A 72,089-nucleotide genomic window follows, 5' to 3' on the forward strand; every position below is an offset into this window, starting at 1 on the left:
TGTCATTTGGCCAAAACGGGCCCCCACGGAGATGCGGTATGTCCGTACCGGGCGCGCTGGTGCACCCGTTTACCATCGCGATAAACGGACAAAAATTGGCACATAAACTGATATGTCATAGACCTAAAAACATTTTTTGCGGAATTTATTGAGCGACGGAAAGTGTAGCCCTAGTTCAAATCCGGTCACTTTCCAGCGGATTCGGCGGGACACCGCAGGAAGCCGCATGGATTCCCAGATAGCTAGCGCGCACATATGGCATGTGATATGTGGTGCGAAGGCGGTGTCCTACCACTACGTAGAGGTCTCGCGCAATACTAATATGCGCCTTATGTAGTTTCTTCACAAAAAAAACCCGTTTTGGCACCCCGGAAATGAAAAAACCATCGCCCATGGGTCGGATTGGAAATCCGCTCCCGGGTCCTTGCTTCCCATCCCAGGGACCACGCACGTGCCAAATATGGCCTCGTTCCGACAAACTATGCGGTGTCACGGGCAGTTTCCTACTCATTTGCCCTAAAAGCCATAGAACTCCGGACGTGATAGCCCTGTTTATGAAGGGTTTTTCAAAATAATTGCCGTATCCTAATTCCGACTTTTGGAGTGGTTACTAGGACACATAAAATGACGCCATGCGGCTCCGCGGGATTTTCTGACTTTGTTTAAATTGTCATTTGGCCAAAAGGGGCCCCCACGGAGATGCGGTATGGCCGTACCGGGCGCGCTGGTGCACCCATTTACCATCGCGCTAAACGGACAAAAATTAGCACATAAACTGATATGTCATAGACCTAAAAACATTTTTTGCGGAATTTATTGAGCGAAGGAAAGTGTAGCCCTAGTTCAAATCCGCTCACTTTCCAGCGGATTCGACGGGACACCGCAGGAAGCCGCATGGATTCCCAGATAGCTAGCACGCACATATGACATGTGATATGGGGTGCGAAGGCGGTGTCCTACCACTACGCAGAGGTCTCGCGCAATACTAAAATACGCCCCATGTAGTTCCTTCACAAAAAAAACCTGTTTTGGCACCCCGAAAATGAAAAAACCATCGCCCATGGGTCGGATTGGAAATTCGCTCCCGGGGCCTTGCTTCCCATCCCAGGGACCACGCATGTGCCAAATATGGTCTCGTTCCGACAAACTATGCGGTGTCACGCGCCGTTTCCTACTCATTGCCCTAAAAGCCATAGAAATCCGGACTTGATAGCCCTGTTCGTGAAGGGTTTTCCAAAATAATTGTCGTATCCCAATTCCATCTTTTGAAGTGGTTACTAGGACACATAAAATGATGCCATGCGGCTCCGCGAGATATTCTGACTTCGTTTAAATTGCCATCTGGCTAAAACGGGAACCTGAGAACATATAAGAAAGTGATTGAATTGTTTCTATGTTAACATGTTATTCTACATGATTCAAATATGCATGATTTTGACATAAACGGATAGAAGATGTTTTTCTGAACATTTTGATACCTCATACGCATTTTTCTGACATCCTATGAATTAGTTATGATTTTTACAAAATTAGATAAATTTGAAAAATAGCCTACGCCGAGGGTGGCCGTCGGCGTAGCCCTGTCTACGCCTAGGGCCAAAGATATGCCGAGGGCTGCCCTCGGCGTAGAGGTCGCTACGCCGACGGCCACGTTTCGCCGAGTGTTGAAAGGGCAGGCTGGCCTGGCCGGGCCATACACCGACGGCCCCGACTTTTGGCCGTCGGCGTATAGCCTGGCCCTCGGCATAGCCTCCCATTCCTGTAGTGTTGCGGACGGGGTTGAAAGCAACAACGGTGGCCATGCCATCCAGCGAAGAGGGAGTGGAGGGGGCGACCAAGAAAGTCCTGAGTCATGACGCGACAATAGATGCATGAACAGAATAAGGCAGGAGGCTTGACCGTGTGATAGAGAACCAAAATCAAGACCTGGCCAGTTTTTTGTTCAAGCGCCTCTGCCAGTAGCTAGCACAATTGCACTTCTGCACAATAATATTGATTAGCTCCGCTGTGGCGTACTGCATCGATCTCTCTCGATCCGGTGTCGGCGTTAGCGTACTGATCTAGCGTACTGATCGATCCGGCCTGGCGATGGGCTGGGTAAAGATGAGAAAAAAAACAATCTGATTGGTAAAGCCACGTATACATATTATAGCTCTGATGATCGTAAAGCCAGCACGTATTGATTTCAATAAGGCGTGAACCAGTTTGATTGCATCAGATATTATGTGTAGTCGGTATGCAATACGAACTGTTTCTGATCGACTTCCATGGAACGCCGGAAGCCGAACTGTACGGTGTCTGTTTCCGATGAATGGAAATCTCGCGCTTTGTTGGACGTTCTGCTGTTTATTTTTCCCGGATTGAACGCTGGCCGGCCGGCGGGTTCCAGAAGATCTTGATGCGCCATCGGCACACCTTGCCGGCACGCTCATACATCAGCAATTTCATGGCGCTCATCGATCCCAACGAGCAGAAGACGCGGCGCGGCTGAACCGGACGCCGGCATCTATTTCTCCATCACCTAGCACATAAGCCGCCACCAACTTTTTCTCGATCGTATTTCTGGTTCCAGAGTCGCAAGTGAAGATTGTAAGATCGTGCAGATCAAGGTATATGAGCGTTTATATTATTTTTTTGAGCAGTCTGTCCACTTTATTCATCATGAATCATAAAGTTTACAGGAAATGATAATCCCTCAGGGAGGGTAGCTAGCCAGACATGGCGCCCTACAGACAGCGTAGTCGCCATACGAGCCAGAGTGTGTGCTTCGCCATTCGATCGTCGACCCTCGTGGCGATGAGCCATATGAGTGTTTATATATAGAGCAACCGTACAAGCACGTTGATCTGGACTCTTTTAGGTGGAAGGCCGAGCCCAGTTACGTGTCCCTGCTGTCCCGATTAGGTACGGATGAGAGAAACGGGCTGGGGCGGACTCCGGCCTGGTACATCTTAGATTAGACTATGATCAGCTAGGACTCTTAACGATTAGAAATCACAGCTGGATCCGGTCACGTAGGAAATCCAAGCGCACCGGGTGATGTAGGAAGACGCTAATAAGGACGTCATTTTGGAGACCTGCGGGCAAAGTGGAAAGCTACGCGACGGTCTAAAATTGGCGGACGGAGGACAACAACTGAGGGAGAAATCATTTTGCTTTTTTTATTATTAGGTATAGATTTGTTAACTTTACTATTATAGGAAAATTGCCCGTGCGTTGCAACGGAAGTGAAAATGAATGAAGAAAATACAAAAGAATCATGTTTGTTTTACCTCATCACAAAGTCCTACTCGATGCCCTTCTCGCCCACCTTGAGTACAAACAATGTGATGGCGAAACACCGTTGATTAAGATCTTACCAGTAATCCACCTCAACTCCGCAGTGAAGCCCGGGCGTTCACCGTCAACGCCATCGGATGCGTTGTTGGCAGTGTAAGCCGGCATGCCTTCCGCAGGCCACCGTCACCACAAGGCATACCTCTTCCTCGAGGCCACCTCTTTCTAGCCGAGGAAGTAGATAACCACTGCACCAGCCGCCAACCTACCCTTGGCCTTATATATCAAAAAATAAGTTATGTGTTACAATGGTGAATATTTTTTATTAAATTCTGAAGAACATATATTTACCAAAAAGATAGTGTGACTAACGTGTTCCAATACCTAGAAAATCTATTTAATAGTTTAGACATGCATAGAGAAAGCTTTAAGAGTTCAATGTGAATAAATTAGAATGGTTTACTTATCTGAATCGCAAAAAAATGGTTTACTTTCAGAAACAAATACAAGCTAGCTATTCATAAAAGGAAATAAAGCCATCGCGTTCATACTTATTCAGCAAGTGCACATAAGAAACGCCTGGTGTAAACTCTGGCTATCGATAGTGTGGAGCTGGCTTGGCACACCTTGTTGTGGTGGACGACCAGCACGCCCGGTTGTACGTCGACCTGCGACGGATGAGCAACGACGCGATGCCCCGTGCTCGCGGCGGCGTAACGCGGCAGCTGTAGGAATGGGCCAGTTGCTGAGGCCGCGCGTGGCTGACAGAGAATGACAGCATGCATTGGCTGACAGAGAATGACAGCATGCATTGGCTGCAGGCCTCACAAACCTCAGCACTGCTGTGCAGAGCAGTTAGCCCGTTTTACCATATGCTTTCGACGACCTCTGTGCTACAAAATAACCTGATCTGGTGCCCGGCCGAAACGTACTCCTGCTCCCTTATGTAAAAGACCAAACCAATCTGTGATTCTTCTCCTGATTTCACCCGCAACGAAAACCAATCAGCGTTTGGATTCCACGCGCTATCAAAACCAACAATCAGCGACATGCAAAGTTGAACTCCGATCTAGTTTGGTTTTTACGCGAAGCGACTACTTTGACATAATCGGAGCGTAGTACTGGACTCCGGAGCCCCTGTCGTTCTCTGTTCTTTTCTTTCTCCCCTCCTCTTCTGTCCTCGTGACCCTCATGTTCCTGGCGAGCGTGTCAAGCACCAGGAGGTACGGTGTTCGGAGTCAGGACTCGGGAGCACCGGGAGGATGGTGGTCTAGAGAATCAGGCCGACGAGCTGGCCGTCGACCCTCTCCACCATGAAACATCTGTTGCAGATAAAGAAGCCGACGAGCTTAGATGCGCGGGATCTCTGAGATTTCGGGTGGAGGAGGCCTAGGACCTGGCAGCGCTCGCGTTCCGTTTGACGGTCTTGTGGTACTATTTGTAGCAGCCTTCTGCTTGACGAAAAGAAAAAAGAGTCCGCCGTGTACACAAGAACCATGGTCTTTTGCACAGTCCAGGTCGGAGTTTTTTTATTGAGAGAAAGTCAAGATCGGAGTTCTGCAGGGCTAAAATTCCTCTAGCTTAGGAACACACGAACGAACGACGGACGGACGAAAACCAAGAACCAAGCAAACGGACCGAACCAAGGAAACGTTAGCTCCTTTATTATTAGGTATAGACTTGACAAGCAATTTCTTAACAATGATAGAACAAATAGGAAACCCTAGTTTAATTTCATGTCATATGAAATCCTAATTTAATTTCACCACTAAAACCCTAAGATTCATGAAATATGATCATATGAACTTAATATTTACTCATAGACATGTAGTAAGCAAACCCATGCATGCTCAAGTTCTATTAAAATAGTACAAGGCCAAATACAAATGCAGTCATCATTCCATATCCTCATAAACCTTATGTGATCAAATAGTGTCAAATAAGTAAACCCTAACTGGTTAGTTGATGTTACCACCATTAACCATCATTGAATTATATCACACCACTTTGATCAACTAAGGTAGCAACCATGTGTAGATATTTATTCTATGTGCTCATGCTTAATTAAACCATGCAAGCCCTAGATGCTTATGAACTCAATTTTGTTAAGATTCATCTAATACCACCTAAGGAACTCAATTGCAAATCATGTTAAACCCTAGAAGCACATAGCTCCTATTTTAAATACTTCTTGTTTATTAAAAAAACATGTTCATCAAAAGTTATTCTTTTGAAGTAAATAACAAGTACTCCCTCCGTTCTTTTTTAATTGACTCGAATTTAGTACAAACTTGTACTAAATTCGAGTCAATTAAAAAGGAACGGAGGGAGTAATCATTAATCATGCCCTATAGGACTTAAAATTGACAACTACTCTTTACATACTAAGATTATATTAACTACTATTCCATTGTGTGCTAGTATGATTGTATGATGCATTACACTAATTGTACATGATACCAAGATGACCAAACCCTAATAAGAACCTTATTTTTGGAACCACTCTAAAAGTGCAACACACGCTAAAGAAATCATTACAACTCACCAATCCTAAATCATCGAGGTTAGCTTACGTTTAGAGCAATTGCATCTCATACTTATGCATTATAGCATCATTGCTGTTTCTTTAAAAACATTATATTTTCCAGACAATGATGGTATTTCAGAATTTGGAGTTATATCATCATCTCGAAGCTCTTGCCTGCATAATCTTGCAGTCAAGAAGGCAAGTTCATCACTTGCTCATGCCATTTGATTATTTTTATAAAATTATATGCAAGCTAGGTACTATACTTATCGCTCCTGCATTGAAAAGCAAAAGATTACTTTTAGAATTATGAATATGACTATGTGGTGGGCAATGGAACCATGGTTTGAGATAATGGTGGAAGTTCCATTGCAACTGGGAATGTATTCACATAGGATTAACAACAAATGTCGTTCAGTGATTCTAGCGCCGTATATTACGTGTTAACCATAAGATCTATAATGGCTTTGGGGAAGTCAGTTGTACCTTCTTCCTTTCACATATCAACGGATGCCCATTTGCCGTAGCCGTGTGGGTGATGCTGGTCCCATGGTAAGGTTGAGAGGCCATCAAGCTCTCCCGTCCCAGGTGGATGTCTTGTGCAATAAGGTCTATGAAGGATTGTATCATGGCCGAGGATCAAGCGCTCTAAATTAGTATGCGACCGAGGACCCTCTGAATACAAAAGGGTGGGTATGCGGGGTCGCGGAGAAGGATGGTGATTAGCTTGGATCTTATACTGGGCCTCACACCAAGGAAGTGTGGACGGGTTTGGCCGCCCGGTTGGCAACAAGGATAAGTTCTCTTATGGGTAAAGTAACACACATCTGCAAAGTGTATTGAATTATGACTTGTCACTCCCTGTTTCGGGAAGAAATTGCGAACGCGGCAGGAAAGGAACTCCATGAAGTTCTGGTCAACCTATGAAGACTGACAGACATAGTTTTTCAGAATAAAATAAACCTTTTGAAGAAATGATTACGAAAACTTGCATTTGCCTACGACTTTCTGGTCTATGGCTGTAGCTAGTGCATGATACACCTATTTCTATTATTGAACTTGCTGAGTACGCTCGTACTCATCCGTTCCCTCTTGAACCCCCTGCTTAGATTTAAAATTAGTGAAGGAGAAACTATCGTGGAACTTGAAGATAAAGGAGTCAACTACAACAAGATGGAGAACCTAATCAATGAAGTCAATGGAGCCAACTTCTATATCAGCTAGGGTGGAAACCTAGACTAGTAATAGAAGGGAATCATTTCTCTAATCCTAGCACCTAAGTAACTAGATTTCTATTAGAATTCTTTAGTAAGCCAGGTACTTCTACAGCTAGAGTTAGCCCTAAGTTAGTCTACGAGTCGTTCTTCTAGAGCTTTATTTGCAGTTTTACCTCACTGTAAAGTAGGAGGCTGTGTTGATCTTCTGTAAAGAGCTTATGTGTAATTCTACAGACATGCCTTGTACTCGCATATGTTTCTGTTGTACCACTCTAAGGGATGTAATACTAGTGGAACGATATTTCATTGGTGTTATGTCAACGACTTGCATAGTACACCATGAAGTGGTATGCTGGGTCTCCGCAGCCTGGTCATGTGCAACCTAGGCACGGTACGCCGGGTTCTCGGCCAAGACCCGGGCGCCGGTGGCCGTGACCGCGGGGACAAGGCAAGGCGGGAACGGATGGATCCTGTCGACGAAGCCTTCGAGATGACGGCTGCGAAGCAGCGGTAGGTTTTGCGCCCGCCAATACAGGTAATTATCCTGCGTGTGGCGCACCGTGATGAGGTGCGTGAGCTGGTAGGGACCAGTGCCCGGGCCGTCGGCAACCGGGGATCCAGCAGAGGCGGCGACATCAACCGTGGTAGATACGACGGGCGGCGCGACGACTTCGGGAGCATCCGAGTAGGGGCCGAGCGACGGTGAGGCCGGGGACGCCGATGGGAGCGGGGGTGGGGGGCTGCACCACACTGAGCGGCACTAGCAGCGCCGACACATAGGATGGCGGCGGAGGGAAAAACCCTACGGTGAATTGCGATGAGCCAAGGTACAGAGGGCGCGAGGTGGTGGACGCGGCCATCTGGCTCGTGTTGCTGGCGGCGAGGATCGCCGCGAGCTGAGGCAGGATGAAGGGCGCCACTGCGGGAGGATTCGCGGAGGCGCGCAGGGCAGCGGAAGAGGCCGAGGGAGCACCGGAGGAGCTCATGGTGGCAAAGATCTTGGCGGCGGCGCAGCAACCGAGGGAGGCGGCGGCAGCCAAAAGCAGGGGTGGCGGCTAGGGTTGCTCGTAACCTAGTCTGATACCATGTTAAACAATGTTTGGGTGGAAACTGGCTCAACGCATCTGGTGAGTGACCTATCACTTTATATATGGGGTACCAAGAGATACAATACACAATTAAAGTTGTACAAATACAGTCTAACAGTCTCACGTTGATGCATCGACTTGCGCCCTGCAGCTACGCCGCCCCTCCGGGTTGTGACGTTGGCGCACGTAGTCTACTTCGCCGCTCCCGCCCAATGACATCCCAGGCTACCGCCACGCGCCTCCCTAGGCGCGGGCCGCCACCGCCCGCGCATGGTCTTCTTCACGCTATCGGGATGTTCCTCGCCTACTTCGAGTACCGCCGCCGCACCTCCACGGGTAAATTGCATGGCCACTCCTAGCCGTCGCAGGCCTCGCCGACTACCTCTACGATAGTCTAGGCATCCAGCATGGCCACTCCAGGCCGCCGCTAGTTTTTCACTGCCTTCTACATCTCCGTCCACCACGACCTCATCACCATTGTCATCGTCTCGTCCCCGACTACTTCGTCTACTCGGACAACCGTGGACTGCATCGGCACCTCTCCCACTTCACCGCTCTGCTAATCGCCATCGTTCTGGATGCCTCCTCTGCTGGTCCCCCTTACACTGGAGCACGGTCCATGTTGGTCCCTGCCCTCGCACGCCCTGTATTGGCAACACCGGTTCGTGCCTTCATCCCCGACGTGTCCTCGGGCCTGGCAAGCCCGGATCAGTGCCTCGTCTTCATCGACTTCGTCTTTGCATACTCGAATTTGGAAAAAACGGAGTATACCTTCGTTCGTGACGTGCACCTAGTTCTGGCAAAACTAGGGCAGCACCTTGTCCTCGACGGCTCCGAGTGCATCGACTTCGGCATCGACACCCCTCTTCGATGATTGCCTCGACGCGTCTCCGTCTCTCTCCATGCGCACTATGCGCATGCGGCTTCATATGCGGCTACCTTGACACCAACACCCGGCCACGACATCGACCACGGCATCCCCTCACGCGGCTACCTCGACCAAGGTGGCAGCAACCCACGCTCTCGGCTACCTCGACATCGGCACGCAGTGCTATCACCTCGCATGAGCACCTCGGCTTCCTCTACAGTACAAGCATCCGCGACGCGACATCGTCCACAACGCTCCCGCTACGACTGCGGGGGAGTGTCAGCCCGTTAGTTCCTACCTTCGGTTTCTTTCCAGTCTGTCCGTGCGCGACGCTTTCATTGTTCACGTCACTACCGATACGACTGAAGGGAAGTGTTAGAGATATATTTGGTATAGGTATATTTGGTAGTATATGATTTCTAATCTAAACCTACCTTATCTCTATGCGAGCTCTATGCGAGGCTTCTTGCCTCCCAAAGCTTGTACCACTATGTATACTCGTCCACTCGTCCGAGAGGCTCAATAAAACATCCATCATATTCCGCCAATCTCGACATGAAGAATTAATCAGACATGACCCATCATGTTATAAAAAAAACATACCATAAGCGTGTCTGCTAATTGTTCAGAGTCTCACGGAAGCACACGGTTGTTGACTTTGCTAATGTTTGCATAGTATATGGTACCAGGTACCACTACTATATTTTGTAACAACATTTCAGTCAGAAAAAAGAGCTAGTGTGCAAAACACGCCACACACACAAAGAAAAGTTTGGAGTTAGTCAAACGGTCCAAATACCTTAGAAGAACGGGCGTTCGATCAAATCTGACGCGCGCGCCCGTCGATCAAGTTCAAGCTAGGTCCAAAGTCAACCTGCAGATATGTATATGTACGTAGCCACCTATAGCAGGCTACTCTTATCCATTCTTCACACCCTCGCGTGTAATTAGTCAGAGCTCTGAACTGAACGTCCAGTGCGCTTAGATAATCATGTCTGAATTCTACGTCGACTTTGAAAGTACGTCAGTGGGGATGTAAGTAAAATAACGGAATCTGTGAAGATCCGGTCGAGTTCTCGTTTAATCCATGGTTTGATCGCACGGAACTATAGAAGTGTCCACCTCCATTTCTTTCAAGGGACATGCATGCACGTACCGACACAAGTCGGATTATTAACAAGGGTTATCATGTCTTAGCATCTCCAGTCGCGTCCCCAAACCGTCCTTCAAACGACGTCGGATTGAGCGTTTGAGAGACGTGTTTTGTTCGTGCCGCGTTTGAGGGACGTCGCTCCCCAGTTGCGTCCCCAAACAAAATCTCCAAATAAATATTAGTGCACGAAAATAAAGGTTTCATTCAAATTTGATTATATATTACAAAGTTTAAATGAAAATGGCTACATTTCATCTAAACCCTACCCTACTGACCGTCCGGCGGTGCGTTCGACGGCTCTGCCCCGTCGTCTCCTCCCCTCCGCCGCAGCTCCTGCTGCACGTGCCGCCTCTCTATGCGTAGGGCGGTGTCCAGACGCCACTGCTCCAGCAGCGCGTAGTCGCCTGCCCTCCCCTGTTGCGCCGCCTGGAGGGAGAGCTCGACGGCGCGACGAATCTGCGCCTCTTCGCAGGCACGAGCGGCGTCCTGGAGCTTCTTCTCCGACTCGAAGGACTCGACGAGCGCGCGTTGCTGATCGGTCGTCTCGTCCGGGTGCGGCCCGTCGTCGTCGGACCACTCGAACTCGTCGTCATCGTCGTCATCCATCTCGGTCTCCTCCTCCTCCGCCTCAGCCTCCTCCTCCTCCATTGGCGCCTCCTCCTCATCTGTTGGCGCCGCCATCATCGCCGCCGCCAACGCGTCGGCCTCCGCCGCCAACTCCTCCACATGCCTCCCCCAGGCCGCCTCCGTTGCCGCCAGCGCCACCTCCCGCTGCTGACGCTCCTCCACCGCCAGCTGCTGCGAGCGCTCCATCGACTCCCGTCGCCGGCGCTCGATCGCCACCCGCCGTTCACGGTACTGCGCCTCCCGCTCCTCGCGCTGGCGCCGCCGCTCATCATCCCACCGCCGGCTCATCTCCTCCGTCCGGCGCCGCCGTGTTTCTTCTGCCGTGGAGGCGTCGAACACCGCAATGGTGTCCTCCAGCGCCTCCTCCTGCCACGCAGCTCTCGGCAGCTGCGGGGCCAAGGCGTAGAACGCCGCTACATTCGTCTCGTGCGCCGCCTCACGCTGCTGGCGGGCCTGCTGCTCGAGTGCCTCCCGCCACTCCTTACGATGTGCACGCCAATTCTCCGTCCCTCGCCTCCACCACTCTTCCCGGGCGGCGACGTCGATGCCGAACTGCGAATCCGTTGGTGGAGGTGGTGCTGGAGGAGACGACGGTGGAGGTAAATGGCCATCGTCGGGGCAGTTCATGATTGCGCACTGGTGGTGGAGGAGATGGCGGTGGAGCGACGAGTGATGTGCTTGTGGCGGAGAATGGGGTGCCGACGGCTGTGGTGGCTGCCATTGAGCCGGGAGGGCATTTTATCGACGCCGGCGTCGGGAAGAAAGCGTGGGAAGAGACGAGAAGAGGCGGGAAGAAAGCGCGGGAACACGTGGTGGCGTGCGAACGCCGACGATGCGTGGACGCTGCGCATCACCGACGAGACGTCTCGCCTGCCCCTCCATCGCGATTAAGCCAAAGATACCGTCGTGTGTCACTGTGCGCGAATAACTTCCTTCGCGAGGTAGGCGACGGTTAGGTTAAAATTCAATGTGCCGTTGACGGGTCGGGCCAGCGTCACTTCGCCTCGCTTTTCGTTGTGTCCGGCGTGCCCGGAGCGTCCCCTGTGGGGCGGGGACGGGCTCGGGGCACCGGACACCGTATCGGGGCGCGCCGGACACCGTATCGGGGCGCGCCGGACAAAAAGCGGCTTTGGAGGATGCGGCTGGGAACGTTTTTTTGTCCGGCGCGCCCCAAATCCCTTTGGGGGACGCTTTGGGGGACGCGAGTGGAGATGCTCTTAGGTTTGTTTTCCGCGTGTATCAGTATTCAGTCGGTGTAATGCTTGAGCTTAGTCTCGTAAGAGCATCTCCACCGGCACCCCGATAGTGGCCCCCATAGCATTTTGGGGGGGCGGCAACGAAAATGGGCTCGCACCGGCGTGTCCCAAAAAGCGCCGGCGCAATTTCGAGCCCAATAGAAGCGCCGGCAACCCCATGTCGTCCCCTTCGCGAAGGGCGCGTAATTTTGGGCGTGTGAGCCGCCTGTCAGTGACGCCAGGGCGCTGCGCGGGAGATTTCCCGCCACGACGCCGCGCGGGAGGTTTCCTGCCTCGTCGCCGGTCTATATAACCCCTCCTTTCCTGCCTCTCACTTCAGTAGTGCAAAAATCTAAACCCGCAATGTATGATATGTGGCAGGAGGCGGCGCTACAGGCGGCCGTAGAAGTAGTGGAGGAGGACCCGCGGCTCACAGAGTACGAGGCGTAGGAGGAGGCGATGCTATCGGCGATCGTAGATGCATTTGCCGTGGACGAGCGGTAGCTGTGGGAGGCGGGGCAGCGTCACCGGGAGGTGGTGCACCGGCAGCAGGGTGGGAGGAGCTTGCGCTGCGGCGGGAGGTGCGGGAGGAGCAGCAGCGTCAGGATGAAGTCTACAAGCAGCGACGCTTGGCGAGATGCACCTGCAGCTGCCGAGGCAGGAGGTGGAGCACCATCGGCGGCGGGAGGAGCTGGAGCAGCAGCTGCGTCAGGAGGCGGCGGCCGCGGATAGAGCGGCCTACTTGATGTGCGTGGCGGAGAGAGCATCGGGGGATAGACGTTGGAGGAGCAGCGGATAGAGCAGCCAGCGCAGCAGCGGGCGATCGTCCACCTCCATAGAGCCGGGTCGCCAGTAGGTAGTAGGCTAGAAATGAAATAGGTTTCACATGTCATCCGGGATCGAGGAGTGAATAATATTTTACTCGGATTTTCCCCAAAACTTAATTCATTCCTCGATCCTGAATGACATGAAAATAAAACAAGAAAATGTTTAGTTTATCTAAAAAGTTCCTATCGGTCCGTCTATTTGGAGTCGGCGGTGTGGGAATAGCACCCCAAAATAGAAAATTCAGTGTCGACGCCCTTCATACGACTGTGCCGGTGCCCCTACCAGCGCCTATTTGGGGGCCACCGGTGGCCCTGCTCTAAGAGAAAACACCTCCGGTTCTATGTGCAGCCACCGTAAATGGAATCATTCGTACCACAAAGTAAGCTAAAAAAAATTAAAACTGAAGATTCCGTAATTTAATAACTAAGATTTTTGTGGGATATCTAGGTCAAGAAGAAATTGTCACCAAATAAACCATGCGAAATGTGATTTACCATATATATGGTCAATATTTTGATAGGTTCCAGTTTATATCCACCACGTAGTGCGAATAAATTAGACAATTAGACGATTACCACTATTCAGTAGCTATGGCAATATAGAAATGGCAAAGTTTTCAATGGTAAGATTGTTCTCTTATGCTAGTTATCTACCGGTACACGACGGTTCGTTCGTGCATGGTTGTCTCTATAGCGTGTGGAACACGTTCATGCATGGTTGTCTCTATAGCGTGTGGAACACCGCAACTTTACTAAGATATCTACATGATTGGATGATACTGTGACAAACTTATTTTCTGATGGAAACTTATACTGGATCTTTCTGCTTTTATTTCTATTATTGATCACCTTTCAATTTGAGCGACTGGGTGTATCTTGGTTATGAATTTCTATTATTGGTCACCTTTCAATTTGAGCGACTGGGTGTATCTTGGTTATGAAAAGACTGTAAAACGTTGTTTGGGGCAACTGCTCGACACCTTAAATGTGGGTGTGGTTATCTCATTATATAAAGGAGTACACAAGGTGTACAATACAAAATACAAGTTATGTACAGCTACTCCATTTATGTACAGTCTAACACCCTCCCTCAATCTTAACTATGACCTGAGGTATAAAATCAAGTTAAGATTACGCTTACAACCTACAAACTGAGGATGCGGTAGAGGCTTCATGAAGATGTAAGCAAGTTGATCCTTGGAGGAGATGAACTTGATTTAATGTAGCTTCTAAGCAACACATTTCCTCACAAAGTGGTAGTCAACTTCGATGTGTTTTGTTCGGGCATGGCATACTGGATTAGATGAAAGGTATGCACCACCGATGTTATCACACCAAAGGACCGACGACTGAGCTTGAGAGATTCCCAACTCTCTCAACAGCGTCTGTACCCAGATAATCTCAGCTGTGGTATTAGCAACCGCCTTGTACTTAGCTTCAGTACTACTGCGAGATACTGTAGCTTGCCTGCGAGCATTCCAGGTGATCAAATTGGGACCAAAGAAGATCGCATAACTCCCCGTGGATCGCATGTCATCAGGACTACCAGCCCAATCTGCATCCGAGAACGCTGAGAGATCACATGACGGTGTAGGTTGGAGATGTAATCCATAGGAGGCAGTGAGACAAATATAGCGTAATATGTGCTTCACAACTGACCAATGTCAATTTCTAGGAGCATGAAGATAACATACACGATTAGGAGATGTCATGCCTGGTGATAGTCAACTATTGCAAATCACCAACAATACTGCGGTACTCACTGGCATCATCAGGATGAAGAAGGTCTCTATCAATAGCAGTGGCAGACATAGGAATAGAGGCATGTCTACATTTGAGCATACCATCTCGGCGCAATAAATCCATGGAGTACTTGTGCTGAGTAATAGACAACCCAGCAGAATACCTCGACACCTCCAATCCAAGAAAGTAGTGAAAAGTGCACAGGTCCTTCACAGCAACATCACTATTCAGAGCAGACAATAGACGATCAGCAGCAGCATCTGAGGAGCTAATAGAAATAATGTCATCAACATAGACCAACATGTACATCGTGACCTTAGGGCACTGGAGGAGGAACAAAGATGTGTCAGCAGTGGATGGAACAAAACCATGCGCCTGAAGAACAGAGCCAAGACTTGCATGGCAAGCAGAGCCCGCTTCAAGCCATATAGCGCCTTAACCAGACGACATAGGTGCTGAGGACGAGTAGGATCGACAAAACCTGGAGGATGACACATATAAACCTCCTCTTCCAACACACCATGCAGAAAAGCATTCTGAACATCCAGTTGACGCAACGACCACCCTCATGTACTAGCCAAATAAAGTAGCAGATGAATGGTGGTAGGCTTAACAACTGGACTGAACATATCCTCATAATCAAGTATATACCTCTGTTTGAAGCCCTTAGCCACTAACCATGCCTTGTAGCGTTCAATAGAACCATCATCATGTCTCTTTACTTTGAGACCCACTTGGAATCAATAATGTTGACCCCAGAAACAGGAGGAACTAGCTACCAAGTATCATTTTTCTGGAGTGCCTGAAACTCCTGTTCCATTGCAGTGCGCCAATGAGGAATATCGAGAGCAGCCTGAAAGTGCCGAGATTCCGCAGTGGGATCAGACTCATCATGTGCAACACAAGATGCAATCAATGCAACCGCTGGCACTTTTGGACGGAATATCCCAGCTTGGCTGCACATACGAGGAAATAGAAAATCCGGCACTGGAGCAGGTGGTGATGGCGTGTCCGTCAAGGGCGAAAACGACGTGGGGAGGTGGCCGAGCCTGGCGACGAGGGCTAGGGCGAGGCACCTGGGGCAAGCGAGGACGGCGCAGGTGTGGCGGGCGAGGCTGGGCCGGGCGATGATGGCCCAGTTGATGGAGGCGCGGGAGGCGAGAGCCCCACGCGGCGTAGCACGAGCCAGCACTGGGCCGGGAAGAGGTGGCCCACCCGACGATGAGGCCGGAGCAGGGAATGTCAGGCCGCTGCGATAGGCGTCTACCATGCATGGCACATGCATGCGATCGACGTGCGGTCCTGGAGCCGGCACACCTGACGTTCGCGAGGAAGGTTCCTCGAGAAGCTAAAGACGCGCTCCTCTGCCAGTACCTGCACCATGATTAGGCAACAAAGCATGAGAGTGCTTACTATCTAAAAACTGATCAGGCGAAGATAAATATGAATGCACAGGTGTATCGGATGTGGTGGTAGTGGTCGAAAGTGCAGAAAAAGGGAAAACGTTCTCATCAAACACGACGTCACGAGAGATCTAGACACGGTTAGATGGAAACATGGAGGCATTTGTAACCTTTATGAAGAGCACTATACCTAAGAAAGACACACTTCTTGGACGAAAACTCAAGTTTATGTTTATTATAGGACCGAAGATGATGCCAACTTGCACATCCAAAGACTTCAAGAAAAAAGTATAATCTGGAGTTTCATTGAGCAAGAGTTCTAATGGAGTTTTCATCTGAAGTAGTTGTGTAGGAAACCTATTTATCAAAAAACATGCCGTAAATAATGCATCACTCCAAAACCAAAAAGGAGCGTAGGAATGAGCTAGCAAAGTCAGGCTAGTCTCTACAATATGACGATGCTTACATCCGTCTGCGTCATTCTGTTGATGTTTATGTGGACAAGCTACACGGTGCGAAATCCCAAGCTTAGCAAAGAAAGAATTGAGGTTGCGATTACCCCCTCCCGCCAATCAGATTGAACATGAATAATCTTATGCTTAAGGAGGCGCTCAACATGTGCTTGAAACTGAAGAAAAACATCGAACACATCAGATTTACACTTAAGAAGATAAACCCAAGTTAACCGACTATAAACATCAATAAAACTGACATCTAATTATGGCCGATAGATGTTTGGGAAGGACCCCACACATAAGAAAAAATAAGCTCAAGAGGAGTTTTAACTACATGACTCGACTCAGAAAAAGGAAGCTGATGACTCTGCCTTGCTCGCAGGCATCACAAACTGAATGAACACTATTATTGGACACTACTGGGAGCTCATGGAGGTGGAGAACTTGACGAACTATGGGTGAGGTAGGATGACCAAGACGCGCATGCCAGTGGGTAGATGACACACGCCCACTGTTGAAAGCCTGGAAGACTGGTGGCACATCAAGTGCATATAGTCCATGGCATAGACGACCATTAAGAAGCACGTCCCTCGTGCCCATATCCTTGATATAAAAATGAAAACAATAAAATTCAGCGAAGACATTATTATCACGAATAAATTGAGGAACAGAAAACAAACTACGTGTGGCAGAAGGAACTCGAAGGACATTGAGGAGATGCAAGTTTCTGAATATATGTGCAGAAAGCAAAGCCTAGCCAATATGTGAGATGTGCATACCTGCTCCGTTGGCTGTGCGAACCTGATCATTGCTACAGTACAACTCCTGGGTAGATATCTTTCCCATATCACTCTCGTCAGGTGATTGGTAGCTCCCGTATCCATGTACCATGTAGGGTCAATGGGGTATGATGGGGTGCTCCCTTGCTCATGACTCGCAAGAGCCGCCTGTTTATCATTGCCCTTACCATTGTTATCGATACCTAGAAAGTCTTGCTTGAAGTGGCGATGGCAGCATGAGGCGATGTAGCAATCCATACTGCACAGCTGGCAGGTCTGCTAAGCACCACAACCGGGACAGCAGGCGCACGGGCGGCCCCAATGGTGACGGCGGGAGGTGAGCGCACTACGGGTGGTAGCTATTGCAGCGATGAAGGCACGGTCGGTGGCTTTCCCCCACCCGCGGGTGTCTTTGGGGGTTTTGCCGCCACCACGATATGCACCGTTGATCGTCGAGGGAGCGGAGTACTTCTTCTTGACACGCTGCTCCGTCGCAAGGAGGCGCGAGTACAACTCACGTGGCGGAATAGGAGTCTCACGAGCATTGTCGTTCTTGCAGATATTATCGTAGTCGTCGTCAAGCCTGTTCAGGACATACGAGATGAAATCCTCGGGACAGAGTGGCTAACCGATGGAAGCAAGAGTGTCGGCAAGGCCCGTGACCTTGTTGAAGTACTCGGTGATGGTGCGATCGAGCAGCTAAACCTCGTCAAGATGAGTGCAGATGGCGTGAGCCCGTGCCCGAGATTGCGACGCGAAGCTCGTATGGAGAGCACCCCACGCCTCCCTGATGCGTGCAGTTAACACACGTCCGTTGGGAACCCCAAGAGGAAGGTGTGATGCGTACAGTAGCAAGTTTTTCCTCAGTAAGAAACCATGGTTTATCGAACCAGTATGAGTCAAGAAGCACGTTGAAGGTTGATGGCGGCGAAGTGTAGTGCGGCGCAACACCAGGGATTCCGGCGCCAACATGGAACCTGCAAAACACAATCAAAGTACTTTGCCCCAACGTAACAGTGAGGTTGTCAATCTCACCGGCTTGCTGTAACAAAGGATTAGATGTATAGTGTGGAAGATGATGTTTGTTTGCGAAGAACAGTAAAGAACAATTGCAGTAGATTGTATTTCAGATGTAAAGAATGGACCGGGGTCCACAGTTCACTAGTGGTGTCTCTCCCATAAGATAAATAGCATGTTGGGTGAACGAATTACAGTTGGGCAATTGACAAATAAAGAAGGCATAACAATGCACATACATATATCATGATGAGTACTATGAGATTTAATCAGGGCATTACGACAAAGTACATAGACCGCTATCCAGCATGCATCTATGCCTAAATAGTCCACTTTCAGGTTATCATCCGAACCCCTTCCGGTATTAAGTTGCAAGCAACAGACAATTGCATTAAGTATGGTGCGTAATGTAATCAACACAAATATCCTTAGACAAAGCATCGATGTTTTATCCCTAGTGGCAACAACACATCCACAACCTTAGAACTTTCTGTCACTATCCCAGATTCAATGGAGGCATGAACCCACTATCGAGCATAAATACTCCCTCTTGGAGTTACAAGTATCAACTTGGTCAGAGCCTCTACTAGCAACGGAGAGCATGCAAGAACATAAACAACATATATGATAGATTGCTAATCAACTTGACATAGTATTCAATATTCATCGGATCCCAACAAACACAACATGTAGCATTACAAATAGATGATCTTGATCATGATAGGCAGCTCACAAGATCTAACATGATAGCACAATGAGGAGAAGACAACCATCTAGCTACTGCTATGGACCCATAGTCCAGGGGTGAACTACTCACACATCGATCCGGAGGCGATCATGGCGATGAAGAGCCCTCCGGGAGATGATTCCCCTCTTAGGCAGGGTGCCGGAGGCGATCTCCTGAATCCCCCGAGATGGGATTGGCGGCGGCGGCGTCTCTGGAAGGTTTTCCGTATCGTGGCTCTCGGTACAGAGGGTTTCGCGACGAAGGATTTAAGTAGGCGGAAGGGCGGAGTCGGAGGAGTCACGGGGGCCCCACACGCTAGGGCCGCGCGGGCCCCCCTTAGGCCGCGCCGCCCTAGTGTGGTGGCGCCCCGTGGCCCCACTTCGTTTCTCCCACGGTCTTTTGGAAGCTTCGTGGAAAAATAAGCCCCTGGCGTTGATTTCGTCCAATTCCGAGAATATTTCCTTTGTAGGATTTCTGAAACCAAAAACAGCAGAAAACAGCAACTGGCTCTTCGGCATCTCGTCAATAGGTTAGTGCCAGAAAATGCATAATAATGACATATAATGTGTATAAAACATGTGAGTATCATCATAAAAGTAGCATGGAACATAAGAAATTATAGATACGTTTGAGACGTATCAAGCATCCCCAAGCTTAGTTCCTACTCGCCCTCGAGTAGGTAAACGATAACAAGGATAATTTCTGAAGTGACATGCTATCATAATCTTGATCAATACTATTGTAAAGCACATGAGATGAATGCAGCGATTCGAAGCAATGATGAAGACAATGAGTAAAAAACTGAATCATATAGCAAAGACTTTTCATGAATAGTACTTTCAAGACAAGCATCAATAAGACTTGCATAACAGTTAACTCATAAGCAATAAATTCTTAGTAGAAAGCTTTGAAACAACACAAAGGAAGATATAAGTTTCAGCGGTTGCTTTCAACTTCAATATGTATATCTCATGGATAATTGTCAACCCAAAGTAATATAACAAGTGCAATAGGTAAACATGTAAGAATCAATGCACACAGTTTACACAAGTGTTTGCTTCTAAGATAGAAAGAAGTAGGTAAACTGACTCAACAATAAAGTAGAAGAATGGCCCTTCGCAGAGGGAAGCATGGATTACTATTTTTGTGCTAGAGCTTTTCATTTTGAAAACATAGAAACAATTTTGTCAACGGTAGTAATAAATCATATGTGTTATGTATAAGACATCCTATAAGTTGCAAGCCTCATGCATAGAATACTAATAGTGCTCGCACCTTGTCCTAATTAGCTTGGATTAACACGGATTATCATTGCATAGCATATGTTTCAACCAAGTGTCACAAAGGGGTACCTCTATGCCGCCTGTACAGAGGTCTAAGGAGAAAGTCCGCATTGGATTTCTCGCTTTTGATTATTCTCAACTTAGACATCCATACCGGGACAACATAGACAACAGATAATGGACTTCTCTTTTAATGCTTAAGCATTCAACGACAGATAATATTCTCATAAGAGATTGAGGATTTGTGTCCAAACTGAAACTTCCACCATGATTCATGGCTTTAGTTAGCGGCCCAATGTTCTTCTCTAACAATATGCATACTCAAACCATTTGATCATGAAAATCGCCCTTATTTCAGACAAGACGAACATGCATAGCAACTCACATGATATTCAACAAAGGTGTAAAAGTTGATGGCGTCCCCAGAAACATGGTTACCGCTCAACAAGCAACTTATTAAGAAATAAGATACATAAGTACATATTCTTCACCACAATAGTTTTTAAGATTATTTTCCCATGAGCTATATATTGTAAAGGCAAAGAATAGAAGTTTAAAGGTAGCACTCAAGTAATGTACTTTGGAATGACAGAGAAATACCATGTAGTAGGTAGGTATGGTGGACACAAATGGCATAGTTTTTGGCTCAAGGATTTGGATGCACGAGAAGAATCCCTCTCAATACAAGGCTAGGTTAGCAAGGTTGTTTGAAGCAAACTCAAGTATAAATGGTGCAGCAAGACTCACATATGAACATATTGTAAGTATTATAAGACCTTACATCGTCTCCTTGTTGTTAAAACACCTTAACCAGAAAATATCTAGACTTAGAGAGACCAATCATGCAAACCAAATTTTAACAAGCTCTATGTATTTCTTCATTAATAGGTACAAAGTATATGATGCAAGAGCTTAAACATGATCTATATGAGCACAACAATTGCCAAGTATCAAATTATTCAAGACATTATACCATTTACCACATGCGGTATTTTCCGTTTCCAACCATATATCAATGAACGAAGTAGTTCAACCTTCGCAATGAACATTAAGAATAAAGCTAAGAACACATGTGTTCATATGCAACAGCGGAGCGTGTCTCTCTCCCACACAAAGAATGCTAGGATCCGATTTTATTCAAACAAAACAAAAATAAAAACAAACATACGCTCCAAGTAAAGCGCATAATATGTGATTGAATAAAAATATAGTTTCACTAGAGGTGACCTGATAAGTTATCGATGAAGAAGAGGATGCCTTGGGCATCCCCAAACTTAGATGCTTGAGTTTTCTTGAAATATGCAGGGATGAACCACGGGGGCATCCCCAAGCTTAGACTTTTCACTCTTCTTGATCATATTGTATCATCCTCCTCTCTTGACCCTTGAAAACTTCCTCCACACCAAACTCAAAACAAACTCATTAGAGGGTTAGTGCATAATTGAAAATTCATATATTCAGAGGTGACATAATCATTCTTAACACTTCTGGACATTGCACAAAGCTACTGAAAGTTAATGGAACAAAGAAATCCATCAAACATAGCAAAACATGCAATGCGAAATAAAAGGCAGAATCTGTCAAAACAGAACAGTCCGAAAAGACGAATTTTTCTGGGGCACTTAACTTGCTCAGATGAAAATGCTCAAATTGAATGAAAGTTGCGTACATATCTAAGGATCACGCACGTAAATTGGCAGATTTTTATGAGTTACCTACAGAGAACCCTGCCCAAATTCGTGACAGCAAGAAATCTGTTTCTGCGCAATAATCCAAATCTAGTATTGACTTTACTATAAAAGACTTTACTTGGCACAACAATGCAATAAAATAAAAATAAGGAGAGGTTGCTACAGTAGTAACAACTTCCAAGACTCAAATATAAAACAAAGTGCAGAAGTAAAATAATGGGTTGTCTCCCATAAGCGCTTTTCTTTAACGCCTTTCAGCTAGGCGCAGAAAGTGTGAATCAAGTGTTATCAAGAGATGAAGCATCAACAGAGGGGTTTGGAGTTTTCTCAACTATGCATTGTATCTTATCTATGTAAGTTTTAGAGGCTCATTTTTCATTACTCTTAGGCTTGCTATTCTCATCAAACAAATTTTCAGGAACAAGCCAACCATAGTTATTTTCTAGAGCTTCATGCATTCCTAGGAGCTTGCAAGGTATTGATGTCTTAATCTCCCCTGCATCATTAATATTATTAGTGTACTTTATTCTATCAACGTCCATCTTTTCAAGGGTACTAGCAAAGTTGGTGTAAGAGCCAAGCATCTTATATTTAATAAAGACTTTTCTAGCCTCTCTTGCTACACCACCAAATTCTTTAAGAAGGGTTTCTAAGACAAAATCTTTCTTTTCTCCTTCCTCCATATCAGAGAGTGTAAGAAACATATGCTGAATTATAGGATTGAGATTAACAAATTTAGTTTCCAACATGTGTACTAAAGCGGCAGCAGCAATTTCACAAGTAGGAGCAAGTTCTACCAAGTATCTATCTTCAAAATCTTCAGCTGTACTAACATGAGTGAAAAAATCTTCTATATTATCTCTTCCAATTATAGACCCTTGTCCTACCGGTATGTCTTTTAGAGTGTACTTAGGAGGAAACATGATGAAATAAACAAAAGGTAAATAAAGTAAATGCAAGTAACTAATTTTTTTGTGTTTTTAATATGGAGAACGCAAACAAGACAGTAAATAAAATAAAGCTAGCAACTAATTTTTTTTTGTGTTTTGTTTTAGTGCACCAAACAAAGTAGTAAATAAAATAAAGCAAGACAAAAACAAAGTAAAGAGATTGGAAGTGGAGACTCCCCTTGCAGCGTGTCTTGATCTCCCCGGCAACGGCGCCAGAAAAAGAGCTTGATGCGTGCAGTTAACACACGTCCGTTGGGAACCCCAAGAGGAAGGTGTGATGCGTACAATAGCAAGTTTTCCCTCAGTAAGAAACCTAGGTTTATCGAACCAGTAGGAGTCAAGAAGCACGTTGAAGGTTGATGGCGACGAAGTGTAGTGCGGCGCAACACCAGGGATTCCGGCGCCAATGTGGAACCTGCACAACACAATCAAAGTACTTTGCCCCAACGTAACAATGAGGTTGTCAATCTCACCGGCTTGATGTAACAAAGGATTAGATGTATAGTGTGGAAGATGATGTTTGTTTGCGAAGAATAGTAAAGAACAATTGCAGTAGATTGTATTTCAGATGTAAAGAATGGACCGGGGTCCACAGTTCACTAGTGGTGTCTCTCCCATAAGATAAATAGCATGTTGGGTGAACGAATTACAGTTGGGCAATTGACAAATAAATAAGCCATAACAATGCACATACATATATCATGATGAGTACTATGAGATTTAATCAGGGCATTACGACAAAGTACATAGACCGCTATCCAGCATGCATCTATGCCTAAATAGTCCACTTTCAGGTTATCATCCGAACCCCTTCCGGTATTAAGTTGCAAGCAACAGATAATTGCATTAAGTATGGTGCGTAATGTAATCAACACAAATATCCTTAGACAAAGCATCGATGTTTTATCCCTAGTGGCAACAGCACATCCACAACCTTAGAACTTTCTGTCACTGTCCCAGATTCAATGGAGGCATGAACCCACTATCGAGCATAAATACTCCCTCTTGGAGTTACAAGTATCAACTTGGCCAGAGCCTCTACTAGCAACGGAGAGCATGCAAGAACATAAACAACATATATGATAGATTGATAATCAACTTGACATAATATTCAATATTCATCGGATCCCAACAAACACAACATGTAGCATTACAAATAGATGATCTTGATCATGATAGGCAGCTCACAAGATCTAACATGATAGCACAATGAGGAGAAGACAACCATCTAGCTACTGCTATGGACCCATAGTCCAGGGGTGAACTACTCACACATCGATCCGGAGGCGATCATGGCGATGAAGAGCCCTCCGGGAGATGATTCCCCTCTCCGGCAGGGTGCCGGAGGCGATCTCCTGAATCCCCCGAGATGAGATTGGCGGCGGCGTCTCTGGAAGGTTTTCCGTATCGTGGCTCTCGGTACAGAGGGTTTCGCGACGAAGGCTTTAAGTAGGCGGAAGGGCGGAGTCGGAGGAGTCACGGGGGCCCCACACGCTAGGGCCGCGCGGGCCCCCCTTAGGCCGCGCGGCCCTAGTGTGGCGGCGCCCCGTGGCCCCACTTCGTTTCTCCCTCGGTCTTCTGGAAGCTTCGTGGAAAAATAAGCCCCTGGGTGTTGATTTCGTCGAATTCCGAGAATATTTCCTTTGTAGGATTTCTGAAACCAAAAACAGCAGAAAACAGCAACTGGCTCTTCGGCATCTCGTCAATAGGTTAGTGCTGGAAAATGCATAATAATGACATATAATGTGTATATATCATTATAAAAGTAGCATGGAACATAAGAAATTATAGATACGTTTGAGACGTATCACTCCCGAGACGTGGTGGCGAAGATGACCAGTGGCAACACGCTCTCCATGAGTGAGGACAGGATGGAAGAGAGGATGGCCTGATCCTGGGCCACCCAAGTATGGTACGCCGGATCATACATCGAAGGGCACGGGAAGGTGCCATCAACATAGCCCTCTAGGTAGCGGCTGCGAAGAAGGGGCAGCACCTGCGCGCGCCACGCAAGATAGTTGTCCACCTAGAGCTTCATCGGTATGAGGTGAGCGAAGTAGAAGGGTCCATAGGCACCGTAAGTGTGCTCCGGAGGCAGAGGTGGCGCTGGCGTAGAGTACGGTGGTGCGTAGAAGCCTAGGTCGATGCATGGGGCAGTAGGTGGGGGAGCGGTCGGTCACCCCCAGGGGCGCCGTAGGACATCGATGGGTACCCGCCATAGGCGGGAGCGCGGTAGGTAGATGATACAGAGGCACCGTAGGGTGACGACGCCGTTGGTGCAGAGGCACCATAGGTTGGTGGCGCGAGCGGCCACTCTCCTGGAAGACCATAGGGGATCGGCCACGGGGCAGAGGGCCACCCTCCAGGGGCACCGTAGGCAGGTGGGAGTGGCGCAGGGGGCCACCAACCATAGGCAGCCGCCGCGTGATGATACAGTGCATGAGAGTCGGGCGGGGCAGGGTGGCCGGCCTGAGCGGGGGCCTCACCAGAGGCACCGGTCGAGAGAGCAGGAGGCGACCGCGGAAGCAGCAACCTCCAGATGAGGGGCTGCGAGGAGAGGAACGGCGACGCCGGGGCGACAGCGGGCACCGTAGGAGGCGGTACGTGTAGCAGCGGCGGCGGGCGCCACGAGTGGCGGCGCGCTGACGGTGGCGGCCGAACCTGGGGCAACGGAAGACGTATGACCTAAACCTAATCTGATACCATGTAGAATGTTGTTTAGGGCAACTGCTCGACACCCTAAACGTGGGTGTGGCTATCTCATTATATAGAGGGGTACACAGGATGTACAATACAAAATACAAGTTGTGTACAGCTACTCTGTATATATACAGTCTAACAAAGACCAAATGAATGCTTAAATATTTTAAGTAATAAAACTCCCTCTATAAAAAAACAAATTAAACAGAGAAAAAGAGTACATGAACTCAATCAAAATGAAAAACACCCGAGCGTACATGCGAATTAATGGAAAGGCAATCATAGCGTGCACGCAAGTGCAACATATACATATCTCCTTTTCCTCTGTTTCACTTCATAAAACGTTTGCAATCTGAATTGACTTGCGAAAACATTTTATAAAAAGGAACAGAGGGAGTAGAATGGAGGTCTTCTCTTCTGCGGGGTCCTAGAATGGAATTTATAGACATGCAAATAATTGGAGTTATAATATGTCCCTAAAGTGTTAGTTGAATTTAAATGCACATGAAAGCGTCCTTTCCCGGTAGATCAATTTATCCATCAGCTAACGATTGAGGTGGATATACAAAATATATATTCATTTATTAAGATAAAAGTCTGAATTAGATTTGCCACAGACACATAGTAACAGGTTTTTGAGTACTCCTGAATCAGGCTCAATGCCGATTGCCCGACGAAGTGTCCAAAATACTCAACAAGTTATATGTTGAGTGACGTTGTAGTCTGTATATGGTGCTCAGCATTTTTTTTGAACATGAATGACAGTGTAATCTGCGGATAAGACCTCATCCGACCTCATCCATCTTAGACGGTATTCCATAACCTGTATTTTTTTTTTTTTGTCGTACTTTGGCATCGACGGATTGTTTATGGTGTGTGCAGCTACGTGCACCTTGTTATGTAGAAGTGTAATACTTAAACTTAATAAAACGTCCTTTATTAAAAAAATATGGTGCTCAATCGTACGTTCCATCGGCACCTAAGCAGATATGCCACGTGATACTCGGTTGATCGGCATGGTTGATCTGCAACTACCATGTGGGCCCTCCAGTATTCAAGGACACGCCATTTGTGTGCATGGTGGATCTGCAACTACCATGTACGTGGGCCCCCAATTTCCAACTACATGGTCTTCTAATTTTTCCCGGCTCATTGGAAGCTACAAGTGTTTTTATATGTTTAGATATATCTAGTGTACGGGTATTTTACCCTTATCCATTATTTTGGTAATAATAACACCGTAGCTAGAGTAATCAGACTAATGCATGTCTACAAGATATTCTCAAATATTAGTCTACCAGGCATAATGGTGTATCAATCAAACAAGAAGGTAAAGGGAGACCCCCTACTTCGACAAAAATGGGGAACATCAATTTTTCCTCAGGCCGGCGTATGGCCCGGCGGCACCGGTCGTGACGCCGGCGCCGGCTGGCCCGGTGCCGACCGGCCCTGGCACCGGTGCCAGCCGGGCACTATCCAGAAGGGTTTTCATCCTTGCCCGGTTCCGGCTCGACGTACAGCCCGGTTTCTACCGGGTGATCCGGCGCACGGCCCGGCGGCACCGGCCCCTGCACCGGACGTTCCGGTGCCAGGCCCGGCCGACCGGCCTCCTCGACAAATTGCTGAGCTGGACAAGTTACAATGGCTGGATTTCAAGAGGATATATAAATATCTCTTCACCTAACTCAGAACACTTAGACACTACAGTACAAACTGTTCTTGAGCTCTCTCTCTCATACTCCATTGTTAGAAACACCAAAAGCCTCAGATCTCCCTTCTCCTCCACCCAAACTCGAATCCCTCCGGGGAAAACCTAGAGGAGGACTTGATCTATAGTTCCACCGAGCCAAATCTTGTTCTCCCTTGTATTCTTCGAGATACATGCTCTCTAGGGTTCCTTGGAAACCCTAGGTGGGCAAAAGAGTCCGGAACTATCCGGGCTGTGGATTTGCTCCTGACAAGATTGTGAAGGTTTGGAGGCTGCCTCAAAGTCTACCACGAGTGAGTGAGCTATTCCTTCGTGGGATAGGCTCCGGAGAAGAAGATTTGCCTTCGTGGCGTTGGGAAATCCTTCGTGGGATATCCCCACCTCTCCAAACATGACATACCTTCTTGTAAAGGAAGGGAACACGGAAATACATCTTCATTTCCACGTGCTTTCGGTTATCTCTAACCGAACTCTTTACTTGTGCTATATCTCTTGTGAGAGCCTTCGTGTTTGAGATACTTGTATTATCATTTATGGTGTCTCACCTAGTTTGCATTAGGCTCACCTTTATATTTCACAAAATCTAATATTGTAAAGAAAGAATTAAAATCTGTAGAAACCTATTCACACCCCTCTAGATTTACCATCTCTGAACTTACATCTAGATTAGCAAAAACTAATATGAAACAGAGAGCAAGTAAAACCTCATATGGGAGATCGTTGAAAGCCACGTTTTTCAATCAGCCGTAAATAGACTCAATATTCAATCAAATGTCTATATATCATGTTAGAAAAAGGAGTATAAATAGTGCAAGTAGTTATACATCCACTTCATGCATGTACTCTCTATGTCCCAAAGCTCGATTAACTTTAGACAGTTGAGCAACACAAAGTTGAGCCATTTATTTTAAAACAAAGAGTAGTACAAGTACTAAATAGCCATTAAATGATATTCTTAATTGAGAATAGATAGTTTACAGGTGCGGCTAGAGTGCATGATCGGTGCTCCCTAAAAGTACGTGATCTTCTATTTGAGAATTTCTCCAGACTCTTTGGAAGCTATAAAAGTTTTGCCTCCGTTACATATTAGTTATTGGAGATATGGATATATCTACATATAAAAATATATTTAGATGTCCAAATTGGCAACAACTAATACGTATGAAACAGATCGAGGGTCGTTAGGGAAATCGTTGAAAAACCATGTTTTCAGTCATCTGCAAATAGACTCCATGTTATGTCAAATGTATATATAACTTGTCAGAAAAAAGAGTATAAAAATATGAATAGCGCAAGCTATACATCCATTTCATGTACTGCCTCCGTACCAAATCTCAACTTTAGATAGAGTTGAGTAACATAAGTTAAACAATTTATTTTAAAACAGAAAGAGTAGTACAAGTAATAAATAACTAGCCACTAGGCTTAGTTGAGAATACTACTAGCTACTTAATCGACTGAGAGTACTAGACTTGACCGTTTGGTCGATGATTTCAAAGGAGATCGATGTCTACACACAACTTTTAACTATAATTACAGAAAGATGTATTGAGTACAACTACACCGCATATGACACTATCCAAATGCTTAACTATGACAATGTCACGCACGGTTACATACACAATTTGACGGAAAGCTGTACCAGTGCAAAGTCAAAGCTTGGACACTGCAGTCATCGTAGCGGGACGGGACGGGTCGGGCCTCTTCTTGTCCGCAGCCCTGGGCCTGAGCCCACGGGCCCTCTCGCGCAGCGCGAGCTTCTGCACCTTCCCCGTGGCGTTCTTGGGCAGCTCCTGGACAAACACCACCTTCCTCGGCACCATGAAGTGCGCCATCTTGCTCCGGCAGAAGGCCACCAGCTCCTCCTCGCTCACCTCGCCGGCGCCGGAGTCGAACTCCTTCTTGAGCGCCACGAACGCGCACGGCGTCTCGCCCCAGTGCGGGTGCGGCATGGCGACCACCGCTACCTCCTGCACCGCCGGGTGGCCTTACAGCGCTGACTCCACGTCAACGCTGCTGATGTTCTCGCCGCCGGAGATGATCACGTCCTTGGATCGGTCCTTGATCTCCACGTACCCGTCCGGGTGCACCACGCCCACGTCGCCGGTCAGGAACCACCCACCTTTGAAAGCCTCCTCGTTCGCTTCCGGGTTATTGAGGTACCCCTTCATGACACTGCTTCCGCGTAGCACGATCTCGCCGAGTGTGACGCCGTCGCGGGGCACGCTCTCCATAGTCTTGAGGTCCTTCACATCGGCGCCGGCGAGGGAGAGCGCGCTCACGCCCTGCCGCGCCTTGAGCACCGCGCGCTCCGGCGCCGGCAGCACGTCCCACCGCTCTCGCCACTCGCACACCATAGCCGGTCCCGTGGCCTCCGTCATGCCGTAGGCGTGCGTGACATGGAACCCCAGCCGCTCCACGCGCTCCAGCAGTGCGGCGGGCGGCGGCGCACCACCGGTGAGCACCTCGACAGCGCGGCTCAGCGGCTCGCGGTGGGCGTCCAGGAGGACGTTGAAGAGCACGGGCGCGGCGCACATGTGGGTGACACCGTGGTCGGCGATGGCGGAGTACATGGCGTCGGCCGTGGGCGCGCGGACGCAGACGTTGGCGCCGCCGCGCGCCGCCACGCCCCAAGTGAATGTCCAGCCGTTGCAGTGGAACATGGGGAGCGACCAGAGGTACACCGGCTCGTGTCTCACCCCCCACTGGAGGAGCAGCCCCACAGGGCGCCTCGATGTCGTCGATCACCACCAGCAGCGGTAGCAGGGACGCCGCCGTGATGGTCTTGAGGGCCTCGGTGGCCACGCGCATGTGCTGGTAGTCTACGAAGAGGAGCTTAGGTGCGGCATGCTTCAGGATGGCAGCGACGCCGGCCGCGTCGAGGCGGGTGTTGATGGCGTTGATGATCGCGCCGGCCATGGGCACCGCGAAGTGCATCTCGTAGAGCGCCGGCGTGTTGGGCGCGAGCACGGACACGACGTCGTTCCGGCTGACGGCGAGCGCCTGAAGCGCGGCAGAGAGGCGGAGGCAGCGGTCGTACGTCTGGCGCCAGGTGAAGACGGTGCGGCCGCAGACGAGCGAGGTGCGGTCGGCGTACACAGCGGCGGCGCGCGGCAGGAAGGTGACGGGGCTCAGGGGCACGTAGTTGGCGTCGCGCTTCGGAAGGCTGTCCATGGCCGTTAATTCGATCGGTCAGCACTCAGCAGAGTGTTGGAGTGGCGATACTATCAATTGTGTTGCTGTGACATGGAGGGGCGGCCGGGAGAGCTGCTTATTTATGGGTGTGGCTGGACGTGAGTCGACTGAGAAAACTTGAAGTCTCAGTCGACGCTAGTAGTTCCACGTGAATCGGCCAATCGATTGCGTACGTACTTAGCTGCACCGAACCACCTCAACTATTCCTTTTCGAGAACACACACCACAGCCGTGTGCACGTACGTACTATGTACGATTTTCTTTTCTTCTTACGTGATGGGCCTGGTAGTCAGCTCTAGACAAAAATATACATTGGTCGAGAAAAAAAAATACACATTCAAGTTGCAATCATGAAGTAGAAACCAATTAAACAACAAGGTGCTAGTTAACTGGAATAGAAAGAACGCCAAAAATCAAAGAAAAAATGAAAAGTATTCTAGTTGCACATTTCTCGAAAAAAAGTGCAACTCGGATAAAAACATGGTTATAGTTGCACATTTCTTGATTAAGAAAACAAAAATTTATCCAATACATTTGCACATTTCTTCAGAAAATGTTGGAGTTGCACATTTCTTCAAAAAGTGCAACTTGCCGATTGAAGTTGCACTTTTTGTGTGAATAGCGCAACTACTATGGAATATCGGTTGGAGTTGCACATTTCTTGTGAAAAGTATAACTCATATTGAATATTTGTTTGTAGTTGCATATTTCTTGTAAAAAGTGCAACGCATATCGAACATCGGTTGCTAGTTGCACATTTCCGGCGAAAAAGTACAACTCTTCCTGAAAAGCCGGTTAGAGTTGCACATTTCTTGCAAAAAAAGTGCAACCACATTTAAACGTAACCAAATACCGGTTCAAGTATCACATTGTCTTTAGAAAAGTGCAACTCGTCTCAAAATGGGTTGCTAATTGCACATTATTTAAGAAAAGTGCAACTCGTTTCAAAACGGTTGCTAATTGCATGTTATTTGAGAAAAAATGCAACTCGAAATGAAAAACCATATGGAGTTGCATATTTCTTATGAAAAGTGCAACTCACATCAAGTATAGGTTGCTAGTTGCATATTTCTTGAAAAAATGCAACTCATATCGAAAAGTTACACACGGTTGTAGAAAAGTGTAACTTATATATAAAAAAAAATCTAGTTACACATTTATTTTAGAAAAGTGTAACTCGTATGAAGAAAAAGTACCACTTATCTTGAAACCGAATAGAATTTCACATTTCTTTTGAAAAAGTGCAATTGATATCGAATATAGCTTGCTAGTTACATATTTCATGAGAAAAGTGCAACTTGTATTTAATTTTTTTGATAGTTGCACATTTCTTATCTATCGGAAAACCCGGTTGTTGATTAATAATTTTGAAAAAATAAAAATGCAGCTGGTAGTGTGACAAGATAAACATTAGGAAAATTTAGTTCACTTTTGTCTATGAAAGTGCAATACGTTTAAATGGAAAAAATATAAAAATACAAATAATGAGGTAGTTGCACATTTCTTTAAAGGTGCAACCACATAAATGAAAAAAAAAGTATACAAATAATGAGAAAGATGGGAGAAGAAAAGAAATCCGAAATCCATACCTAATGGAAACAGATCCTCATAAGGTATATAAGACTACCGTAGTTATTATGAAACGTGATCAGTCTAGCCTAGTGGTTGTGGTCTTGCACCTTTATTCCGGAGGACGGGAGATCGATTTCTCTACCCCGCTTAACGGATTTTTCTGTCCGTCGGCGAAGTTTGCACGAATCTCGAAAAAGGATCCAACGGTCCTTAAGGTCGACTGAGATTTCCAATCTCGAAAAAGGATCCAACGGTCCTTAAGGTCGACTGAGACATTAGGAAATCTCAGTCGCCTGAGACCTAGCAAAACCGCTTATTTATACTCGGCGTGCGTGAGCGCTGTCTCACTCAAAGGACAAGGTCAACTGATCGGAAGTGGGCCAGCGATTCATGGCGAGAGAAAAACATGCCTCCGGAAAATTTTATGCTGAACCTGTCTCGTCTTGCTCAGACTTGTTAATCCAATCTCAAGAATCCGCATGCCATCTCTTTGAGCTTCGGGTCGACGGCGTTGGCCACGCCGGCGCGAGCGGCGACATCCCTGTGGCAGCATATATAAACGCAGCGAGGTCCTCCAAGACATCCGCAAGCAGCCAGGTTCCTGTTGTGGCGTGGCGAGGGGAGCTTCCTTCTGGCGCATTGACATGGTGATCTCGTCCTTGTCTGCAGTATGTTGAGCTCTCCCCTCGCCGGGAGCGGCGTGGTCAGATCATAGTTACCTCGTGAGCGCAAAGATACTGTGTTTACGTGCTGATTCTGATCAAGATCGTTCACACAGTTCACGAGCTAGAAGGAGCCATTGACTTCTGATCAATCATCAATATAAAGCTTCTTTAACCTCGAACGTTAAAACAATACTATAAAGCAGAAACCACCACAGATAAGGACTCCCGTAATCTTCTCTCTTTTTTCTCCTGCAAATCGCTGGGCCACTTCCTCCTAATTTTAAGCCTAGCGACCTCCACGTCCGACGGCACGTCAGCCCGTAGAGTTTTTCCCGTAGGAGTTTCACGTAGGTGTAGCATTACCGGTTTAGAAGTGAGGGAAATATTGCCCTTTTGGTAAAATTGGCTAGCGCAACAATTTTCACCGAGATCTTCATATAGAAGTATGTTAAATTAGATCACGGAATTATATAGACATTTAAACATATCTTACTACTAATAATCACACCATACACTCGAAATAAGACATCTATACCCTGCAATCCTGTATTCATATCTACTGAAAAACAATTAGACACCTAGAGTTCAGAAAATTTATTTTGCGCCCAAAATATTTTGACGCTATTACATCCATTATATTGTGCTTTTATATATACTAATAATTACATTCATGTTGACTCACAACCAAAAACATGAGATAAAAAAGAAGTGTATGAGTCCTTACAATGTAAAATACATTAAATATATATACTTGCGTCATATTTTTGTACATCACATAAACAAAAAATACGTCATTTCAATCTTTTTTATATTCTACTCGGCTTTCGAAATTAAATAAAATTTATGTGACGTAAAAATCACGTACGGTTGCAAAGGTACATGGTGGATGTGGATTAACTGTTCTACCCTCGGGGGGGGGGGGGGGACAAATAGCGTAACTCTATCAAAGGTGGTGTTTTGGCTCATAGTTGCAAATAACCTATTATAAAAAAAATGCATAAAAACAATTTCTAGACAAGGATCATCGTGTCATCCACGTATTGGAGATAGGAAACCCCTCTAGGGATCAGGTGAGGGATCACCCCATGAATGTGACCCTCAACACTTAGAAATCAAGGCTGCGAGAGCATCCACCATCAGGTGAAAGAGCAGCCGGGAGATGGGGTCACCCTGACACACTCCATGTTTGTTCCGAAAGAAGGGGCCAACCTCGCTTTTGATGGAAATCGTTGTTTTCCCTTGAATCACAAGATGCATGATCTTATGTGTGTATCTGCTTTCAAAACCTTTCCTAAGCAGCACCTCTTGCAGAAATCTCCAATTCACCCGATCGTAAGCTTTTTCAAAGTTCAGCTCCAATGAAACTGCTCCAAGTTTCTTGGATTTGAGCTCGTGCACAATCTCGTGGAGAGAAAATGCCCCATCAAGGATTAAGCGGCCCTTGATGAACGCGGTTTGGGATGGGGCAATAATCTGATGCGCAACCGGGGATAGCTGGGAAGCATAAGCTTTTACAATGAACTTGAAAATGGCATTAATCAGCGCAATAGGTCTGAATTGCTTAATGTCATCGGCTCCCTAGACTTTTGGGACGAGATAAAGAATCCCAAGTTTAGCTTAGAGACATCCAATGTGGCTAAGATAAAACCATTCAGAAGTGCTTGACCTCGGGCCAGAACTTCTTGAAGAAGGCCACATGGAACCCATCTGCCCCTGGGGCCGTAGCTGTTTTTGTTTCTCAAAGGACCACCACCAACTCGTCGATGGAGAAAGAGATAGCATGGTGGTTTCTTTTCTCCTCGTTCACCTGCTGCTCGATGCGCCAGCAGTCAGAAGCCAGCGGATAGGAACTTTGGGTCCTCTGAGAGCAAGTACAATAAGTCCTAGTCAGCTGGCTATAAGGATTAAAATAATATATTGTTGCCTAGTTGGAGGAGAGAGAAGAGGAGTGGGCTCTTATGCAAGAGCCAGCTCTAGCACGTGCTCCTAGGCACTATGTGAGAGTGAATGGTGGGTCATGCACTAGTAAAGTAGTACAATTTTATAGCTCCCTATTATATATGTTGGCTTTAAGATGACTATAGATGACATGACACTTGGCTTATAACCAACAGTTGGCTCTACTATTGAACTTGCTCTGAGCACTTCATCTCTACTTCTCCTTTAGCAGGAGAACACGGAAATTTAAGAAATATAAATTCTTCTGACCACGGGGGTATTGCACCATACAAATAAGATCGAGTACCACATGCCCATTTCTGCAAATTTAAGGACACCTCGTGTACGTAGATGCGTGTACACACGTACGGTTACAGTCAAAACCAGCCCCACACGATCGAACAGACACGTCCACTCGTCTTTCTCCTTTTCTCTATGTGTTCTTTTACACACGTCATTTGGCTTCCTTCAGGTGGTGGTGGGTCAGAGAAATAGACTAGTTCAATTGTCCCACTGAAGACATAAATTTTTGTATCTAATCTAATCATCCCGGCCTTGGAGTAACACTTGAAATATTGAAATCTTCGTGGCTTAGCTAGCGAACGAACGCGCTTCCAACTGTACGCCGGCCTGTGCCAAACGTACGTTGGTGTAAGCTGCCAATTGTTGGTACCTACACCTCTGTTCTAAAGTATAAGCTTCAGAACACATAGAGATAGTAACGTTCAAGATAAATGCACGTAGCAGGTGCCTCATATCCAGGTACATTGAGATACTCCCTCCGTTAGGAAAAGAATGTCGCTGACTTACCTAGATAAATTTGCGACATTCTTTTCCGGACGAATTGTGCTAGAGAAACTACCGAAATGAAAATTTGGTGTGATTCTTCACTGAACATGCATCACTACTGGAAACATGGGCAAACCCAGCCATCCCTAAGCCCAGGCGGCTAACCAGGGCTTGCCAATCACACAAAGCTTACGATCTATGATTTTCTATAGGAATCTCTAAAGAGCTCTAAGCTATTTTCGGCGGCGTTTTCGGATGAGTATCAACTTGTTCAAGCACATCGCAACGGAGGTGACCAAGTATGATAGGTTCTTTGAGCAAAGGAGAAATGCCGTCGGAGAACTTGGTCATAGCACACATCAAAAGGTGACCGCCGCCTTGCGTATGTTGGCATATGGTATACCGGCGAATCTAGTTGATGATCATTTGGCCATGGGAGAGAGCATTTCTATCTTGTGTGTGAATTTGTCATTGCAATTGTGAATGTCTTTGGCTCCACATACTTGAGAGCCCCCAATGCTCAAGACACGGCAAGGTTTTTGGAGATCAATGCGGACCGGGGTTTCCCGGTATGCTTGGTTCCATTGATTGTATGCATTGGAGTTGGAAGAATTGTCCAGCGGCATGGCATGGAAAATTCAAAGGATACAAGAAGGATGCCATCATAGTCCTTGAAGCGGCCGCCGACCAAAAGACTTGGATATGGCATGTACTTTTTGGAATGCCCGGGTCTTGCAATGACATCAATGTTGTTCAACGATCACCACTAATGGCAAGACTTGCAATGCGGGAAGGTCCATTGGTGGAGTTTGAAGCAAATGGCCATAAGTACAACTATGGCTACTTCCTCGCCGACGGCATATATCCAAGGTGGCAAACATTTGTGAAGCCGATTATTCAACCAAAAGGTAAGAAGCAAACCCAATTCCATAATGCACAAGCGGCGGCGGCTAGGAAAGATGTAGAGAGAGCATTTGGGATTTTGCAAGCCCAATTTTCCATTGTTAGAGGACCGGCTAGATTTTGGGACCAAGAATGCCGTACAACTATGGCTACTTCCTCGCCGACGGCATATATCCAAGGTGGCAAACATTTGTGAAGCCGATTATTCAACCAAAAGGTAAGAAGCAAACCCAATTCCATAATGCACAAGCGGCGGCGGCTAGGAAAGATGTAGAGAGAGCATTTGGGATTTTGCAAGCCCAATTTTCCATTGTTAGAGGACCGGCTAGATTTTGGGACCAAGAATGCCTTTGGTATATCATGACCGCTTGTGTCATCATGCATAACATGATTCTAGAGGATGATCGTGGGAAAGATGTGGATCATAACCACTACGAGTTGATGGGGGTTCTCGTGCAAGTCAGGAGGAACGCACATAGGATTGCCCGGTTCATTGCCTCATACCATGCCATTCGCTGCAACGACACACATGATGAGTTTCAAAAAGATCTCATGGAAGAATGGTGGAATTGGAATGGACAACAATAGTTGCATACTTGTTGTATTTATTTGAAAACTATGTGTTGTATTGTCCCAAAACTATGTTGTATTGTTGTATGTTGGTCTCTAAACTTGTTGTAATTGGTGTGAACAATTTCATGTACTTGTTGTATTTGTTGTGAACAATTTATTGTATTTGTATGGTACATTTTATTTGTGAATTTATATGGTTCTTTGATCTTGTTTGATGCATACTTATGTGTGTTTGTTGTTTGCGCCGTGTTGCACGCTGCAAAATGGAGCATCTGGTGGAGGTGCTATTTAAGCGCGCCAACGCGCGCTGCAAAATGGAGCATCCGGCGGGGAAATATCGGCCCAGCACGCGCCATCCGTTTACAACGTGGCGGAAGCGTGCTTTAGCCGCCGATTTTTAGCGCGCCTGTTGGAGATACTCTAAGTCCTGGATCATGAATAATTTTGACTTGGATGAAATTCTTGAATAAGCTGACTTGGTTGGTTTGTACTCTCATGAGGCTCATCAAATGTGGTGGCATTGCTCTCAACAATTTGGGGATCAGGTTCATTTTCACATTCAGGTTTAGCTTGAGATTCAACATGCTCAGGATCAGGTTGAGGTTCAGCTTCAGGTTCAACATGCTCAGGTTCACTGCTACCAACAGAACTAAATGTATAATAGCTAAGGATGCTCACATGCTTTCTCTTCATTTTAATAAATCTAAAAATATATTACACATAGATAAATTAAAGCTATTTGCTAGCTAGTACATAATTACAAATTTGCAACAGAGAGATAGCAAAATAATATGAGGATTGGACATTGGAGGACAAATACCACCGAAGAACGACGCTGACGATTCCGGCGCGCTGCTCAACCCCCGTCCAAACTTCGCTTGACGCCAGCTCTCGGTCCCGCTAGGCCGCTATTGCTAGGGTTTGGCCTTTGGCGGCTGCCGGCTGGGTGCTGTAGCACCCACTGTACTCTATCACGACAGATACACGAGTTCACAGGTTCAAATTCTCAGCGTCACGCCGAGGGGATCGAATCCAGATGAACATATGTGTTCATCGGAGGAGGAAGAAGGGAAAGCTGCTCACAGCAGTTCATTACAATAGTCAATCGATAGATCCTTCTACTCCCGTCCAGGCACGGACTTGTCCTCGCGACGTGGCACGAGGCTGGGAATCCTTGCCACTGCAGCTTGACTTGTGGCACCATCTTGCGTCCCCTTTTGATGAACCGTTCCGCCACCACCCTGCACGGCATCACGGAGTCCCTGTATTCAATCAGGTAAGAAGGTAGCACATGACTCACCGGATCAGAGCTTTTGATGGCTTGCTTGGGCTGCGAGACATGGACGACTGGGTGAATTCGAGCATCCGGAGGAAGTTGCAGCTTGTAAGCCACTGCACCAATGCGCTTCAGCACCTTGAAGGGCCCGAAGTATTTAAATCCTAGCTTCTGCGAGGATCGTTGAGCCACTGATGTTTGTACATAGGGCTGGAGCCTTAGGTAAACCATGTCTCCCACCATGAACTGCCGCTCGACTCTTTTCTTGTCGGCTTGACGGGTCATTCTAGCTTGCGCACGCTCCAGGTGCTGCTTGAAAATCGGTAGCATCACCTTGCGCTCATGTAGCCAATGTTCCACATCTGTCACAGCAGGTTGCAGCGTGTTCTGAATCCCAAAGTGACGAGGCTTGTGCCCATACAGTACCTCAAATGGAGATCTCCCCAGGGCTGAGTGGAATTTTGTGTTGTACCAGAATTCCGCTTGAGGCAACCAAGCAGACCATTTGTGGGGGTTGGCATGAACGAGGCAACGCAAGTATGTTTCCAAGCATTGGTTGAGGCGCTATGTCTGTCCATCTGTTTGAGGGTGGTACGATGAGCTCAGATTCAACGTGGTGTCTGCCATTTTGAACAACTGTTGCCAAAAGGTACTGACGAAAATCTTGTCTCTATCAGATATGAGGACCTTGGGCATGCCGTGCAGTTTATACACATTGTCAAGAAATATGCGAGCTACGGATACTGCGGAGAAGGGATGCTTGAGGGGTATGAAGTGTCCATACTTTGTGAGTTTGTCAATCACCACCAAGATTGTGTCATAGTGGTATGATGACGGCAACCCTTCGATGAAGTCGAGGCTGACAGTGTGCCACGCTTCTGTGGGTATGGGCAAGGGTTGCAGCAGTTCGGGGATTTTGCAATGTTCACTTTTCGCCTGTTGGCATGTGCTGCATTGTTGAACAAAGTTGTCTATGTCCCGCCTCATGTGAGGCCACGAGAACAAGTGCTTGACCTTGTGGTATGTTGCCAGGCGCCCAGAGTGCCCTCCGAGGCCACTGTTGTGCAAGGCCTGCAAGACTGCATCATGTGCTGATTTGTGACTACCCAGCCAAACACGACCTTTGTGTCTCAGAACTCCATCTTGCAGGCTAAATCCTTGCTCGTTGCTCTTGGTCAGGCTGAGCTCTGTGAGAAGTTTCTGCGCCTGCGCATCATTTGCATATCCCTCAATGACGATTTCCAGCCATCTAGGCTTAACTGTGGATATTGCCATACACTGAGGGACAGGGCGCCGAGAGAGTGCATCTGCTGCCCTATTCTCTACTCCTTTTTTGTAGACCACTTGATACTGAAAACCCATCAACTTGAAGTAGGCTTTTTGCTGAATGGGTGTTGATATTCTGTGATCTTCCAGATGGACCAAACTCCTCTGGTCAGTCCGAATCACGAACTTCTGGTGTTGTAAGTATGATCGCCAACGGTCAATGGCCAGCAGAATTGCCAAACATTCTTTGTCCTTGTTGCATTAAAACAGCACCAATCCCTTTGTCACAAGCATCTGTCTCTAGGACGAACTCCTTGGAGAAGTCTGGTAATGCCAGTACCGGGGCTTCCATCAAAGCATTTTTTAGTGCTTGGAAGGACTCATGTTCAACTGGTGTCCATAAAAATAGAGTGTTCTTGCGCAGCAAATTTGTCAGAGGTTTGCATATGGCCCCGAATCCACGGATGAATTTTCGGTAGTACCCTGCTAGCCCAAGGAAGCCTCTTAGTTGCTTCAGGTTTGTAGGTCTTGGCCACATCTTCACTGCCTCGACTTTGGTTGGGTCTGTGGCTACACCACCTGCGCTAATGATATGCCCGAGGTATTCAAGGGATTCATGTGCAAAAGAGCATTTGGTCCTCTTGACAAACAGGTTGTGCAATTTCAGCAGACGAAACACCTCGCGCAAGTGATGCTTATGTTCTTCAATGGATTTGCTGTACACCAAGATATCGTCAACAAATACCAAGACTGACTTCCTGAGTTGAGTAGAGAAAATCTGTTGAATTGCTGCCTGAAATGTTGCCGGAGCTGTGGACAGCCCGAACGGCATAACGCGAAACTCGAAATGTCCACTGTGAGTGCGGAAAGCTGATTTCACTTCATCTTCTTCAGCTAACCTAATCTGGTGATACCTAGACCTCAGGTCTAGTTTTGTAAAGAACTTCGCCCCAGCCAGCTGATACGTCGCAAACGTATCTATAATTTTTGATGTTCCATGCTTGTTTTATACCAATTACTATATGTTTTAAGGGACTAATCTATTAATAGTTGCAAAAGTGCACAAGTTCTTGGTTTCAACTTTGTTGTGCAGGAAATAGGCAAATATGGAAGGAAATAGCTCATTATGGTGAAATCTGGAATTTCCCGGAATCTGTCCCTGCTGAACACTTTTCAAAGATCGCTTCAAAACTCCATCAAAAAGACGTCCAATGGAAAAGTCATAAACTACAAAGTTGTAAAAAATTTCAAACGAACAATTTGGACATCTTATTCGTCCATAACGGACAACGGATGCATCCGGTAGAGCAGAATTACTGCAGAGGTTCGTGCAGTCTCGGGACTCCGAAAGTTGGTGACGTATTTGACACAAACTCTTTCCATACCTGGATATTTCGGCCCAGCCACGAGTTATGAGGCTCATGAAGGACAGAGGGGGGGTCCTAGGAACGTTCTAGAGGTGCCCAAGAGCCCTTGGATCAAAGGGGCATCCATTCCATGGCCTAGATTGCATCTCCAACACTATATATTGATGGGAAACCCTATTTTTGGAGGCCCCCAAGCATTGTCACGAAAATCCTCCTCCAGCCAAGGAGGGGAAACATTCATCTACACCAGCACCAACTCAAGGAAGAAGAGGGATAAGGGGCGGCGCTCCCCCATGATGCCGGCGGCGGGGAAGGAGTCCCCCGCGCCGCCGCCGGTGCCGCCCACGCCTCCGCCTCCCGGCGCTCCTCGCTGAGCCCTCCAACGTCTTCACCGCCATCTCCATCACCAACTCCTCATTGTATTCAGTGGTCCATCCTCTCACAAACCTCTGTACCGCCCTATGTAAACATGGTGTTTGATGCTATAAGTTATAATCCTATGATCTATGTCATGTTGCCATAGTTTATTTGTTCTTTGATTGATTGGTTGTTTCTCTTTGGTTCATTAGAGTTGTATGTTGATATGTTACCGTCCTTGGTGCCCATTATATTTGTGCGCACATGGGTCAAGCACCATAGGGTTGGTAGCACTTGTATACTAGAAGGGGGAAGTTCTGCCGGAGTGACAGAAACCTAAGGACGCGAACCGGATAGTTGCATGTATGGGAGTAAGAGGACCATTTACTTAAGTCTATGGTTGGGGAAACCTTAATGCTTGCTAGTATTTACGGATGTTTGCTAGCAAGCCAATCATATAATACTTGTAATCCCGGAGGGAGAGCATGTATATTTAGCCTCTCCTACATAGAAAGCTGCATCGAAGACATTGAACCCAAGATCTTCACTAATTGATCTTGGACAAAGCCACCACTATTACCACCGCCTTTCCACACTCATGGTACTGTTAGTTTAGTTTGTTTTATTGCTGCAGCACTAACATTTATTCCGTGTATTTTATTGTTCTGCAAAGTCACCTCTCATACCCGTTATCGCTCTAGTTTTATTTCCTAGATATTGCAAACGCTTAGTGTGCGTAGAGTTGTATCAGTGGTTGATAGAACTTGAGAGAATGTTTATCCTACCTTTAGCTCCTCATTGGGTTCGACACTCTTACTTATCGAAAAGGCTACACACAATCCCCTATACTTGTGGGACATCAAGACCTTTTCTGGCGCCGTTGCCGGGAGCCATAGCGTAGGTGAATATTTTCGTGTGCACTTGTTTGCTTTATCTCTAAGTAGTTTTACTTCCTGTACCTAGTTATTCTCTATCTCTTGTATGGATAGGGAATGCGAATTACAAAAAAAATTAGTTGTACCTCTTATATAAAAAAATAAAAAATGTTTTCAGAAAAGAAAAGTGATTGGAAAGATGAGTAATATATGGTGAAGTGGGGGTCGACCTTGAACACTTGTGTTCATGCCTGCGAAACCAAAACAATTCTTTCCATGGAAGCTTTTCATTAAAAACTTGTAAATAGTGTAAATGGTGTATATAGTGTACATATCCCGCTGTAAATAGAATGTATAGATAACCCCTAGTTTGTTACGCAAGTTTGTCACTATGCTGCCTAGAAAACAGTTTCCTGTGCTCCACTGTAAAAAATTTAAAAATCACCAGAACGTGATCTTGATCTGAAATTTCTTAAGTGCATAGTAGTGCTTGCTATCTAACTTTCATTAGTTCTGACTTTTCTGATTTGAGGTACGTAGACAGATCTAATAATTCAATCTTTACGGACTGATTCTGTTGAGACAGATTTCCTGTGCTGTGCTGTAAATATTCGTGAAAAATCTCAGTATTGCATTTTGATCTGAAATTTTTTGTGCATAGACCTGAGGTTATGATCTTTCTTTCATTAATCATGAGTTTTTCAATTTGAGCTACGTAACTATCTCATTGAGTGACATCTTTACAGAGTGTTCAGTTTTGACAGATTTCTATTCTCTTTGTTTAAATATTGTACTTAGAATTCAAAAGTTTCCTTCATTTTCGACGTACGATTGAAATAATAAGAAACCTCAGTATTACAGTGGCTAAATATTTGATAGATATTATAGAAATTAGGGATACTTGAACACTTGTGGATTTTATTTAATGAGTACTAACCTACTAATGAGTTTTGTGAAGCTTTATGTGGATGTAGTTTTTAAGTTCCAATCAATATGGTGATATGAGATGAGCAAGAGGATGCAAGAGCTCAAGCTTGGAGATGTGTAGATGGATCGCAAGAGAATATTCAAGAAGATGCAAATATCTAAGCTTGGGGATGCCTTGGGCATCCCCCTATCCATCAACCAACATGAGGTTGTCTCCTTCAAACTCAATATTACCCATCCACATGTAAGCATTGTATATAGTTGCTTTTATTATCTTTGGTTTTATCCTATTTAGTTTTATTAGGTTCTTTATTTGGTTCTTGTTTCTTTGTCAGTTTCACTTATAATTGGAAAACAACAACAAAAAAAGGGGGTTTGAGAGCTCTATAAAATAATCATGCCCATCTTAAATGGCTATAAAGAAAGAGCTTTATGGGAGACAACCCAATATGTTTATATTTCTGTTATTTACTGCTTTGTTGAGTCTTGGAAGTCATTACTACTGTAATGACCTCTCCTTATCATGTTTGTTTTGTTTTTGTGCCAAGAATTGCCTCTAATGGTAAGAAAGTGGTATTTGGGAGATTTGCAATCTTGTTTACTGTTTCTGGTTCGTCACGAGAAAAATCGCCAAAAATCACCAGAACATAAGTTGGAGCTGCCAATTTACGAGCATCTTCCCCAGGTATTTATCTAACTTTCATTAGTTCAGAGTTTTTCGAGTTACGCAGCGTAACTATTTTTAAAAAATCATTTTTTACGAACTGTTCTGTTTTGACAGATTCTTGCACTGTTTTGCATTTGCATCTTTTTGCCCACCTTTTTGAGTTCTCTTGATCAAAGAACCTTATTGAAGTTGTGCTACAATAGATAATGCTTATTAAAATGCTTTTCATATGTCATACTGAACTTTATAGATTTGATTAATATTATCATTGCACTAACGCTGCTAATGAGATTTATGATGAGTTTTGTATGAAGAAAGTTTTCAAGTGTAGGAAAGAAGAATGATGAGATGAGATGAAGAATGGACAAAAGCTCAAGCTTGGGGATGCCCATGTCACCCCAAGATATATTCAAGAAGTACAAGCGTCAAAGCTTGGGGATGCCCAAGGCATCCCCTTCTTCATCAATAAAAATATCAGGTCTTGTTTCTATTCACTATATTTTTATTGCTTCATATACAATGTGTTATTCTTGGAGCGTCTTTATTTTCTGTTGTGTATTTTATTTTCAATAAAGTGGGCACCATCATACCATGTTTGTTTGGGAGAGAGACACGCTCCGTTTTAATTGTATGAACGCTCTAGTTTTCACTCTTATTGTTCAACGAGCGTTTTATTTTTGCTAGTACTGCGTTTAGCTCTGGTTTTTCACTCCTATTTTGTTCAGAGCTTGTTAGTATGCTTCAGTTATATATGATTAGCTCTCTGATCTTTAATGAATATTATAAATGAGAGTTGTTTCAAATAAGTTGATTGGTGTTGGATACGAGTAAAAAGGTTTCATATTAATAGTGATGCAAATGGAAGATCTCCTCTGATGTTTCAATTGGGTTGAATTGATCATTTAGTTTAGACTTTTAATATCACCATATGCTTTAATTAATAAGTTTTGTCGCTATGCATGATTATGACCATTATTTCTCTCTTAGTTGGTCGCTATCTTTTTTTTTGCTAGCATTCATTCTGTACTGAGTATGATCTCTACTCGTGCATCCAACCACCAAAAACCAAAATATGCCAAAAGTGGCCACCATACCTACCTATATGTGGTATTTCACCGCCACTCCAAGTAAATTTACATGTGCTACCTTTAAAACCTTCAAAATAATTCCTTGTTTTTGCAATACATAGCTCATGGGAAAGTAGCCTAAAAAAAATATTGTGGTGAGGAATATGTCACTTATGTATCTTAGTTCTTATAAGCTGCTTGTTGTGTGACAACCATGCTGACATGGGGACACCATCATCATATTTTTGATAAATATCATGTGAGTTACTATGCATGTCCGTCTTGTCTGAAGTAAAGGAGATAACCATGATAAAAGGTTAGAGTATGCATATTGTTAGAGAAGAACATTGGGCCGCTAACCAAAGCCATGTTTACATGGTGGAAGTTTCAGCATGGACATTAAAACCTCAAAAATCTATTATGAGAAATTTATGTTGCCAAAAGCTTTAAGCTTAAAGAGGAGTCCATTTGTCTGTTGTCCATGTTATCCCGGTATGGATGTCTAAGTTGAGAATAATCAAAAGCGAGAAATCCAATGCGAACTTTCTCCTTAGACCTTTGTACATGTGGCATGGAGGTACCCCTTTGTGAAACTTGGTTGAAACATATGTAATGCGATGATAATCCATGGAAATCTGAGCTAATTAGGACAAGGTGCGGGCACTATTAGTATTCGATGCATGAGGCTTGCAACTTATAGGAAGTTTTATACATAACCTATATTACTTATTGCTACCGTTGACACAATTGCCTCTCTTAAAATTTTATATCTCTATGTTTTCAAAATAAAAAGCTCTAGCACATGTTTAATCTCTGCTTCCCTCTGCGAAGGGCCATTCTTTTACTTTTATGTTGAGTCTTCATCTTCTAAGTTATATGCACCGTCTTATGAGAGCATAGTTGTCATTCTTAGTTCTATGTGCATGGTCCCAAAATTATTATTGATTGAATCATGAATGTGTTATTAATTGTTCTTAAATTATTTGTATCTAGTCATCCTTTGAACTTTGAAGGTGCATGTCACCTAAAAAATTATTCTTTTTATCACTTACCTACTCGAGGACGAGCAGGAGTTAAGCTTGGGGATGTTGATACGTCGCAAACGTATCTATAACTTTTGATGTTCCATGCTTATTTTACACCAATTACTATATGTTTTAAGGGACTAATCTATTAATAGTTGCAAAAGTGCACAAGTTCTTGGTTTTAACTTTGTTGTGTAGGAAATAGGCAAATATGGAAGGAAATAGCTCATTATGGTGAAATCTGGAATTTCCCGAAATCTGTCCCTGCTGAACACTTTTCAAAGATCGCTTCGAAACTCCATCAAAACGACGTCCAATGGGAAAGTCGTAAACCACAAAGTTGTAGAGAATTTCAAACCGAACAATTTGGACATCTTATTCGTCCATAACGGACAACGGATGCATCCGGCAGAGCAGAATTACTGCGGAGGTTCGTGCAGTCTCGGGACTCCGAAAGTTGGTGACGTATTTGACACAAACTCTTTCCATACCTGGATATTTCGGCCCAGCCACGAGTTATGAGGCTCATGAAGGACAGAGGGGAGTCCTAGGAAGGTTCTAGAGGTGCCCAAGAGCCCTTGGATCAAAGGGGCATCCATCCCATGGCCTAGATTGCATCTCCAACACTATATATTGATGGGAAACCCTATTTTTGGAGGCCCCCAAGCATTGCCAGGAAAATCCTCCTCCTTGGCAGCAGCCAAGGAGGGGGAAACACTCATCTACACCAGCACCAACTCAAGGAAGAAGAAGGCTAAGGGGCGGCGCTCCCCCATGATGCCGGCGGTGGGGAAGGAGGCCCCCGTGCCGCCGCCGGCGCCGCCCACGCCTCCGCCTCCCGGCGCTCCTCGCTGAGCCCTCCAACGTCTTCACCGCCATCTTCATCACCAACTCCTCATTGTATTCAGTGGTCCATCCTCTCACAAACCTCTGTACCGCCCTATGTAAACATGGTGTTTGATGCTATAAGTTATAATCCTATGATCTATGTCATGTTGCCATAGTTTATTTGTTCTTTGATTGATTGGTTGTTTCTCTTTGGTTCATTAGAGTTGTATGTTGATATGTTACCTTCCTTGGTGCCCATTATATTTGTGCGCGCATGGATCAAGCACCATAGGGTTGGTAGTACTTGTATACTAGAAGGGGGAAGTTCTGCCGGAGTGACAGAAACCTAAGGACGCGAACCGGATAGTTGCATGTATGGGAGTAAGAGGACCATTTACTTAAGGCTATGGTTGGGGAAACCTTAATGCTTGCTAGTATTTACGGATGTTTGCTAGGAAGCCAATCATATAATACTTGTAATCCCGGAGGGAGAACATGTATATTTAGCCTCTCCTACATAGAAAGCTGCATCGAAGACATTGAACCCAAGATCTTCACTAATTGATCTTGGACAAAGCCACCACTATTACCACCGCCTTTCCACACTCATGGTATTGTTAGTTTAGTTTGTTTTATTGCTGCAGCACTAACATTTATTCCGTGTATTTTATTGTTCTGCAAAGTCACCTCTCATACCCGTTATCGCTCTAGTTTTATTTCCTAGATATTGCAAACGCTTAGTGTGCGTAGAGTTGTATCAGTGGTTGATAGAACTTGAGAGAATGTTTATCCTACCTTTAGCTCCTCATTGGGTTCGACACTCTTACTTATCGAAAAGGCTACACACGATCCCCTATACTTGTGGGACATCACCAGCTCATCCAGCAATTCTTCAACTATGGGCATTGGGTACTTGTCCTTCACGGTGATGGCATTCATATGCTTGTAATCGACGCAGAACCTCCAAGAGCCATCTTTCTTTTTGACCAGTAGAACTGGCGATGCAAAGGGGTTGTGGCTTGGCTTGATGACCCCTTTTTTTAGCATGTCGGTGATTTGTTTCTCGATCTCGTCTTTTTGCTGAGGCGTGTACCTGTATGGTCGCACGCTCACTGGTTTTGCTCCTGGCACCAAATTGATATGATGGTCAAAGGCGCGATGGGGTGGTAGGCTTGTTGGTTCCCCAAAGCAGCTTTCAAAATCTTCCAGCACCTTAGCGATCACCGAGTGTTTGGTGTTGCCATTCTGTGCCTCCTCCTGCACAGTGCACAACTGAATCACCTGAGCTAAGGCACCAGTCTTGATCAACTTGTGTAATTGGGCGCTAGAAATCTGGGAGCATTTGTTCGTGCGAGACTTGACACCTCTGAGAGTGATGCGTTTGTCCCCATGCTTGAATCGCAAAGTTTTCTTCTCCCAGCTAATCCACATGTCTCCGCACGCCTCTAGCCAGTCCATGCCTAAAATTATGTCATACCCTGGAATTGTAAACATTCTCAAAGTGGAGGCAAACACATTGCCTTGGCATTGCCACACCACCTCTGGAATGAGCTTGTCACAAGTAACCTTGCCCCCATTTGCAACTACCACATGGGCAGCTTCAGTTTGCTGACTTACCAGCCCCAAGTCTTGTACAGTTCTCTCTGAGATAAAGCTGCCCTGAATGCCTGAGTCAACTAGTATGAGGACCTGCTTGCCATTGATGCATCCCTGCAGGCGAATAGTTTTCTTGGCTGCAGTACCAGTTGTTGCCGAGACTGAAATCTTCATGAATGTCTCCTCTTCCGATGAATCCCCTTCCTTTTCTTCATCAGTAACCGAGTCCACTTGCAGCAGTTCCAACAACTCCTCCACTACATTCAGAGAGACTGTTTTAGTGCATTTGTGCCCAGGTTGGTACTTGTCCCCACACCTGAAGCATTCTCCTTTAGCTCTGCGTTGCGCTTTCAATGCCTTGAGCGATTCTGACCATGGTGGCTTCTCCTCTGTTTTTTTGTATGTGTCTTCCACTGGTTGTTGCAAAACACCCCTGCCAGAATACCCTCCTCTGTATGCTGGTTTGGAGTAATCATTTCTGTAACGAGAGCCTGACAGTTGCCTTGATTCTTCCAGTATTTCCTCCTGCGTTTCAGCGAGAGAAAACGCAGCATCAACCGTTCTCGGTTCATGTAAACGGATAGCTTTTTGAATATCATTTCTAAGGCCAACAATGAACTTAGTAACGAAAAATGCCTCATCATAGTGCTTGTTGTGGAGTAAAACTTTAAGCCTAAGTGCTTCGAATGCTTGGTAATAAGCCTCTACTGTGGTTTTTTGTTTACACCTTTCTAGTGCAGCTAAATGTTTTAAATGCTTGTTTTTTCCAAATTTAGAATAAACAGCAACTACCAACTCTTCCCAAGTTTCTATCTCACTCACAGCTTCGTAGTTAGTGAGTGATGTCTACGCACGCTTCTATTCCTGTAGACAGTGTTGGGCCTCCAAGAGCAGAGGTTTGTAGAACAGCAGCAAGTTTCCCTTAAGTGAATCACCCAAGGTTTATCGAACTCAGGGAGGTAGAGGTCAGAGATATCCCTCTCAAGCAACCCTGCAATTACGATACAAGGAGTCTCTTGTGTCCCCAAGACACCTAATACACTTGTCAGATGTATAGGTGCACTAGTTCGGCGAAGAGATAGTGAAATACAAGTAATATGGATGAATATGAGTGGTAATAACAATCTGAAATAAAGATGGCAGCAAGCAAACATGTAACAAAACTTGTTGGAAACGGTGTTTCAATGCTTAGAAACAAGGCATGGGGATCATACTTTCACTAGTGGACACTCTCAACAACGATCACATAAATAAATAAGTTCTCTTCTCTTATGGTACTTTCAAAGACTCTATTGTTGGATAACAAACACCATTCATTGTGTAGGGCTACGAGAGCACCCTCAAGCCGGAGTAAACAAGCTCCACAACGTCATAAAGGAATCACACAAGATGCAAACACTGTCACTGTCACACCATAGAGAGTAATTCCGGAGTTCATATAAAGTAACTCTAGAGTGCATAGTAATAGTTAACTTCATGATGACCCACAAGTATAGGGGGTGTATCGTAGTACTTTCGATAAATAAGAGTGTCGAACCCAACGAGGAGCAGAAGGTGTTGACAAGCAGTTTCGATGAAGGATTCACTGTAAATGCTCACAGACAAGTATTCAGGGGGTTTTGATATAGCAGATGAATAAAGTACGAGTAAGTAAAATGCGAGAGAAATAATTGCAATGAGTGGCCCAATCCTTTTTAGCACAAAGGACAAGCCGGTTTGTTTACTTATAATGACCAAACGTTCTTGAGGACACACGGGAATTTAGTCTAGTGCTTTCGCTTCCTACAGCTGATTAATCTTCATTGTTTTGATAAGTGTTGTGTGGGTGAACCTATGCTAATGCACCGCCCTTCCTAGGACTAATACATACTTGTGATTATACCCCTTGCAAGCATCCGCAACTACAAGAAAGTAATTAAGGTAAATCTAACCACAGCCTTAAACTCTAAGATCCTGCTATCCCTCCTGCATCGATATACCAACGGGGGTTTAGGTTTCTGTCACTCCGGCAACCCCGCAATTGGCAAACGAGTACAAGATGCACTCCCCTAGGCCCATAAATGGTGAAGTATCATGTAGTTGACGTTCACATGACACCACTAGAAGAATAACACCACAACTTAAATATCATAACATTGAATATTACTCAACCATAATTCACTACTAACATTTAGACTTCACCCATGTCCTCAAGAACTAAACGAACTACTCACGAGACATCATATGGAACATGATCAGAGGTGATATGATGATGAATAACAATCTGAACATAAACCTTGGTTCAATGGTTTCACTCAATAGCATCAATAACAAGTAGAAATCAACACCGGGAGAGTTTCCCCTATCAAACAATCAAGATCCAACCCGAATTGTTACAGCGGTGACGAGGTGCAGCGGCGGAGATGGCAGTGATGATGATGGAGATGATGACGATGGTGATGGAGATGATGTCCAGCTCGATGACGGTGACGATGGCGTCGATTTCCCCCTCCGGGAGGGAATTTCCCCGGCGGATTCCTGCCGCCGGAGAGCTCTTTTCTCTCTGGTGTTCTCCGCCCCGCAGAGGCGGCTGTGACTCTTCGCGACTATCCTCTGGGGCTTAGGTTTTCGGGACGAAGACGTACGCGAAGAAAAGGAGGCGAGAGGGGGCTGTGGGCCCCCTCCTCACAGGGCGGCGTGGCCAGGCCTTGGGCCGCGCCGGCCTATGAGGTGGGTCCACCTCGGGTCCCCTCGGCTCCCCCTTCTGGCTCCCTTCGACTTCTGGAAAAATAGGAATTTTCATATAATTTCCGTCAACTATTGATCTTCCGAAATATTGCATCCTGATGGTGCTTTTTCCAGCAGAATCCTGGCTCCGGTGCGCGATTCTCCAATAATCATGAAACATGCAAAATAGATGAAATAACATAAGTATCATCTCTAAATATGAAATATATCAATGAATAACAGTAAATTATGATATAAAATAGTGATGCAAAATGGACGTATCAACTCCCCCCAAGCTTAGACTTCGCTTGTCCCCAAGCGAACCGAGCTCGATAAACAAGACCACATGTTTATGGAGTGAAGAGTCGATAAATAAAATACGGACAAGAAGCATCATATTAATTCACACAAGGCATTCTAGTGAACAACTTCCCAATATGATTCAACTTGAAACAAGTAAAAGGAGATCACAAATAAAGGTGCATAGGAAATCATAATTGGTGATGGCAAACTTCGTTCTTGGTCAGAGAACATTTAACAGATTGTACTTATTTATCGAGCAGCGCTCTTATATTAAGGCTTATGGCAAAATTTGCATACTCAATCATAATAATCTTCTCATAATCATTGGTAATCTTCAAAGCTATATTCATCAGATAAAATTTGTACTAAACAAGGAAGAATAAAAGGCATGATTAAATATATCACAATATAGATGGTTGGATCACAACAACTCAAATGCTTGCTTAAGATGGAGGGAAATAGGTTTTACTGACTCAACATAAAGTAAAAGATAGGCCCTTCGCAGAGGGAAGCAGAGATTAAATCATGTGCTAGAGCTTTTCAAGTTTTGAAATCATATAGAGAGCATAAAAGTAAAGTTTTGAGGGGTGTTTGTTGTTGTCAACGACTGGTAGTGGGTACTCTAACCCCCTTGCCAGACAAACTCTCAAAGAGCGGCTCCCATAAAGTTTTATTTTTGGTTGACACTCCTTCCAACCTTTGCTTTCACAAACCATGGCTAACCGAATCCTCGGGTGCATGCCAACAATCTCATACCATGAAGGAGTGTCTTTTTATTTTAGTTTTGTTTAGATGACACTCCTCCCCACCTTTGCTTTCTCAAGCCATGGCTAACCGAATCCTCGGGTGCCGTCCAACAATCACATACCATGGAGGAGTGTCTATTTGTAAAATTACAAAAGTTAATTAACTTGGGACTGGGAACCCCATTGCCAGCTCTTTTTGCAAAGTTATTGGATAAGTGGATGAAGCCACTAGTCCATTGGTGAAAGTTGCCCAACAAGATTGAAAGATAAGACACCACATACTTCCTCATGAGCTATAAAACATTGACACAAATAAGGAGTAATAAAGTTTTGAATTGTTTAAAGGTAGCACATGAAGTATTTACTTGGAGTGGCAGGAAATACCACATAATAGGTAGTTATAGTGGACACAAATGGCATAGGTTTGGGTTAAAGTTTGGATGCACGAGAAGCATTCCCTCTCAGTACAGGTCTTTGGCTAGCAAGGTTAATTAGCAAGCACAAAAGTTGAGGGAAACAAACGAATATACATGTGATAGAAACAATCATGCATCTTTCTTGTAAGCAGAAAAAAATTTAACTTCAGAATAATAAGCTAAGGACTAACAAGAAAGATAATACCATATCTACATGTATTTCCTCTTCTCTACTTAAAACTCAAAGTGTTGTTGCTATTGACCAATGCTAAGTTTGCCAAAACCAAATAGATTTACTCAATGCTCCCAAAGTGATGCCAATACTAACAACAAGATGAATCACATAATAGAGATTGCAAACTAAAATAAGATGTGCAATATGTAAATGATAAAACTTCTCATTAATATTCCATAACGATAACTCACACCAAGGGATACATAGACAACCAACTAAAGAGAGATACTTCCATACCGCAACACATCTTATATAATAACTTCCCTACTCATGATATGACACTACTTGATAATAAAAGGTAAAAGATAGTGATGATGTGATACCGCGGCACTCCCCCAAGCTTGGAACAAACCAAGGGGATTCCAATACCGATGATGAATTACTCCTTCGGTGATGATGGTGATGGTCCGTTCCTGCGATCCTTAAGGATATCCTTCAGCTTCAGCTTCTCAGTTTGGCAATTCTGCACTAAGACTCGAAGAGATTCATTGTTATCTGAAAGTGGCGGTGGCGGCCTTGTGATAGGAATTGAGTAATACTCCAGCATTCTGCGAAGTCGGTTGTTCTCCTCAAGAAGTATCTCCACTTCCCTTCTCAGCGCACGGTATTGATCACAAAACTCATCGGTAACCCGTAGTGCTTCTTCCACACAAGGGAAAGAGTCGAGGCTAAGAGCAGGCGGTAGAGGTCCCTGCAAGTTATGAGAAAAAGAACGTCTAATGTTAACCGATCCCACCAATATTGGCTTACTCCCCACAGTTTGCCGCTTCCTTTTTATTGATGACGTCTCCTTCACTTCCTCCTTGAATTCTTCTTTCAGCTCGAAATCTTGAATATCTTCCTCCATAGGCTCATTGTCTTTGTTGTTGGAGACCATGATGCTTCTAGATCAAGAACAAATCCTGGCAGAAAACAGCTAGAAACAAAATGCGATGAGAAAACGATATACGGACCTCCAGGGGTCCGGGGGATTATATAGCAGTAATTTTTACGACAGAAGGAAAGTACCAGGTCGAACAAGAGTCGGAGAGGGGCAACGAGGCGGTGTCCTCATAGGGCGGCGCGGCCAGGCTGGGGCCCACGCCGGCCTATGGGGGCACGCCCTCGTGCGTCTCCTCCACTCCGTTTCGATCTCGTAATTTTTCATATTTTCCAAAAATAGCAAAAACATTGTTCGGAAAGTAAATCGCGGACTTTTTCTTACCAGAACTGTTACCTATTCAAAGTCGGATTCTGCAGGACTGTCAACTTGACTTTTGATGAAAGCTTCCGGAGTTACCACTTGGATAATATCAACATCTTCATTATAAGAATCTCCAGAGATATAATGCTTGAGTCTTTGTCCATTCACTACTTGTGTGGCATCACCTTGCAGAGAGCTAATTTTAATTGCCCCTGATCGATAAACCTCATCAATGACATATGGTCCTTCCCACTTTGAGAGCAATTTCCCTGCAAAGAATCTGAGACGAGACCGATACAATAGGACTTTATCTCCAACATTAAATTCTCTTTTGATAATTCTTCTATCATGCCATTTCTTAACTTTCTCCTTAAAGAGTTTAGCATTTTCATATGCTTCACTTCTCCATTCATCTAAAGAACTTAATTGTAGCAACCTCTTATTACCGGCTAGTTTAGGATCTTTGTTTAGTTCTCTAACAGCCCAATAAGCTTTGTGCTCTAATTCTAAAGGTAAATGACAAGCTTTTCCATAAACCATTTTATAAGGTGACATACCCATAGGATTTTTATAAGCAGTTCTATAAGCCCATAATGCGTCCTTCAATTTAATAGCGCAATTCTTTCTAGATTTATTAACAGTCTTTCCCAAAATAGATTTAATCTCTCTATTTGATAATTCTACTTGCCCGCTAGTTTGAGGATGATAAGCGGAAGCAATTCTATGATTAATACCATACTTAGCAAGAGTTTTTCTAAAACCTCCATGAATAAAATGAGAACCTCCATCTGATACGGGGTTTTGGCCCGATCTTTCACGGTGCATCTCCTTGATCCATAGGATCTGATAAGTCTCCCAACCACGTGTGCAATACACGCAGCCTGAAGATGGGGAACGCCAATCCGGCGAGCAACTCGACGAAGAACGCCGAACCTCAAGCAGAATAGACACGCCAAGAAGCTCGACTACCCTTGACAGATTCAAGGACCTCCGAGAACACACGATCACTCTTGACAACTCAAGAACTCTCACATCTTTATTGGATAACCGGACGAACGTCCTAGACGCCGTCACGCACGCCGATCCCATAGGGACGGTGATAGTATGAACTCAAAGTTCTACATAATTCTGATTTCAATCTAGACTACCCTAAACCCTAGCCGTGCCATCTCCTTATATGAGAGGGAGAGGTGGCCGGCCGGCCCCCTTATTGGGCCTAACCTAGTTCGACTTGGACAGGCCCAAGTCAAACGGACTCTATTAAAACCCTAGATGGCCCACAGCATGACCTGGCTACATTATTATCTCCTAATAACAAGATTATAATAAACTACTGGTACAACCTTAGACCCAAATATCATATCAATGGTTGTCCTAGAGTACCAGGCCCGGATATCCATATCATCTCTCCCCTTCTTCAAGAAGCGTTGTCCCCAACGCTTGAGGGTCTGCTAGAAAAAGGGTGGCGTCAGATAAGAACATCGCCGATCTTCATCCTCAAGCCTCGCCAGTCTTCCACACCTCATCCTCCCTCTCGACTAGCGTGTCTTGACCTTGGCGCCCCTTTGGTCTTCGACGCCATCAACCTGATTGAAGACACAAGTATCCTCCCAAATGCAACTGCAGCGCACCATACATATCACCCAAAACAAACAGAACAAATTCATGTCCGCCTTAGATCCAAATAAGTTGAAAACACCTAAGTATGCACCCTTCTGAAACACCAATGTCTTCTTCCTTGAAAAACAAAATTTTCCCTCCACGACGAACAAGCAACAGCAGCAACAACAGCAGCAGGAAACAGCCAAAAACTGACTCACGGCAGAAAATTCCTGCCGCGGCAGAGAAACTGGCAGAAATCCTGCCGCGGCAGAGAAAACTGTCAAAAATTCTGCGAGGCCGGCAGTGCCGGTGTGTCGAGGCCGGCAGTGCCGGTGTGGCCGGCAGTGCCGGGGTGTCAAGGCCGGCAGTGCCGGTCTCCTAACGGATCTGACCTTCTTCCCCGCGATTTTTCCTGCCGTGGCAGAGAATTCCTGCAAACTCCTGTCGTGGCAGAACTTCGGTAGCGCTTCTCCTTCCTCTCCCTTGCCGCCACCTCCTCCTCCGCATGAACGAAGGCTTCCTCGATCTTCGCCAACAGTATGGTGGCGACGTACCCAATGGTATCCACTCCAAATCGAGAAAAACAATGGCGAACAACAAACAAACCGCACCGTGATCAACCTAGCGCTCTGATACCAAGATGATACGGGGTTTTGGCCCGATCTTTCACGGTGCATCTCCTTGATCCATAGGATCTGATAAGTCTCCCAACCACGTGTGCAATACATGCAGCCTGAATATGGGGAACGCCAATCCGGCGAGCAACTCGACGAAGAACGCCGAACCTCAAGCAGAATAGACACGCCAAGAAGCTCGACTACCCTTGACAGATTCAAGGACCTCCGAGAACACACGATCACTCTTGACAACTCAAGAACTCTCACATCTTTATTGGATAACCGGACGAACGTCCTAGACGCCATCACGCACGCCGATCCCATAGGGACGGTGATAGTATGAACTCAAAGTTCTACATAATTCTGATTTCAATCTAGACTACCCTAAACCCTAGCCGTGCCATCTCCTTATATGAGAGGGAGAGGTGGCCGGCCGGCCCCCTTATTGGGCCTAACCTAGTTCGACTTGGACAGGCCCAAGTCAAACGGACTCTATTAAAACCCTAGATGGCCCACAGCATGACCTGGCTACATTATTATCTCCTAATAACAAGATTATAATAAACTACTGGTACAACCTTAGACCCAAATATCATATCAATGGTTGTCCTAGAGTACCAGGCCCGGATATCCATATCACCATCAGTCATAATATATCTAGGTACTCCAAATCTAGGAAAAATAATATCTAAAAGCATTTTTAAAGAAGTCTCACCATCAGCACTTTTTGTGGGTATAGCTTCTACCCATTTAGTAACATAATCAACAGCGACAAGTATATGAGTGTTACCTTCTGAAGAAGGGAAAGGACCCATGAAGTCAAATCCCCAACAATCGAATGGTTCAATAACAAGAGTATAATTCATAGGCATTTCATTGCGTCTGGAGATATTACCAACCCTTTGACATTCATCACAAGATAAAATAAACTTCCTTGCATCTTTGAAGAGAGTTGGCCAATAAAAACCTGATTGTAGAACTTTTTGCGCGGTTCTATCTCCGGCGTGATGTCCTCCATAAGCACTACCATGACATTTACTCAATATCTCTTGTTGTTCATATTCAGGAACACATCTTCGCATAATACCATCCACTCCTTCTTTATATAAGTGTGGGTCATCCCAAAAATAATGCCTCAAGTCATAAAAGAATTTTCTCCTTTGCTGAGCTGAAAAGGTTGGAGGCAAGTACTTGGATACAATAAAGTTAGCATAATCCGCATACCAAGGACTATCTCGCGAGCTCACCTTTATTGCAGCCAATTGTTCATTTGGAAAACTATCATTAACAGGAACATGATCATAAGCAATATTTTCCAATCTAGACAAATTATCAGCAACAGGATTATCAGCACCTTTCCTGTCTACAATATGCAGATCAAATTCTTGCAAAAGAAGTACCCATCTAATAAGCCTTGGCTTAGCATCTTTCTTTGTCATAAGGTATCTAATTGCAGCATGATCAGTATGAATTATAACTTTTGAATCAACAATATGGGATCTAAACTTATCGCAAGCAAAGACTACAGCTAATAATTCTTTTTCAGTTGTAGCATAATTTCTTTGAGCAGCATCAAGAGTCTTGCTAGCATAATGAATAACATTCAATTTTTTATCTAATCGTTGTCCAAGAACAGCACCTACAGCAAAATCACTAGCATCACACATAATCTCAAAAGGCAAATTCCAATCAGGAGGTTCAACTACAGGAGCAGTTGTTAAGGCTTTCTTTAGAGTTTCAAAAGCTTCCTTACAATCATCATCAAAAACAAAAGGTACATCTTTTTGAAGAAGATTAGTAAGAGGCTTTGAAATCTTGGAGAAATCTTTAATAAATCTCCTATAAAACCCAGCATGACCAAGAACACTACGAATAACTTTAACATCCCTTGGATAGGGCATCTTCTCAATTGCCTCAACTTTAGCTCTATCAACTTCAATACCTCTCTCAGAAATTTTATGTCCCAATACAATTCCTTCATTAACCATAAAGTGGCATTTCTCCCAATTAAGAACAAGGTTAGTTTCTTCACATCTCTGCAAAACTTTATCGAGGTTTCGCAAGCAATTATCAAAAGAATTCCCATAGACAGAAAAATCATCCATGAATACCTCTACAATACTCTCGCAAATGCCATGAAAAATAGCAGACATGCATCTTTGAAAAGTAGCAGGAGCATTACATAAACCAAAAGGCATACGCCTATAAGCATAAGTTCCATAGGGACAAGTGAAAGTGGTTTTCTCTTGATCTTTAGTTTTAACAGCAATTTGTGAAAACCCAGAATAACCATCAAGAAAGCAAAAATGAGTATTTTTAGACAACCTTTCTAACATTTAATCAATAAATGGTAAAGGGTAATGATCTTTCTTAGTAACCTTATTAACTTTTCGATAATCAATGCACATTCTATACCCTACAACTACTCTTTGAGGGATGAGCTCATCATTATCATTAGGCACAACAGTCATTCCTCCTTTCTTAGGAACACAATGCACAGGACTAACCCATCTACTATCAGCAATAGGATATATAATACCAGCTTCAAGAAGTTTTAATACCTCATTCCTTACCATATCCTTCATTTTCGGAATTAGACGACGTTGATGTTCAACAACAGGCTTTGCATCATCTTCCATATTGATAGCATGTTGGCAAATAGAGGGAGAAATCCCCTTTAAATCATCAAGAGTGTAGCCAATAGCTCCTCGGTGTTTCTTCAATATTTCCAATAACCTTTCTTCCTCAATTTCTGAAAGCTTAGAGCTAATAATAACAGGGTATATTTTCTTATCATCAATATGAGCATATTTAAGATTATCAGGCAATGGTTTCAAATCAAAAACAGGATCTTCCTTTGGTGGTGGTGTTGTACCCAGATCTTCAACCGGCAAGTCATGTTTAAGAATAGGTTGACGAAGGAAAATTTCATCAAGCTCATTCCTTTCTTCCCTAAAGACTTCGCTCTCACTATTCTCCAAATGTTGCTGCAAAGGATTATTAGGAGCAAGAGCAATAGACGCACACTGTTCAACTCTAAAATCATTATTAGGCAAATCAGCTTTATAAGGAGTTTTGGCAAATTTAGAGAAATTAAACTCATAAGATTCACCAGCAAATTTAGTAACAATCTTTTCCTTCTTGCAATCTATAACAGCTCCACAAGTATTTAGGAATGGTCTACCAAAAATAATAGGACAATATTTACTAGCAGCAGAACCAAGTACCAGAAAGTCAGCAGGATATTTAATCTTACCACACAGAACTTCCACATCTCGAACAATACCAATAGGGGAGATAGTTTCTCTATTAGCTAGCCGAATAACCACATCAATATCTTCAAGTTCACAAGAACCAATTTCATGCATGATCTCCGTATAAAGCTCATAAGGAATGGCGCTAATACTTGCACCAATGTCACATAAACCATAATAACAATGATCACCAATTCTAACAGAGAGCATAGGAACACTAGCTTTTCTAGACTTATTAGGATGCGAAACAATATTAGAAGCATCTTCACAGAAAATAATGTGACCATCTTCCACATTTTCAGTCACAAGATCTTTAACTATTGCAATAGCAGGTTCAACTTTTATTTGCTCTTCAGGTTCTATAGGTTTCTTTGCACTTTTATTAACCGCACTAGATATAACAGAGTACCCCTTCATTTTAGCAGGGAAAGGAGTCTTTTCAATGTAAGCTTCAGGAATAACATGATCAACAGTTTCAACTACAACACATTTGTTTATAGATGAATCAATTTTATCTTTATACGGTTCATGATACTTATCAAAATTCTTCTTAGGCAATTCATAATGAGAGGCAAAAGCTTTATAAAGATTTGCAACGACTTGAGAATCAAGACCATAAGTAGCACTAATGTTACGAAATTTATCAGTATCCATAAAAACTTCAATGCATTTATAATCAAAGTTTATACCTGACTCTCTATCTTTGTCGTTCTCCCATCCTTCAGTATTCTCCTGGATCCGATCAAGAAGGTCCCTTTAAAACTCTTCTTTGTTGCGTGTAAATGATCCAGAACAAGAAGTATCCAACAGAGTCTTATCTTGAAAAGACAATCTTGCATAGAAATTATCAATAATAATATTACCAGGAAGCTCATGAATGGGGCATTTGAGCATTAAAGACTTCAATCTCCCCCAAGCTTGGGCAATACTTTCTCCATCATGAGGCCAGAAATTATATATGCGGTTCCGATCTTTGTGAATTTCACTTGGAGGATAGAATTTGGAATAAAATAAAGGCACAATGTCCTCCCAATCAAGAGAATCACCATTCTTCAGCAATTTATACCAATGCGCCGCTTTACCAGACAGCGATATAGAGAATAGTTTCTTTCTAACTTCATCCATAGCAATACCTGCACATTTGAATAACCCGCATAATTCATGTAGAAACAGTAAATGATCACCAGGATGGACAGTTCCATCCCCTTCATAGCGGTTATCCATAACACGTTCAATAATTTTCATAGGTATTTTATATGGTATTACTTCCTCACCTGGCGCCTCATCCACTACCGTTGCAGTAGTAGTAGATTTCCCAAATAGAAATTCAAGAGAAGATCTCTCCATAATAACTTAAAGCAGCAGGCAGAAATAAAATCAGCACAAACAGTAAAGGTTTTCCTTACCAATTCCACTTACCAATAGCGCTTCACTCCCCGGCAACGGCGCCAGAAAATAGTCTTGATGACCCACAAGTATAGGGGGTGTATCGTAGTACTTTCGATAAATAAGAGTGTCGAACCCAACGAGGAGCAGAAGGTGTTGACAAGCAGTTTCGATGAAGGATTCACTGTAAATGCTCACAGACAAGTATTCAGGGGGTTTTGATATAGCAGATGAATAAAGTACGAGTAAGTAAAATGCGAGAGAAATAATTGCAACGAGTGGCCCAATCCTTTTTAGCACAAAGGACAAGCCGGTTTGTTTACTTATAATGACCAAACGTTCTTGAGGACACACGGGAATTTAGTCTAGTGCTTTCGCTTCCTAAAGCTGATTAATCTTCATTGTTTTGATAAGTGTTGTGTGGGTGAACCTATGCTAATGCACCGCCCTTCCTAGGACTAATACATACTTGTGATTATACCCCTTGCAAGCATCCGCAACTACAAGAAAGTAATTAAGATAAATCTAACCACAGCCTTAAACTCTAAGATCCTGCTATCCCTCCTACATCGATATACCAACGGGGGTTTAGGTTTCTGTCACTCCGGCAACCCCGCAATTGGCAAACGAGTATAAGATGCACTCACCTAGGCCCATAAATGGTGAAGTATCATGTTGATGGGGCCTAAGGCCACGTGGGTTGCCCGATCTCACGAATTGACCGAGGGAAAGGCGGGGGAGAGGAAGAACACGAAGAACACGGCGATGAACACGATGAACACACGCAAACGCACACCAACCCGATACAATTCCGGTTTACTCCCGATAGCCCGAACCGCTATCCCGATAGAATCTCTCAAGAGGAAGACACGCGGTAGAATCCCCGAGAGGAAGATCGGTATACGATCGGTAGAATCACACGAGTGAGAGACCGGTGGTTGAATCACAACTGTGAGAGACTAATCATATAAGGAGTGCCTTGTACAATAGATTTGTATAATCTAAGGAGGGGGTTTCCCTAATCCCAAAGGGATGGTGGAGGCATGAGCCTAGGTTCTCTCAAGTTCAACTCTATTTAATGAAGGGGGAGGTGGGAGCCTATATATAGGGAGCCACTAAGGAGGGGTAGTTTAGGCATACAAAGAGCATAGTGGGATGGTTTAGATTATGAGCTTCGTAGTGGGGACGGCGGTGTCGGCGTAGGCACGGCGACAGTGCCGTCTTCCTCCGGCGTCGAGCAGGGTGGCCGTGCCGGCCATTTCGTGGCGGTAGTGCCGGCCTTCCTAGACGCGTCTCCTTCTTCCGTCTCCTCTTCCATGCCTCCGTGACGTCGGACTTGAGCGTAGTTCTTGATGATGACCATGATGCGGGTAAGACCGAAGGTCGGGCTGCATCATCTCCCCCCACTTGAAAAAGAGTCGTCCTCGACGATGAGTCTTCATGAATGTGTAGAGGAGGTAGATGACACCAACGCTTGAATGTCCCTTCACTTGTCAAGAGCCCTATCAATAGCACAAGAAAAGCAAAGGAGCAATCAAAGCGTAGCCAAAGTTCAATGGATTTAGCAAGAGAGCTCAAATAGAAGGAGGTCACCTTAGCAAGATGTCGGTGTGCTCTCATCGAGAGATCTTGTGTAGTTGAAGTATGTGGGTGAAACCACTCATTGGAGCTCATACACAAGTCCGTAGTTGTACCTTCACACAACAGAGACCAAGCAAAGTATGTGTGTGCGTGATAGAGGAGCATATCATCAGCGACATGTCCATTCATGTTCACAACACCGTTAGCACAACACAAATATATCAAGAATAATGCATATGCAAGGTCAATGTGTAAGAACTTCATTTCAACATCTTCCAAATGCGGAAACACAAAAACTCCAAATTGTGAGACGACTATGATGTCCATCTCATGTAGAAACTCATGTGCATTGTTGCACTCAAGGCATCGGAAAGAGAAATTGTTCAACATCCTTGAAGCAATAAGAGGAGAATATGGCAAAAACACATAAGGGAGAGTGTTCAAAATATCATCAACATGTGTGCACACAAACCATTGGAAAGAGAAATTGGTCCTCATATTTGTGGCAACACCAATGGTAAGAATCACATCATCATGCTTGCAAAAGAACCATAAGAAAGAGAAATTGTTCGGCATGTTCAATGCAAAGCATGGGAAAGGTATTAGAGCCGGGTTCGATCTTGTACTTACTTGTATTATGCTCTCAAGAGCTTGTTTGGTCAACTCGTGCTCAATCGAGGTTGACCTTGTCTTCCGTGTACCTACACACACAATAGGCAAAGCAAAGAATGTGTGTGCATGGTATATGAACACATCATCCATCATGATGGTCCATTTCTTTTGCACATCACCATTAGCATTAAGCAATTTATCATAGTAGATGTGGTAAATATGCGGAGTAAACATGGGAACATGCTCAACATGGATGTATGCAAAATCTCCAAAATTTGAGAGAGCTATGGGGGCAATCTCATTCACAAGCATATTAACATCATTGCAAACCAAGCATTGGAAAGAGAAAGTATTCAACATTTTGGTTGCATCAATGTGAGAATATTGCAAGCATTTGGCACAAAACATGTTCAGCATTTTATCATTGTTGTCGACAAACCTAGGGAAAGAGAAATTGTTCATCAAGGTTGTGACAACACAAGCATCAATGTCCTCATTGCAATCAACACATGGGAAAGAGCAATTGTTCGACATAGTGCAAGCAAGAGGAAGTAACTCAAAAGACTCATAGCATGGCATGGAAATATTATCATAAGCAACTAATTCCACATGATCAACAATAGGTGTATCACAAGTATCACATGGGAATGTGAAAGAAGCATATGTCATAGCAATCGGATCATCCAACTCATGCAAGCACTCACAAATCATCATGTCCACTAGCGGGATCATGGCATCATCAACACCCATATAGGTACCTTTGTAGTCCCGCTCATATGAGGTAGGTGTTGGGGAAGTGGTAGGCTCCATGTGGCCTCCATGTTCATCTTCAAGCAACAAGCATGGTGTGATATCATCATCTTCATGCACCATGTACATCTTCTCCATGATCGGCGTCTCGTCATCCATGGTACCTAATGAGACACAAGAGAACACACTAGAGGTAGAGGGTAAGTTGTTAGAACTTGAAATGGCCTCACATGACCTATCAACTACCACTCTCATCTCACTTGGTTTATCACTCATGCTCTCGAAGTGGAGGCACTCATCAAGCTCACATATAGTGGAGTCATTCATCTCACATATAGTGGAGTCCCTCATCTCCATGGCAATGGCGTCGCCGATTTCCGAGCAACCTAGCAAAGAGGAAGACAACACAAGAGGAGTAGAGGTTAAGTTGTTAGAAATCAAAACATCCTCACTCGACTCATGGGGTATGTCACTCTTTCTCTCAAGGTGTTTGAAGTATGCGTAGCACTCGGCTTTATCTTTGGGTGTCATATGGGCTTCTCGAGCATCTAGCTCGGCGAAGTATGCTCTCATCTCGGCCTGCTCTTGTGGGGTCATCATGTATATCTCTCACTAGGTAAGGTGTATGTGTATGTGGTGGAAGGAAACCTACACAAGTATCTCACCAATCAAGAAAGTATCGGAAAAATGGTTCAAGTCAAGAGCAAAGCCAAAATGTATCGGGGTTACTCACACACACACTCAAAAGCACACGCCAAAGGCTAAGAAACTCTATATGTGGTGGGTAAGGAGTGGATAGCAAACGAAAAAGATCAACAGAAAAGTCTATTGTCAAATGTGGGTAAGATCCAAAATCAAATGTCAAAAGTGGTGATCTATGTCAAGGAAACACGGAAACACACACAAGGAAGAACAATGGGGTTAGCGCGACCAAGGAAGTGAGCAAGTGACAAAGATGGTCCTAACGAAGACTATATGCTCGGTGTCACGCCAACACAAGAGAGACGGTAGCTCGGTTGCATATGAGAGAAGCAACAAGATTTGCACAAATGCCACTCTTCTCTTTTCTCTCTTAGCGCTTACAAGCTTTGCACTCCTTTGTATCGGTGGACACACACTCTTTTTCTATTTCTTTTTCTTTTTCTCTTTTTTTTCCCTTTTTTTTCTCTATGCTTAGAAGCTTTATTTTTCTCTATGTATATGTCACACTTTTTCTTCTTTTGTGTATCTTTCTCACCGAGCTTGCTTCGGAGCTTTGCTCAACACAACGCACACACACACCCTCTCACGGTCGTGACACTTGTGCAATGCTTCGCAACGCTTGGAAAGCCACTCTCAATGGGATAGGTACGCAAAGGAAGAAAGGGGCTACAAGGGGTAGGGGAGGCAAGTTATACCTATTGACGTTAGGCGGTGTCAAGCACACGAACTTGCGATGATGGTGATGATGATGGTGTCGAAGATGCGCCGGAATCCGGGGTGCCAACGGTGTCGTCGCGATGTTGATGTAGGCGCGAAAGTGGAATAGACGACCGATGCACTCCAAATCGGAAACCGAGCAAATTAAGTCAATGCCCGAAAAGTTGGGTCAAAACGAGCGGTCGAAAGTTGGGCTCCAAAAATCGTCAAAAATTAGAGATGGGCTATGTAGGGTATTTGGAGGATGTAGTTAAAGTTTGGAGTCAAACGGGCTCCAGAAAGTTGTCAAAATTTGGGGCAAAAAATGAAGTTAAATTGGACAAAAAACTGGGTCAAACTGGTCCAGATCCCGGTCAAACCGGATCTGGGACTGGCGTGCCCGGTCCAGACCGGGCCCCGGACCGGATGGAGCCCCTGTATTGCGCCGGTTGGCACCGGCCTGAGCTCCGGTTTTCGACCGGATGGCCCGGTCAGCGAACAGCGATCCGGTTGACCGGCCAAGGCGATTTCTGCGTGAGCTGAGCTGGGCTGATACTGTTCTTGCTGCGCTGCTTGTGGAGGCGAGGGCGTGCAGCGCGGGATGGGCCAGGGAGAGTAGCAGGCGGGCGGCGCGGCTTGGGGAATTGCGGGCGCGCGCGGCTGTGGGTCTGCGGGAAGACGAGGCCAAGGAGGAGCTGGGCGTGCTTGGCGCGGGGAGACGGGCTGGGCCCGAGCGGAAGCTGGCGCTGGTGGAGGCTAGCGGGAGCGGAGGCGGGACTTGGCCAGGCGAGGGAGTGCTTGGTGGCGCGGCGAGCTGCGCGTGCGGCTTGGGCCGGTGGCGGGCGGGCCAGATGCGGCGGCCGGTCGGGAGCATGGCCTCGCGGGGTGGTTGGCCGCGCTGGGGAGCTTGGCGCGCGCTGCGCTGCTGCAAGGTGAGCGGAAGCGGGCGGTGGTTTGGAGCTGGTTGCACGCGCGCGTGGCACAGCAGTCAGCAGAGGAGCAGGGCGAGCAGGTGTTGGGGCGCAGCGGTGGAAGATGCAGCGGGCGTGGGCGGAGCAGGCCGGATTGGTGGCCGGCTTGTGCGGGAGCTCGCGATGGCGTTGACCGGTGGCCAAGGAAATCAGGATGAACTATTTCTTCAAGAACTTGGGCACGGGCGGCTCCAAAATCTTCAAATTGAGGCTAAAATTGATGGAATTAGAAGCTGAAAATTGGGGGAAGTGTAGATCAACACCAATAACACCAGATCCGTGGATCAAAACCACAAAAAACGCACCAAATCCGGAGATAAAATTTCGAGCTATTTTTTGGGGCAATTTTTTGGGAAATTTTTTTGGGCGAAATTGGAGAGATTCGAGGGTCAAATTCGTGGCAACCTTTGCTCTGATACCATATGATGGGGCCTAAGGCCACGTGGGTTGCCCGATCTCACGAATTGACCGAGGGAAAGGCGGGGGAGAGGAAGAACACGAAGAACACGGCGATGAACACGATGAACACACGCAAACGCACAGCAACCCGATACAATTCCGGTTTACTCCCGATAGCCCGAACCACTATCCCGATAGAATCTCTCAAGAGAAAGACACGCGGTAGAATCCCCGAAAGGAAGATCGGTATACGATCGGTAGAATCACACGAGTGAGAGACCGGTGGTTGAATCACAAGTGTGAGAGACTAATCATATAAGTAGTGCCTTGTACAATAGATTTGGATAATCTAAGGAGGGGGTTTCCCTAATCCCAAAGGGATGGTGGAGGCATGAGCCTAGGTTCTCTCAAGTTCAACTCTATTTAATGAAGGAGGAGGTGGGAGACTATATATAGAGAGCCACTAAGTAGGGGTAGTTTAGGCATACAAAGAGCATAGTGGGATGGTTTAGATTATGAGCTTCGTAGTGGGGATGGCGGTGTCGGCGTAGGCATGGCGACAGTGCCGTCTTCCTCCGGCGTCGAGCAGGGTGGCCGTGCCGGCCATTCCGTGGCGGTAGTGCCGGCCTTCCTAGACGCGTCTCCTTCTTCCGTCTCCTCTTCCATGCCTCCGTGACGTCGGACTTGAGTGTAGTTCTTGATGATGACCATGATGCGGGTAAGACCGAAGGTCGGGCTGCATCACATGTAGTCGATGTTCACATGACACCACTAGAAGAATAACACCACAACTTAAATATCATAACATTGAATATTACTCAACCATAATTCACTACTAACATTTAGACTTCACCCATGTCCTCAAGAACTAAACGAACTACTCACGAGACATCATATGGAACATGATCAGAGGTGATATGATGATGAATAACAATCTGAACATAAACCTTGGTTCAATGGTTTCACTCAATAGCATCAATAACAAGTAGAAATCAACACCGGGAGAGTTTCCCCTATCAAACAATCAAGATCCAACCCGAATTGTTACAGCGGTGACGAGGTGCAGCGGTGGAGATGGCGGTGATGATGATGGAGATGATGACGATGGTGATGGAGATGATGTCCAGCTCGATGACGGTGACGATGGCGTCGATTTCCCCCTCCGGGAGGGAATTTCCCCGGCGGATTCCTGCCGCCGAAGAGCTCTTTTCTCTCTGGTGTTCTCCGCCCCGCAGAGGCGGCTGTGACTCTTCGCGACTATCCTCTGGGGCTTAGGTTTTCGGGACGAAGACGTACGCGAAGAAAAGGAGGCGAGAGGGGGCTGTGGGCCCCCTCCTCACAGGGCGGCGCGGCCAGGCCTTGGGCCGCGCCGGCCTATGAGGTGGGCCCACCTCGGGTCCCCTCGGCTCCCCCTTCTGGCTCCCTTCGACTTCTGGAAAAATAGGAATTTTCATATAATTTCCGTCAACTGTTGATCTTCCGAAATATTGCATCCTGACGGTGCTTTTTCCAGCAGAATCCTGGCTCCGGTGCGCGATTCTCCAATAATCATGAAACATGCAAAATAGATGAAATAACATAAGTATCATCTCTAAATATGAAATATATAAATGAATAACAGTAAATTATGATATAAAATAGTGATGCAAAATGGGTGTATCACTTCACAATCTACAAGAGATCACGATCATAACCTACGCCAAGTACTACATGATGCACACACTATCCTCATTACATCATGAAGGAGGAATAAACTACTTTAATAACATCACTAGAGTAGCACATAGATTAATAGTGATACAAAGCTCATGATCACATAAAGATCACATGGGAGAGAGAGATGAACCACATAGCTACCGGTACAGCCCTTAGCCCCGAGGGAGAACTACTCCCTCCTCATCATAGGAGACAGCAGCGTTGATGAAGATGGCGGTGGTGTCGATGGAGATGCCTTCCAGGGGCACTTCCCCGTCCCGGCGGCGTGCCGGAACAGAGACTTCTGTCCCTCGAATCTTGACTTCACGATGGCGGCGGCTCTGGAAGGTTTCCGTATCGTGGCTTATTCGTTTAGGGTTTTAGCGACGGAGGCTTTAAGTAGGCGGAAGGGCAGCCTCGGAGGAGTCCTGGTGGGGCCACACCATAGGGGGCGCGCCCACCCCCCCCCCCCTTGGCCGCGCCGCCTTGTGGGGTGGGGCCCCCTGGCTCCCCTCTGGCCCCTCTTCGGTGCTCTGGAAGCTTTCGGGAAAAATAAGATACTGGGCGTTGATTTCGTCCAATTCCGAGAATATTTCCTTTGTAGGATTTCTGAAACCAAAAACAGCAGAAAACAGGAACTGGCACTTCGGCATCTCGTTAATAGGTTAGTTCCGGAAAATGCATCAAAACGATATAAAGTGTGAACAAAACATGTAGGTAATGTCATAAAACTAGCATGGAACATAAGAAATTATGGATACGTTGGAGACGTATCAAGCATCCCCAAGCTTAGTTCCTACTCTCCCTCGAGTAGGTAAACGATAACAAGGATAATTTCTTAAGTGACATGCTACCAACATGATCTTGATCAATACTATTGTAAAGCATATGAGATGAATGAAGTGATTCAAAGCAATGGTAAAGATGATGATTAAACAACTGAATCATATAGCAAAGACTTTTCATGAATAGTACTTTCAAGACAAGCATCAATAAGGTCTTGCATAAGAGTTAACTCATAAAGCAATAGATTCAAAGTAAAAGGCATTGAAGCAACACAAAGGATGATTAAGTTTCAGCAATTGCTTTCAACTTGTAACATGTATATCTCATGGATAGTTGTCAACATAAAGCAATATAACAAGTGCAATAGGTAAACATGTAAGAATCAATGCACACAGTTGACACAAGTGTTTGCTTCTAAGATATAAAGAAGTAGGTAAACTGACTCAACATAAAGTAGAAGAATGGCCCTTCGCAGAGGAAAGCATGGATTACTATTTTTGTGCTAGAGCTTTTCATTTTGAAAACATAGAAACAATTTTGTCAATGGTAGTAATAATTCATATGTGTTATGTATAAGACATCCTATAAGTTGCAAGACTCATGCATAGAATACCAATAGTGCTCGCACCTTGTCCTAATTAGCTTGGATTAACACGGATTATCATTGCATAACATATGTTTCAACCAAGTGTCACAAAGGGGTACCTCTATGCCGCCTGTACAAAGGTCTAAGGAGAAAGTTCGCATTGGATTTCTCGCTTTTGATTATTCTCAACTTAGACATCCATACCGGGACAACATAGACAACAGATAATGGACTCCTCTTTTAATGCTTAAGCATTCAACAACAGATAATATTCTCATAAGAGATTGAGGATTTGTGTCCAAACTGAAACTTCCACCTTGATTCATGGCTTTAGTTAGCGGCCCAATGTTCCTCTGTAACAATATGCATACTCAAACCATTTGATCATGAAAATCACCCTTACTTCAGACAAGACGAACATGCATAGCAACTCACATGATATTCAACAAAAGTGTAAAAGTTGATGGCGTCCCCAGAAACATGGTTACCGCTCAACAAGCAACTTATAAGAAATAAGATACATAGCAACATATTCAATACCACAATAGTTTTTAAGGCTATTTTCCCATGAGCTATATATTGCAAAGACAAAGAATAGAATTTTAAAGGTAGCACTCAAGTAATGTACTTTGGAATGGCAGAGAAATACCATGTAGTAGGTAGGTATGGTGGACACAAATGGCATAGTTTTTGGCTCAAGGATTTGGATGCACGAGAAGTAATCCCTCTCAATACAAGGCTTAGGCTAGCAAGGTTGTTTGAAGCAAACTCAAGTATAAACCGGTACAACAAAACTTACATAATAACATATTGCAAGCATTATAAGACTCTACACTGTCTTCCTTGTTGTTCAAACACCTTAACCAGAAAATATCTAGACTCTAGAGAGACCAATCATGCAAACCAAATTTTAACAAGCTCTATGTAGTTCTTCATTAATAGGTGCAAAGTACATGATGCAAGAGCTTAAACATGATCTATATGAGCACAACAATTGCCAAGTATCAAATTATTCAAGACATTATACCAATTACCACATGAAGCATTTTCTGTTTCCGACCAAATAGCAACTAACGAAGCGGTTTTCAACTCCGCCATGAACATTAAAGATAGAACTAAGAACACCAGTGTTCATATGAAAGAGCGGAGCGTGTCTCTCTCCCACACAAGCATGAATTTATTCAGAGAATGAAAATAACAAAACGAAAATAAAAGCACACAGACGCTACAAGTAAAGTACATAAGATGTGACTGAATAAAAATATAGTTTCACTAGAGGTGACCTGATAAGTTGTCGATGAAGAAGGGGATGGCTTGGGCATCCCCAAGCTTAGATGCTTGGGTCTTCTTGAAATATGCAGGGATAAACCACGGGGGCATCCCCAAGCTTAGACTTTTCACTCTTCTTGATCATAGTATATCATCCTCCTCTCTCGACCCTTGAAAACTTCCTCCACATCAAACTCGAAACAAACTCATTAGAGGGTTAGTGCATAATTGAAAATTCATATATTCAGAGGTGACATAATCATTCTTAACACTTCTGGACATTGCACAAAGCTACTGAAAGTCAATGGAACAAAGAAATCCATCAAACATAGCAAAACAGGCAATGCGAAATAAAAGGCAGAATCTGTCAAAACAGAACAGTCCGTAAAGACGAATTTTTATGGGGCACAAAACTTGCTCAGATGAAAATGCTCAAATTTAATGAAAGTTGCGTACATATCTGAGGATCACGCACGTAAATTGGCAGATTTTTCTGAGTTACCTACAGAGAATTCTACTCAAATTCGTGACAGCAAGAAATCTGTTTCTACGCAGTAATCCAAATCTAGTATCAACCTTACTATCAAAGACTTTACTTGGCACAACAATGCAATAAAGTAAAGATAAGGAGAGGTTGCTACAGTAGTAACAACTTACAAGACGCAACAAAATAGTAACAAAATAAAAACATGACTTAATATTATCAAGATGCATATAACTATGTTTCCCTCTCTCATAATAACTTTCAGTAGCATCATGAACAAATTCAACAATATAACTATCACATGAAACATTCTTATCATGAGCTACATGCATAAAATTATTACTCTCCACATAAGCATAATCAATTTTATTAGTAATAGTGGGAGTAAAACTACCATAACCATCATTGTAATCATCATAAATTGCAGGCATGGTATAATCATAATAACCTTTATCCTCCATAGTAGGTGGCACCAAAATACCACTATCATTATAATCATCATAAATAGGAGGTAAAGTATCATCAAAGAAAATTTTCTCCTCAAAACTTGGGGGACTAAAAATATCATGCTCATCAAAACCAGCTTCCCAAAGCTTAGAATTTTCCATAGCATTAGCAACAATGGTGTTCAAAGCATTCATACTAATAACATTCCCATTAGCATGCATATAAAGTTCCATGGGTTTTTTAATTCTCTCTTCAAACACATCATGTCCTAATTCAAGATAAAGTTCATAAAGATCTCTCACTTTGTTGTTGTTTTCCATTAAGCCTAACTAGTGAAAACAAGAAACAAAAAGATATAATTGCAGGATCTAAAGGAAATATCTTCGAGCACTCACACACCGGCAACAGTGCTATGAAATAGCTTAGTAGTCGGAGGATGTGAATACCTTTTACCTTACCTCCCCGGCAACGGCGCCAGAAAATAGCTTGATGTCTACGCACGC

General features: G+C 44.9%; 1 protein-coding gene and 1 pseudogene across 1 annotated transcript; both read right to left on the reverse strand.

Moving 5' to 3' along the window:
- Window positions 1-28,841: 28,841 nt before the first annotated feature.
- LOC127298342 (benzoate--CoA ligase, peroxisomal-like) lies at window positions 28,842-30,455 on the reverse strand (annotated as a pseudogene).
- Window positions 30,456-39,668: 9,213 nt separating this feature from the next.
- LOC139831801 (uncharacterized) lies at window positions 39,669-56,274 on the reverse strand. The gene is made up of 3 exons (XM_071821134.1): window positions 56,137-56,274; window positions 47,438-48,685; window positions 39,669-40,244 (listed from the first exon to the last, which is right to left on the reverse strand). The coding sequence occupies exons 1-3, from the start codon at window positions 56,272-56,274 to the stop codon at window positions 39,669-39,671; spliced, it is 1,962 nt and encodes a 653-aa protein (XP_071677235.1).
- Between the last annotated feature and the right edge of the window lie 15,815 nt (window positions 56,275-72,089).

Source organism: Lolium perenne, chromosome 5 (genome assembly GCF_019359855.2).
Source record: "Lolium perenne isolate Kyuss_39 chromosome 5, Kyuss_2.0, whole genome shotgun sequence".
Classification (NCBI taxonomy): Eukaryota; Viridiplantae; Streptophyta; class Magnoliopsida; order Poales; family Poaceae; genus Lolium; species Lolium perenne.

What these genes read in the sequence shown, in the direction of transcription:
- LOC139831801 (XM_071821134.1), bottom strand. Translation starts at nt 56,274, where the DNA reads ATGGCGTCTAGGACGTTCGTCCGGTTATCCAATAAAGATGTGAGAGTT. An exon ending in GCGTGTCTATTCTGCTTGAG is followed by an intron (nt 48,686 to 56,136) that starts GTTCGGCGTTCT and finishes GCTGAAACGCAG; the next exon opens with GAGGAAATACTGGAAGAATC. An exon ending in AAGAATTGCTGGATGAGCTG is followed by an intron (nt 40,245 to 47,437) that starts GTGATGTCCCAC and finishes GCAACATTTCAG; the next exon opens with GCAGCAATTCAACAGATTTT.